At 33.3% G+C, this 70916-nt stretch overlaps 4 protein-coding genes and 1 long non-coding RNA gene across 9 annotated transcripts in view; 4 read left to right on the top strand and 1 right to left on the bottom strand.

The window, feature by feature from the left end:
• LOC115963243 (glycine--tRNA ligase, chloroplastic/mitochondrial 2) overlaps nucleotides 1-23107 on the top strand; it is a 27787-nt gene extending 4680 nt beyond the window's left edge. Inside the window, exons 6-36 of one of the 2 annotated variants that reach the window (XM_031082183.1) lie at nucleotides 816-871; nucleotides 1103-1180; nucleotides 1357-1431; nucleotides 1510-1580; nucleotides 2248-2364; nucleotides 2466-2567; nucleotides 3432-3558; nucleotides 4131-4214; nucleotides 4400-4486; nucleotides 4849-4950; nucleotides 5568-5631; nucleotides 7128-7183; nucleotides 8088-8159; nucleotides 9563-9645; nucleotides 10743-10791; nucleotides 11716-11778; nucleotides 11942-12031; nucleotides 12144-12230; nucleotides 12316-12387; nucleotides 12497-12555; nucleotides 13029-13122; nucleotides 13450-13668; nucleotides 13825-13919; nucleotides 15382-15472; nucleotides 15546-15650; nucleotides 15928-15966; nucleotides 16942-17031; nucleotides 17557-17658; nucleotides 20228-20309; nucleotides 20462-20547; nucleotides 22713-23107. In XM_031082183.1, coding sequence (XP_030938043.1) covers nucleotides 816-871; nucleotides 1103-1180; nucleotides 1357-1431; nucleotides 1510-1580; nucleotides 2248-2364; nucleotides 2466-2567; nucleotides 3432-3558; nucleotides 4131-4214; nucleotides 4400-4486; nucleotides 4849-4950; nucleotides 5568-5631; nucleotides 7128-7183; nucleotides 8088-8159; nucleotides 9563-9645; nucleotides 10743-10791; nucleotides 11716-11778; nucleotides 11942-12031; nucleotides 12144-12230; nucleotides 12316-12387; nucleotides 12497-12555; nucleotides 13029-13122; nucleotides 13450-13668; nucleotides 13825-13919; nucleotides 15382-15472; nucleotides 15546-15650; nucleotides 15928-15966; nucleotides 16942-17031; nucleotides 17557-17658; nucleotides 20228-20309; nucleotides 20462-20547; nucleotides 22713-22811 — 2696 coding nt within the window. In that variant the 3' untranslated portion in view covers nucleotides 22812-23107. The remainder of the gene's footprint in view (nucleotides 1-815; nucleotides 872-1102; nucleotides 1181-1356; nucleotides 1432-1509; nucleotides 1581-2247; nucleotides 2365-2465; nucleotides 2568-3431; nucleotides 3559-4130; nucleotides 4215-4399; nucleotides 4487-4848; nucleotides 4951-5567; nucleotides 5632-7127; nucleotides 7184-8087; nucleotides 8160-9562; nucleotides 9646-10742; nucleotides 10792-11715; nucleotides 11779-11941; nucleotides 12032-12143; nucleotides 12231-12315; nucleotides 12388-12496; nucleotides 12556-13028; nucleotides 13123-13449; nucleotides 13669-13824; nucleotides 13920-15381; nucleotides 15473-15545; nucleotides 15651-15927; nucleotides 15967-16941; nucleotides 17032-17556; nucleotides 17659-20227; nucleotides 20310-20461; nucleotides 20548-22712) is intronic. The other variant, XM_031082184.1, reaches the window with a different exon arrangement.
• Nucleotides 23108-37753: 14646 nt separating this feature from the next.
• LOC115963772 (coiled-coil domain-containing protein SCD2-like) lies at nucleotides 37754-48841 on the top strand. Of its 3 annotated transcripts, none has more exons than XM_031082925.1 (17): nucleotides 37754-38364; nucleotides 38739-38902; nucleotides 39065-39140; nucleotides 39306-39347; nucleotides 39435-39497; nucleotides 40082-40131; nucleotides 40210-40237; nucleotides 40584-40661; nucleotides 40788-40898; nucleotides 40975-41035; nucleotides 45061-45177; nucleotides 45267-45385; nucleotides 45853-45922; nucleotides 46331-46372; nucleotides 47078-47118; nucleotides 47741-47867; nucleotides 48429-48841. In XM_031082925.1, exons 1-17 carry the CDS (start codon nucleotides 37981-37983, stop codon nucleotides 48566-48568), a joined length of 1713 nt encoding a protein of 570 aa, XP_030938785.1. In that variant the 5' UTR covers nucleotides 37754-37980; the 3' UTR covers nucleotides 48569-48841. The 3 variants fall into 3 exon arrangements, with proteins under 3 accessions (XP_030938785.1, XP_030938784.1, XP_030938786.1); XM_031082924.1 differs by having other exon boundaries at nucleotides 39062-39140; XM_031082926.1 differs by having other exon boundaries at nucleotides 38274-38364; nucleotides 38743-38902; nucleotides 39062-39140.
• A 5724-nt stretch (nucleotides 48842-54565) lies between these two features.
• LOC115964201 (serine carboxypeptidase-like 45) lies at nucleotides 54566-59342 on the top strand. The gene is made up of 10 exons (XM_031083559.1): nucleotides 54566-54936; nucleotides 55290-55391; nucleotides 55501-55596; nucleotides 56107-56199; nucleotides 56287-56366; nucleotides 56612-56893; nucleotides 56979-57103; nucleotides 57417-57509; nucleotides 57771-57888; nucleotides 58954-59342. The coding sequence occupies exons 1-10, from the start codon at nucleotides 54675-54677 to the stop codon at nucleotides 59104-59106; spliced, it is 1404 nt and encodes a 467-aa protein (XP_030939419.1). The 5' UTR covers nucleotides 54566-54674; the 3' UTR covers nucleotides 59107-59342.
• A 2009-nt stretch (nucleotides 59343-61351) lies between these two features.
• Nucleotides 61352-67739, top strand: LOC115964194 (dual specificity protein phosphatase PHS1). Of its 2 annotated transcripts, XM_031083549.1 has the most exons (12): nucleotides 61352-61464; nucleotides 61650-61727; nucleotides 61826-61968; nucleotides 62557-62761; nucleotides 62937-63113; nucleotides 63239-63399; nucleotides 64170-65217; nucleotides 65629-65775; nucleotides 65934-66161; nucleotides 66293-66450; nucleotides 66875-66984; nucleotides 67092-67739. In XM_031083549.1, the coding sequence occupies exons 1-12, from the start codon at nucleotides 61396-61398 to the stop codon at nucleotides 67175-67177; spliced, it is 2610 nt and encodes an 869-aa protein (XP_030939409.1). In that variant the 5' UTR covers nucleotides 61352-61395; the 3' UTR covers nucleotides 67178-67739. The 2 variants fall into 2 exon arrangements, with proteins under 2 accessions (XP_030939409.1, XP_030939408.1); XM_031083548.1 differs by having other exon boundaries at nucleotides 66875-67739.
• A 2986-nt stretch (nucleotides 67740-70725) lies between these two features.
• LOC115962959 overlaps nucleotides 70726-70916 on the bottom strand; it is a 3129-nt gene continuing 2938 nt past the window's right edge. The window contains exon 6 of the long non-coding RNA XR_004085643.1: nucleotides 70726-70916. This exon is cut by the window's right edge and continues 62 nt beyond it. This is a non-coding gene — a long non-coding RNA (uncharacterized LOC115962959).

Raw genomic sequence — 70916 nt, 5'->3', positions numbered from 1 at the left:
AGGTTGATGATTATGAGATCACTTTATTATTTTAACTATCATGTAACTAATAAATTATTTATTTATTTATTTTTTTTAACTATTATATATCTATGACACTTCATGTTCTATTTTTTGTCCCTATATAGTAATACCTTTGATTTTTATACTGTTGTAGTTTCCAAGGATTTTGGTTATTCCATTACAATTAAAAAGAATAAGCACCATTTACATTCCATGTTATATCTATGCAGGAACATAAAGGATTCTGTGTCTTTTTCTTTTTAATGGTAATTGAATACGTATATGGTGGTCTTGAAAACCCATGACCTGATGCTCCACCTTCTTTTTACAAGTAATTAAAAAAATTTATTAGAGAGAAATGAAGGCAATGATCTCCATTTACACAGGAAGTGTACGAGGGTAGCCACAAACATCATCTAAAGTTACAAGTATCTAGAAATCTGACCAGACCCTCCACCTAACCTCACAAGGGGAGGAATTGCATTTAAGTTAGAGCTCATTGGCTTAAAAGCTTCTATGTTTTAATGACCATTGTTTCCAAAACAATTTGAAATGATGCCAATGAGCTCTAGCTCAATATTCAAATGGTGCTTCCTACTCCCTTAATATTCGGCTGGAGGGTAAGATTGTGGTTCAAGGCCTTTGGGATACAATTTTATTAAATAAGGTTACATGTTATGTGTAATTGTTGTTTAGATTGCCAATCACCTAGTCCCATTGATGTTAGTGCAAATGACAAGAACTGTTTAACATTTTCACATTTTATCCTTTTTTCAACATTTTGTTTAACAGTGATGCTTTATGCTTGATAGGCATCGATGTTAGTGCGCATGATATACGATTTGTGGAGGACAATTGGGAGAGTCCGGTAATATCTTGTCTTTGATGGTGGATTTTTATTCTTCCCTTGTTATTTTATGCAGATCTAATTAGTGCGTCTTACTGAGATACAATTTAACTTGGTTAGATTTCCTTGCTATGGCTCATAGTTGTAAGCATAGTGCAACTATATGTGTAAAATTTTTCTTGAGGAAACATTTTTGCCTAAATGGATCATTAGCTTGATTGTTTTCTACGTGCTGACCAAACATGCTTATAGGTACTTGGTGCCTGGGGTTTAGGCTGGGAAATCTGGATGGATGGGATGGAGATTACCCAGTTCACCTACTTCCAGCAGGTTACTCCTTTAAAGTTGAATAGAACTAAGAATCTTCCCTAATTTTGGATTATATGGCTTTCATGTTTACTGTAATAATAACTATTTCCCTTGGTCAAGGTACTGTTGATTTTTCATGATTTTGCCAAGTTTTATTTGGTTTCACTTGAAGCTTTTTTCCCATTCTTTCTCTCTAGGCTGGAAGCCTGCAATTGTCGCCCATATCTGTTGAAATCACTTATGGTCTTGAGCGCATCCTCATGTTACTACAGGTCTGTCTTTGATTGTTTCTTTTATTAATCTTTGACCTCATTGTCCATTTTATTAAATTTTTCTGAACTAATTGGCAGGGAGTTGATCATTTTAAGAAAATTCAATATGCTGATGGAATTACATACGGGGAGCTGTTTTTGGAGAATGAGTAGGTTTCCCCTCAAAAAAAAAAAAAAATATATATATATATATATTTTTTTTTTCTTTTTCTTTAAAGGTAAAATAGTGCTAGAACTTTGTGGTCACAAATACTTATAATCTTCCAAAGATTGTCAATGTACATCACTCAGTATTCTTGAATAATGGATAATGTTTCGTACTTTCTTCCTAAATGCTGGTAATCTTTTGTCTTTCTAAATTTTTGTCATGGTCTTTATGGAATTGCTACCCCAAACATTTTGTACTTTATGCAAATAAACTTTTCGAGTTAGTGATATTCGAACTCCCACCTTTCTACTCCACTGTGTTCTTTTAGTCTCCTTTGTAGAAGTTAACTGCTGAACTTTTTGCCTCTTCCCTTTTTTAGTCAAGTACTTTCTCCTCTGTGAGCAGCTTTGCCTCTTTTTGAAGCATACTACTACTGGAAGCTAATTTAAAAGAACTCTGAAGTGCTTTATTGGCAATTGAAGATAGTTGGATGGGATGCCATCTCATATGAAGTTCAAATATTCAGATGACTTCCATTAACCTTTTTAATCTCTATTCTCTTTATTTTGCTCTTTTTCCACCTTCTGTTATATAAGCATTATCAAGCTTGACTGTGCCATTTACTTTCTAAATGTCCACAATCAATATATTTCGTACTTCTTTTTCAGGAAGGAAATGAGTGCATATTATCTAGAACATGCTAGTGTTCATCATCTTCAGAAACACTTTGATTTTTTTGAAGAAGAGGCGCGTTCTTTGCTTGCTTTAGGCCTTGCAATCCCTGCGTATGTTGTTTAATTTTTATTATGTTCCATTATTCAGTGCATTATGTGGAAACCTTTTCTCTGTTTTTCTTTAAGTTAACATTTGCTGTGCTACATGCTAGGTATGATCAGCTTCTGAAGACATCTCATGCTTTTAACATCTTAGACTCTAGAGGCTTTGTTGGGGTAACAGAGCGTGCTCGATATTTTGGTCGGATAAGAAGGTAAGGATTCTTCCTAATTGTGGCCCGGAAAACTTTGCACTGAAAATAGAAAAACACTGTCATGTATGTACTGGTAAAATTGAAGTTGTGAATTTTGTTTTGCTGTAGAATGGTATTAAGGTCCACTTTTAGAAACTCGTAGAGATCAATTTTTAGTTTTAATCTGATAATCTCTCGATCTTAAAGTTGGGCAGATATCTTTTTCTTAGTCATCATTGTCTCAGCCCTATCTGTGATAACATGACCTACTGTGTTCTTGGTACAGATTCAATTAATGGGTGAGGTTTTAGAACTAAATTTATAGACCATCTGGTAGACTTTTCAACTCAGTACACGGCACTATTAATTTATGGTGCCAATGACGTGTTATGGCAAAATCTTAGGGGACATATATGCTCTGATCAGCAGGAGAAAGATTAATATGTAGTCTGCAACTTGCGATATGCTGCTCAAGCAGCTCAACTAATATTGTATTTATAAAGGAACAAGTCTATTGTCTTTTGATCCATAGGATCAACAAAATGGGAGGCAGGGAGGACTATTGAAACTAACAGTCCCAGCCACTATAATTTGCAACTGGTTATCATTGCTTAGCTAAAAAAATTTACCAACTTTGGTTCCATTAATTGAATGTTCATATGAAGTTAAGGGCCAATATTGGTGTCTATGTTATCAATGAAATGGTTGGCAGCTTGATAATACAGAACAGAGACATGCATGACAGATTATTTGCCTGCAAATAAATTGCTGGTCTAGGCCTGAACAAAGATATTTTTTTAAGAACGTGATCCTTTCAGGTTAATCCTCCTGAGTTCTGTGTCTGTCTTATCTTCATTTTTGTGTGTTTTTTTTCTCTTCAATCAGTTTAGCTCGTCAGTGTGCACAACTTTGGTTGAATACCAGGGAGTCTCTTGGACATCCACTGGGTGTTGCTTCTGACCCTGTTCATTTTGTGTGTCCTAAAGAGCTTTTGGATACAGCCGTCAAGAAGGTTAGTTTGCATATGCAGTTGACTTGAGCTTCTCTCATTGTTTGTAGTATTGATATAGCAATTTTCTTAAGGCTAATTTAGCTTTCATTTTTTATTGATTTATTAACATTTTAATTATATGTATGAATGATCAAGTCTACATGAATAGACTCAATATTATTTTGGGATTTACTGTTACATCCCTTTTTGTGGCGTGCTCTTGTTGATGTGGTTTGATCATCAGATGTACATAGGAGTCCATGATTTTTTTACCTATGCTTGTAGCTTTAAAGACATCATAAATACTGCATGAGAACTAAATGGTCTAAGCAATTATATAATTGTGTTTGTACACTCCTAGACATATGATATATATATGTGTGTGTAAGAGAGGGGGGATGGTGCTCAATTTACCATTGACACCTTGTCATTGAAATTCTAGTAGTTGGATATTGCTAGAACTTTAAATTTATGTGAACTTTTTAACATTATAATTTTATTGTTTGACCAGAATAAGTCACGGTTTAACAACTACTATGTGTACATTAGTTATTACTTTTAAATGTGGGTTTATTCTTTGACTTATGTCACAGGTGAATGATGATTCAAGGTTGTTTGTTCTTGAGATTGGGACTGAAGAGATGCCACCTCAAGATGTAGTTGATGCAGGCCAGCAAGTACTCTTTTTTTTCACATGAAGCATGTTGATCCTTTTCTTATTATAGCTATCTCCTTTCCTTTTTTTTTTTTTTGGTTGGTTGGTTTTGAAGCTCTCTTTACCTTTTAGATACTGTCAACCCCACTTTTTCCGCCTAATTTTCCATCTATAGTTGTTCACTGACTGAAATGCTGGTCATTGCAGCTCAAAGACTTAATATTGCTGGTGTTGGAAAAACAAAGATTAAGCCATGGTGAAGTGCAAGCATTTGGAACACCTCGCAGATTACTGGTACAGTGAAACTATATTTTTCTTTGCAAAATGCTGTAATTGTTTTCCAAATAGAGAAAATAGAAGAGAAGTTATTCTTTGTTCTTATGGCTTAATGCCCTAATTGCATTCTTCCATGGGATTTGTTTCTGGGTTCAGTTCTTCTATCTTATACTTAATAATAAAAAAGAACCGTGTTTCACATGCAATAGTGCAGGTTTTACATCTAAATATGTTGAATTTAATAGTACCCTATGTGGCTCTTAGTGCTAAAATTGACCGTCCACTGAAATTTCAGAAGTGTTCAAAATTTCAGGACCTTATCTAGTTTCATTTCGTCACACTGAATGGTAATGATATGTGCCTTTTTGTCACATTTCCAGGTTTGTGTTGAGAATCTTTGCACTAAACAAGCTGAGAAGGAGGTTGAGGTTCGAGGACCTCCTGTTTCAAAAGCATTTGATAATCAAGGAAATGCTACAAAGGTTTGCCATTCTTTTTCTCCTGGGAGCTTAAGTAAATTTGCATTTTTGGCCAAATTATTTGTGTGGTGAGATTATTTGAAAACAGCAATAGAAGTAGGTAGTAACTACCATGAGTGCATTTGCTTTATTATTAATGTTAATTTATTTGTTTTTCCTTCATGGAAGGGATTATTAGTTATTACACGTATTTTATGTTTCCCAGCTTGTGCTGTGACTTTGGCAAAGCTAGAATCCATTGCTCACTTGTTAGTGTAGTTATTGAGATGTCATTGTATACTGGTGTAACTTAGTACCCGTTTGGATTGAGTTTATTACATCTGCGTCTGTGTTTGCGTTTTTTTTTTTTTTTTTTTTTTTAAGCGTTTCTGGGCTTTTCCAGTGGGTCCCGTGCACTGTTCACGGAACCCACAAACCTCTATTTTTAACAAAACTTTTATTAAAAATGGGTCCCACGGTACTATTCACACATTTAAAAATTATTTTGTTACAGTGTTTTCAGTTTTCAGCAAAATAAATGGTATTCAAACGGAATATTAAAAGGTCATCATTTTTAATTGGTTGGTACCTGATTTGAATATGAATAGCCATATAATATTCAACTTGTTATTTCATGTCAGGCTGCTGAGGGGTTTTGCCGTAGATACTCTATACCGCTGGACTCATTGAATAGAAAGATTGATGGTGAGTGTGCAAAGTTTACCTACAAAAAGAAAAAAAAGAAAGTGAAATAGTTGCCATTACAACCAGAAGGTTTTGAGATCTAAGTTTACTTCATTGTTCATCTCCTTGAATTTATTTGTACTTTTTATATGATTTTGGATATAGAGATGGTTTAATTATTTCAATACTCCACACACACCCACCACCCCCCCCCCCCCCCAACAAAAAAAAAAGGAGAGGAAGAAAAAAAACTACTACTACTAGAAGGTGACTTAGAACTGTGTATAGTGATTAGTTTTTATCGTGTTAAGTTATCATGTTGCAAATATCTTGCAATGGTTATATTTAGAAGTTGACCCCTTTTACAAATCAGTATTGTCATTACACAAAAGAGGACTTATATTTTAAGGAGGCTTATCATAGCACACAAAATCCTCATCTTGTGAATAGTCTAGCTAAGCAAGAGCATCACTGTAGTCAGACTACTGCAAGAGAGGGTGGATAACAATTATCTGCAATCAACAAGGGAAAATGTTAGTCTGCTAGTGGAAAAATTCCCAGTGACTAAGTTGACAATTACAGCATCATTTCCACTTTTAAACAAGAAATTCCAAGCTCCACGGCCATTGACCAGCTGTCTCTAAGCACTAAACTCTGCTTGCACACTAGTATTATCACTTTCATTTAGGGAAGCCTCTCTCTCCGAATTATCCACCTTATGTGAGAACAATAGCAGACATGTTTACGTTTGGAGATTGTAGATAATTGGTAAAAATATATGGAAACAAATTTTTTTTTTTTTTTTTGATTGGCAAGTAAACATGCATCTGGTGATTCTGGTGGGTTTGAACACATGACTTTACCCTCCAAGCCATTCCATGGGGGCATGAAGTGTCATTTGAGCTAGATTTTATTGGCAATAATCTATGGAAACGATTGACTCATCTGTGAGGTGGGTTGATGAGCTTACCCATACACTTCCAATAAATCGTGTATGAGATCTACCTAATTGTATTCACGGAAGATTGTTTTTGGTATCTGTAAATGTTTAATATTCAGTATAAGTATAGAAAATCTTATTCTATTTGATCTTCATTTGACCAAGTAATCAATTTAATTTGCTAGTACACCTCATGCCAAATCAACTAAGTTGTACTATAGTTGTTTACTACATAATTTGGCTGGGGCATACTGGGTTTTTAGTTGAGACTACCTCTACCCTGGTAGGTTTTAGGGTTCCCGTGCTGTCTTTTTATTTTTTTATTTTATAGAAGTGAACCTTTATCTGGCCCATTTATTGATGGCCCACTTTGCTGCAAAAGTTCTGAGTTATTGCTATTTAACTGCTACTTTGAGGGGAAGTAAGTTTGGCCTTTAAAGCTCAGCACATTTGAATGGTTAGCCATCAGAAATTTAGGGCCGTGTTCCAGAAAATTCACATTTTCTTGTTTTTAAGTTGCTATACATAATGTTTGTACTTGATAATGGGTATTCATGAGGGTTTTTTCAAAATGCAGGGAAAACAGAGTATCTATATGCTCATATAATGGAATCTGCCCGACTTGCTGTTGAGGTTCTAGTGCCTCTTTTTCTCTTTGCTAATTGTATTTATGAACTTCTCTCATAAAAAAAGAAATTTTTCCTTAGTTATTTATTGTGAATGTATTTGGTTAGTTGAAGTGCCCATCAAATTTGGATGTACAATTGCAGATGTGTACTGATTCAGTTAAGATCTCAATATGTGCTAATTTTAATATAGTACAAATACTGAATGAATACTATTACTTTCCTTTATATCTATTAAAAAAAACAAAGACTGAATGTTTTGACTAACTGAATGAAACTTTATTAACAGCAACAGTTACCAACAGAAAATGTTGGAGAAAAGTTTATCTCATGTACTATTTGTAGAACTCAGGAATAGGACACAATTAAAAAGAGCTGGGGAGGAATTCAAGGAAGCATTGATGAAGATTAGGGCTCTTTCATTTTTTTTACCATGCCCCTTTTCTATTATTAAGGTGACAGATGCAATAATATCTGATGCTTAAAATTAATACTGATTGAAAGAAAACGTAATTTCCAATGATATGTGCAGATATATGAACATCACTTAATATGTGTGTGTCAATTATTCTATTTTTATTTCTTACATAAATAGGCTTGTTAGCTATTGGAGCTTATTGGTGAGTACAAATTATCAAGGTACAGATAAATAATGGAATACCATGTTTCTAGTATCCTATTAATGATTACTTATCTATCTCCTTAAGGTGACAATTTGCTCAATGGTTTTCTAAGATTCTAGGAATTAATGGCTACTTACTTGGACTGCTGCTTTAGAATAGTGGACATCTGGCTTGCCTTTTGATTCTATTGTCACCACCTTGTCGTTTATTTATTTATTTTAAATAATTTAACAATGTTTACCCATAAGGATCTGTTGATAAATGCAGTTTTTAATTTGCTATAAATAGGTGTTGTCTGAAGAATTACCCAGTACCATTGCTAAAATATCATTTCCAAAGTCAATGCGCTGGAACTCTCAGGTTTGTACAATTTCAATTTTTAATTTCTATTTACGGCTCTTAACATTTGATTTGCATGTGTTCCTCTTTTCTTGTTAGTTAAAAATTAAAAAAATAAAATCAATTATTAATCTTTTGTTCATTAAATTGAAATGGCCTTTTCTGGATTATCAGTGAGACAACTTGGTGTGGCTACTAGATTTATTTACGATTTTTACTTATTTGAGACACCAGATTTCAGACTTTTATTACTTTTTTGTATTTGAATTTTTTGAATTAGTTTAGGCTTTATTGTGATTATGGATTTTGTGGGATTTAATTGTGGCATGATTAGATCTTTCCAGATTGATGTAATCTTGAAAGCCCTATTAAATTAGTGGCTCTTGTAATAAAGAATTTTCTAATGAGAAATTATCTCTTGCTTGGTGGTGATCCCAAGCACCCTTAGGTGGTGAAGCCTAGAGTTTTTCTCTTTTGTTTTTATTTTATTGCATTCCCTAACGACGTTCTGCATCAACTTGGGGAGTTGGTGTGGACACTAGATTTGTTTCTGATTTTTACTTATTTGAGACATCAAATTTCAGACTTTTATTACTTTTATGTATTTGAATTTTGAATTAGTTTGGCTTTGTTGTGATTGAGGATTTTGTGGGATTTAATTGTGGCATGATTAAATCTGTCATATTGATTTGATCCTATAAGCCCATTAAAATAGTGGCTCTTGTAATTGTGAAGGGACTGCCTTTTGAATAAGAAGTTTCTGATGAGAAATTCTCTCTCGCTTGGTGGTGATTTCAAGCACTCTTAGGTGGTGAAGCCTAGGGTTTCACCCTTTTTTTATTTTCTTGCTTTCCTCACTACGTTCTGCATCACAAGTCACTAGTTTTTTCAGTGTCAAGTAAAATCATATGTTGGATTTTCCTTTTGCAAGTTCTCTACCTCCTTAATGGATGAAAATAACTCTGGGATTTAGTGCTTGATTCATCCAGCATGTTGTTGTCAAGGACTTAAAATATGTAATCCTTGTTCAATTGTTGTTGCAACAATTTTATTGTAAATAAAAGACCGGCAATTCACTTAGTATTGTAATTAGGTAAAAACATGATTACTTGGATCCATCCTAGTATTTTCAATTTTTGTGTGCGTGTGTTTTTTTAATTCCGCTTTTTTTGTAAGCAATAAAATTGTGTTGTAATTATTCTATATTTTTGGTCAAAATATTCATTTTTTTAGTTAGCTGGATTTGTTAATCAAGCCCTTGCTGTTAATATGTTGATCATGTGTATGTGTGATTTTCATTTTTAATTCTGCTTTTTTAATAAGCAATAAAATTATTTGTCGTGGTTATTCTATATTTTTGGTCAATATATTTATATTTTTAGTTTGCTGGATTTGCTAATCAAGCCCTTGCTGTTAATATGTAGATCATGTTTAGCAGACCTATTCGCTGGATTTTGGCCCTCCATGGAGATGTAGTTGTGCCATTCATGTTTGCTGGAGTTTTGAGGTATCATGCTTACTTGTATTCCTCTCTCTCTCTCTGATATATAATTGCACAATTGTATTTCGAATAAAGTGGGTTGGCTTGGCTTGGCTTGTCTTGGGCTACGTTTTCCATTGTTGCAACATGAGCTTTTATTTAAGGGTTTTGAAGTATAGTGTTCATTATGGGGATGGCATTACATCTCCCTGAATCAATAATCAGCAGTCTTTGTTAGAAACATGTTTATTTATCATTTTGAAGATCTACAACGAAATGGAATTCATTATGGACCTAAGAAATTGATTCACTAAGTGGGGCATTGTTGCATTTAGGGATATTGCAATGTTATTATTGACAAATGAGTTGTTGTCAATGGAGGAAATGAATTACCTTTGGAGACCTAGGCACTGATGCTAGAAATTTGATTTTCACCAAATAATTTTGAGGAGAGGATCTTTTTTTTTTAAATGAAATATTTTACTTAAAAGAATATTCTGAGAAGGAGAGAAGGGGAGGATGAGGCTCATAATTGTACATTTTTAGCCCACCCCACAATTCCCAAGGTAGCTTGGAAACCTATAAACTATCATCCATCCTCCCTTCTTAGCAATGTGGGGTTCATCTATAGGTGCTTGAAGCTTTATTTTTTATTAGTTATTTTGAGGAGAAATTTTTACTAGGTGAGATTCTCATACTTGTAACTGGTAGATTGATGCAACCCAACCTATTATGTAAATTTAGTCCATGGGCTAATACTCAAGTTTTCAAAAAAAAAAGCTAATGGGATTATAAAAAAATACTAAAGAAAAAAGCATTTGTAGACTATTCAGAAAGTTCATGTTGGTCAACAAGTTGCTTGATTTGGTCATGTGCTGACAATAGATGCATGTTTCCTCTAGAAAAGACAGTTTCAATGCCAAAAGAGAAGGGCAGAATAGAACTTTGTGGTGCATGGCTTGTTTTGTCTAGAGTTATTCCTTTTGTGGTTAAATCACTGGCTAAAATGCATCTTATTGTTTGGCTTATTAGGGGGAAATGCATATAAAAGTTGTTTGTGGATTTGGTTTTTCCTTTTGCGTGTATTTATAGTGTACTTACAATTTTTTTTTTTTTGGATGTAGTGGCAACCTGTCTTATGGCCTTCGTAATACTCCTTCAGCTACTCTCATGGTATGTGGGTAAAATTTATACTTTTTTTTTTTTCAGTTTCCAAAATCAGCTTCCTCTGCATTTTACTTGGGCTACTTAGGTATCTATTTCATTTTTGGTTTATGTATCTGTGTATGTAGTCATGTATATCTTAAAAAAATAATTATCTCCCCCTCCCCAAAGGTTGATCTAACTACTCAAATCTCGAGTGAATCAATTTTCTTATTGAAGGGAATATAGAAAAACTGTGACAGGATTGACTGCGTTATCTTTTGTGTTCATCATATAACCCGTAGTCAATACACACACAAAGATCAATGCAGATATCTTTCCTTTCTTCCTTTAGAGATAACTAATTGGCTACCTCAAAGGGTAGCACAATTGGCTGAGGACCACAGCTCATAATGTGGAGGTTAGGTTACGAGTTCAAATTTCCCCTTCTTCCTGCTCTTGGGGCCAAATCTTATCAAAGAAAGTACAACTGATTGAGCTGTGGCCAATTTTGTTCGCTTGTATAATTGTCCTGTTTTATACAGATCTGAAGATTTTTGTTTTAAATTCACAATTTTGATTATAACCTTTAATTTGCACTCTATTAGGTTTGCAAATAAGTGGCTACAAATCGTTTAATTCTTTTTTAGTACAAATTTTGGCCATGTCTCTTTTTCCTCCCTTTGGTAGATTCTATCTTAACAGTATTTGTGAATGTTGCTTGAGGGCTATATCACTCTATTTCCCACATTATGATTTCTTTTATCTGTTCATATTGATGATTTCTTAGTATACCTATTTAATTTGTGGATTTTATATTCCTGGACTTCTAAAGGTGAGGGTGGGTGCATTTTGTCCTGTGCGGGGAGAGGGGTGGGTTGTGTTAGGTGTTGCTCTTTGTTTTCCAAGTCTAAGATGCTTGATTAAGTCAAAGCTCCACAATACTATTCACAGGTAGAAAGTGCAGAATCTTATGCTAAAGTTATGAGGAATGCTGGAATCAATGTTGAAATTGAGGTATTATGAAGTAACTTGCTTTTTCTATTTTCTGCAAAACTAAGGACAGCTAAAAACATTTTCTCGTTTTTCTTGTATTCTTTTCCAAAAAAGAAAAAAAGAAGAAGAAGAAGTATAGAATTAGCAAAACTTAATTTCTGAATGATTTTGTTTTCTCTTACAGGAACGTAAGAAAAAGATTTTGGAGCACTCTAATGTGTTAGCAAAAAGTGTCAATGGACACATACTTTTTAAGGAGGGCTTACTTGATGAGGTTATAGATGTGTTCTCCTTTGGTGAAATTTGTTCAATAGGCATGTTCTTTAACTGTGCTTACTTCTGGTAAAAACAAAGTTCTTAGTATATCTGTTTGCATAATATTTTAGGTTGTAAATCTTGTTGAGGCGCCTGTTCCAGTACTTGGGAAGTTTAAAGAGTCATTCTTAGAGCTTCCAAAAGACCTTCTAACTATGGTAAGATGTTAAAAGTTTATCAGACTTTTAATGTGGGGTTAGAAATTTGTGCATCATTTGTTGACTGTTATGTACGATTATGCAGGTTATGCAGAAGCACCAAAAATACTTTGCTATTAGTGATGACACTGGAAGGCTATTGCCATACTTCATTGCTGTGAGACATTCTTACCAGTTATATCTACATTATAACCTTTTTTTTTCCTCTTAAAGTGTCAAGGTTGATCTGTTTGTAAGTAGTGTGGTGACATGAGTTTTTCTTTTAGGTGGCAAATGGTGCAATTGATGAGACTGTAGTGAGAAAAGGAAATGAAGCAGTACTCAGGTAAACAAGGTTCTCACTGGTTCACCTTTTTTTTTCTTTGGTCAATAGAGGAGGATATGATCTGTTAAACTTCTCATAGCTCCTTAAATTTCTTTTGGCAAAGGAAAAATTCTATAGATCTTTTTAGAAGTGATTTCTTTTTTCTCCACCTAAATCAGAAGTTGTAGATGTTTTGACAAGGCAAATTAGGTCCAAGTTTCTGTCTGTATGTTATTTTAAGGCCATTGCCTATTGTGAGTCCTGCAGGCATAAGGTTTTAAAATGGTATTTTACAGCCATTACCTAGTGTGAGTCCCACGGGCATAAGGTTTTGGTGTGGTGTTTCTGAGCCTATCCATTTTTGCATGAAATTTCAATTCTCATGAATCTACTTTGAGTGCTTGCATATGTTTTTGGAATTACTGTTATTATGCCTTCCATCTTATTCTTGTATTGAGCTGTCATATGAGACAAAGCGTTTCATTTTTGTGCAGAGCTCGCTATGAAGATGCTAAATTTTTTTATGAGATGGATACACGTAAAAAAATTTCAGAATTCCGAAGTAAATTGAAAGGGATTCTTTTCCATGTAGGTTATTTCTTTCTTTTTTTAATCCATGAGAAAGGAGAGATGATATGTTTGGGAATTAGAGAATTTTGCTGTTGTCTTCTTTGAATTAGAAAGTTCAGCATGTAACTGTTTTTTAACACTGTTTCGTTTATATAATAATTGAACAAACTCTTGTAAGCTTGTAGTGCTCAGTGGATTTTTTTCCCCTGAAAGAAAAGGGGGTGGGGGAAACTTTAAGATCAAAAGTGATTTTTGAAAGTGCTGGAATTATATCTGATTGATGATGAATTGACACTGTTCCCTTCTCTAATAGCTCTTACATCTTGATAACTTGAAATACAATAGGAGAAACTAGGAACAATGCTGGACAAGATGACTCGCATTCAGAATATGGTTACCAAACTAGGTTCTGCTCTGCAAATTGATGAAGATATGCTTCAAGTTCTTCAGGTTGCTGCATCACTTGCTATGTCAGATCTTGCTACTGCGGTTGTCACAGAATTTACTTCTCTCGCAGGAATAATGGCCCGCCATTATGCTATTAGAGATGGCTATCCAGAGCAGGTTCATCTTACTTTTAATTGTTATTTCTTCTTTTCGGGTTTCATTTATGTATTTTTTTTCTTTTTTGTTAGGAATTTATGTATAATTCCCTCACATGTGCTACTTAATATAATATACTCTGTTTTTGTTTCAGTTTCTGTGCTTTGTGTGTTGCAGGTTGCAGAGGCATTGTATGAAATCACACTTCCTAGATTTTCTGGGGACATTCTTCCGGCAACTGATGCAGGGATAGTTTTGGCAATTGCTGACAGGTGAAACTCAAATCATAAGTTCATTTACTTATCCCTTTCAGGCTCATTGGTTGCTAAATAAAATTTAGGTCAAAATGCAATATTGGTATTTGAACTATGTGTTAGATATGAAATTAATCTTTAAACTATCAATTGTTTCAATTTAATTATGAAGTTTTAAAATCAAGTCAATATTATCCTTACCCTACCTTTCCATCACAACACAAAAGACAATTGTTGATGTGGCAAATTTTTTTTGTATATGACTTTATAATGTTGATATAATAAGTAAAGCCACATGGTGCTCTCAAAAAATAAGGGTTTAGGGTCCACAAATATTTTCTATTTGTTTTACATTCTTTAATTTTAAGTTCACATATCTCAATATATTCTGATTATGTGAGACCTGCATGTGGCCTAACATGTCATGAGTATTATAACGACTTGAAGAAACACGTGCTACGTCAGTGATTGCCATTCACATATTAATAAAAGTTAGGGTAAAGGCACATTGAGACATTTTCAGAACTTCCAGAACTTTGAAACTATTGAGAGTTCAGGCAGATGCATAGTTTGAGGACCAATATTGTAGTTTGACCTAAAATTTTACTTTGGATAAATTAAATGTATACCATATGAGTTTATGTGTTTGCTCAAAAATGCTTAAAATTTTTAAAACTGAATAAAGAGGGCTTATAGTTCTCTCCTTTTTTGGGCATATGGTGTATTAGTTAAAGAAGAAAAAAGAAAGAAGAAACTTACTTTAAAACATTTTCCTGCATTTATTGTTTGACTTGTGGTGCATTTTGGGCAGTTTACATTGTGATTCTTTCTTGGATTTCATTTTTGAATATTCAGTTGTAATTTCTTCAAAGGATGTAGTATTTTCATCCTCTGTATTTATATTTTGTCCTTTAATAAAATTTTTAGTGCTTATAAAAAAAGTGGGGGAAAAAGATTAAAAAAGCAAAACCAACTGGATGGAGTTGCAATCTGGCGAGAAAAGCATGGTTTGTTTTCGTAGGTAAAATTTTTCTCAAGGTCCACTGAAGAAGTTGAATGAATAAGACTTGATAAGAGCATTTGAGTTGTCTATGCCAAAAATTATTCTAAATTGTAAAAGAAGTGGGATTTCAGTTTCTTTCTCAATTACCTAACGCCCTAATATGCAAAAACAGCTGAAGATCTCTCCGTAGTGGGTAAAAAATGGTCCATAAAGTCATCAGATCTTGCTCAAATAGCCTAATGCCCTAGAACAGGCACAGTTCCTTTGTATGGCATGCATGCATAGATTCTCTAATGTATTGTCATCCTTTTTATTTGGAAAGGGGTCTGGGGGGGTGAGTGATGGGGAGGGGGTAGTTTTAGTCCTGGGTTAGACATGAGTTTGTAAGAGAAGATTATTAAACTGCACCAGATGCTTACTCTTTTCAACAAGGATACTCTGCTTGCAGTTTGTCTTCATGTAATATGTTTTCTGCAGATTAGATAGCCTTGTTGGCTTATTTGCTGCCGGTTGTCAGCCTAGTTCCACCAATGATCCATTTGGCCTACGAAGAATCTCTTATGGTCTTGTAAGTTATTATTATCTTAATGCTGTGAGGCTGTGATAATTATACTCAATTATGCTGAATTTGCTTCTTTTAGGTCCAACTGTTGGTAGAAAAGGATAAAAATCTGGATCTAAAACAAGCTTTGGAACTCGCTGCTGAAGTCCAACCCATTCAAGTAGATGCCAGTACAATAGAGGATGTAAGTACAAACACCCTTTTAGAGTTGTATCAAAATTTGACATCACAGTTCCTATGGTTACCACTATAAATACCATTGCCACATAATGGCATACAACTGATTATTTGAGTAGGTTTCTGTTACTCTACTTCTGCATGTGTTTCTTGATTGCTACTATATATGAACAACTCTTATATATGCCATCCCTTGCAATTACTTTGGATTCATCATCATGCTTATAAATTTGTTTACAGCTGTTATGGGCATCCAATTATGATTGTTGCATCTTTCTTTTCAGGTACTTCAATTTGTTACTCGGAGACTGGAGCAATTTCTGGTGTGTAATCTTTATATTATGGAGTTCTTTGCTTAACAAAACTTATGCATCTTTTCATTTGCCAGAATGTTTTCCTTATTTTTTTAGGTTTTTATTTTCTGCTAAAAATAATATATTCAACAGAAAACAAGGAATGGTACTATTGGGGCATAGTGTTAAGACTCAAACCTAAGACTCCTTCCCCATTCTGCTCTTGTTGCCTTCTCTGCTGAGCTATGACAGCAGTGGCTGAGAGGCATGGTTTTAGACTTTTAGTACCAATACTTCACAGAAATTTTGCCTACTCTTCATAGTTTGTCTGAATACATTTATCTTGAACAAAAATGTGGTTAATGCTTGACCAGTGACTGCAAATTCTGACGTTCAGTTTATATAGCTGATTATCCACCATGCTCATCTGGAAAATATAAAAGAAAATGGGCACGCCACCCAGAATAAGTGTGTAGAAAGGAAGATGTACTGATCCAAACTTATCTTGCTAGGTAAACACTACTCACACGGTCACACCTATGGTAAATTGAACCGGTAACCTTAACCTCCACCCCTTATTCATGAGGACAGGAGATGTCATTTGGTTCAAAGACCATTGGTGAGGAAACTAACCATACTTGAAGTCTTTACAATAGATTGAATTCATAATGTTTAAGAGGTTACAGCCATCTCCAGCTACTTATTGAAACAATCATTAGATCTGGTATTCTCCTTTTTTTGGTTGAAAAGGGAGATGTGCATGTTTTCTACTCCCCAAATTTTCTATATGTTCAATTGTGGTAGTTTCCAGTAATATAAGCTTTTTTTAAACTGTATTATGTCAGATAATCTGTTTGGCTTACTGTTATTATTTACTCATTGCAATTTTTAATCCTGTAAATTAATTTTTGTTAATAATCAGAGTATGTTATTTGAGGACATGTAATATATTCTGACAAGATGTTGAGCTCACTTTTAGACAAATTGGCTGTGATTTGGTTACAGGTTGATAAGGGAATAAGCTCAGAAGTGGTTCGTTCTATCCTTGCAGAGCGGGCAAACTTGCCTTCTCTAGCAGCAAAGTCAGCAAATAAGGTAAATGACGTTTTTTATACTCCTTTTTAGTATATATTGACCAGTGTCTGCTGCAAATAACTACTTAATAGATTCAACCACCACATTAAAGTTATGCTGAAAAAAAATTCTTTTCTTTATGCAGTCCTGCACTCTTTCTTGAAAATAATAAATCTCTTAGATCAATGTGGTTGTAATTTTCAGAGATACCATAGATAGATACCAGAAGCTGCCAGGAGGCTCTGATCTGTGAGCTGGGATTAGGATATGATATTGATACCCTTAAATTTCTTTATCTACCATCTTTTGCAATCCTTGCTCTAAAATGGTTTTCCTTTTCTTTCTTTCTTTCCTTTTTTTTTTGGTCTCTTTTTCTTGAGTAAAAGATTTAATTACAAAAATCTATTGCATATACATGGCTTCAGTGCCTTTTCTAAATATTTACTTTAAAGAAAAAGGACTTATATGGGAGATATTTCTTTTACATTTTTACAATTTTCTTGAACTATGTATTAGTTTTTAATGGTCTAAAAAAATTGGTTCTAGATGGCATCCTTGTCAAGAGGCAATCTTTTTCCAAAGGTTGTTGAAGCATATTCTCGTCCAACAAGAATTGTCCGTGGAAAGGAAGTGGACCCTGATATGGAGGTACCTTTTTCTTTCTACTATAGAAGCCTTATCTTTTGGGCCTGAAATTTATCTAGTTCCTGACTTTGTATTTTCATAGGTCTATTTTTGTCTGTTTACATTCTGACATGTGTAGCAGTGCTCGTCATTGTTTGTTTAATTGTTTTAAGATGTTCTATGGTGTGAGTGTGTGGCTACCCGTCCTTCTAGTGTTCAAGTGCAGACATCTTTTCTGTATTTTGTATTACATTTTTTTTTTTTCGTTTTTTACATTTTTGACATGTCTAGCTTGATTCTTTGCATGTGTAACCATTTCAGATGTCCATTGCCTCTTTGCCAAAGGTATTTTTTAGGCCATAATTGGTGGTGCATGTTGCAAAAACCAGAAGGGCAATATAATTTGTGTGTTTATGTTAAGCATGTGTTGGTCCAATGTCAGTCACACCGTGGATTTTCATTTTCTTTCTCTGCTTCTCCGACAACAAAATTACTTAGTTCAAATGATATGGTATAATTCCATCTCTCAGCTTGACTGATATTAGCGCCTGGTTTGGGGTATCCATATCATTAACTCTCCCAGCTCCATTTATCATTGAATTAGCTGCCTTTGGTCAGTTATTTGGAGCATGTAGTGGAAAGTATGCAATGATATTTGTTAGGGTTCAAATGTTCTTATCTTTATTGTGCAGAGGATGGTTTAAGAATTTATGCTTGATGGGGTGTCCACCTCAAGGTTTTAGTAGATTTGAAGGCCGGGTTGTTTACAATTGGAAATCACTTGATTTTTATTTAATGTTGATTTAAAAATAATAATAATTGGATAAGTTAGTTAGTGTTGATTGTTTAAGGTTGCTTAGTTTAGTTGAAGTTTAACTATCTAATTATTATATATATATATATATATATATTTTAAAGCGTACTGGAGCTACAACAATATTAAGGTGGAGCAATAATCTCCTCTTCAGAATGCTGATTAACATTCTAAAATAGCTCCAGGAGACCTAGTCCAAATTCTGAGTGATTTATATTCTCAAGTAGAAGAGTCATGTTATTCGGTGACATAGTTTGACATGATCTATGAACACAACTCAATTTTTTGTGGATTAGTATTTAGTGTAAATGGGTTCATGTCAAAGAGGGTAAACCTGCTTTGACACGATCATGAAATGGGTCAATTCTGTGTCATTTAATCCACAATTAACTTGAAATGACCTAGTTCATTATTTTTGTCAAAGCAAGTTGATCCGTTTTGACACAAACATGTTTAACCCATATTATAATTGTCTTTTTTATCCAACACATATTAGAATTCAAATATAGAACTGAGTAATTAAATGAATTTTAATGTCTATATTGGTAAATTCTATTGTGAATAACTGTTCATAACATTTTTTCCCAAAAAAAAAAAAGAAGAGCTCTCATCTAATATTAATTTTTTTATGTTTTGTATTTCTACATTAGGATGGAAGTTCACCATGTTGAATTAAGAACTTCTCAATTATATGTTATTAGTACTTTAATTGAAGTATATTTTTTTATAATTATTATAATTTATGTGCTTATAAAATATAAAAACATGTCAATTTTTTAGTCAATTCAACAAGACTTGTTTATTAAGCATGTTATGTAGGTTGTCTTGTGTTAACTCTCTTAATACACATGTTGTGTTGGGGTTGAGGCGTGTTGACACGATTATTAAATGAGTCATGTTTGTGCCAACCCATGTACTTGTATACCTCTACCTCAGTTTGTAAATGAGTCATGTTTGTTCAGTTTGTATCTTATTCCCAATAGTGAGGGTCTGGATCGAACGAACCGGAGGTTGACTAGTTATGGTCAGTTTGATGTTTGCTCATACTGTGATGCTTTAAGGGGCACAAGGGAAATGACATTTCCTTGGAAAAAGTATTTGGTGCAAAAAATGCTCCAAAAGGGGAAACATTTTTGTCTGGGCCGCAGCATGGGAGATATTCTAACCAGTGACAATCTAAATAAGAATGAGATCACTCTAGTAATTGATGTTGCATGTGCAGAAGCAATGGAAAAACTGTATATCGTATGTTACATTGTGACATTGCTTATGAATTGTGGACTTGCACCTTTTCTGCATTTGGTAATCCCAAGAGTGTTGAGCTACTTTCTGGTTGCGGGGGAATTGGTTTGGTAAACTTTCTTAATTTTTTTGGAACTTAGATCCATTTTGCCTGTAGTGGACTTTATGAAGGGAGAGGAATCAATGTGCATTTGAGGGTGTAGATGCCTCTGTAACTCAGCTGAAATCATATTTCCTAAGAATTTTTTTTGAATGGTCCTCTGTTTTGGGCCATAGTGAGATGCATTCTGTGTAAACTTCATTGATTCTCTTTCTCTTAGACCGTAACTTTCATTTATTGTCTCTCTTTAGGACTGTTTTTTGTAGAATCCTGTGTGCATGAAGTAGTTCCTTTTCTTCAATAAAGTTTCATTACTATTTAAAAAAAAAAATCCAATTCTTAATATTGGGACAATGCTCTTTACGAAATATATCTTATACCTTTAAGGATTTATTTTTAGCCTATCCCCTTATAATGGATGAATATGTCTTTATTAGGTTGATGAGGCTGCCTTCGAGACAAATGAAGAGAGAGCTCTATGGAGCGCTTTCTTGTCAGTTAAAAACAAAATCCATCCTGGTATTTCTTTCTTTCTGTTATATTTCCTTTTTCTGTGTAGTTCAGGTTTTTTTGTTTTTTTTCCATGCCTGTTTCTTTCTGATTTTATGGATAACTGGTGGCCACAATTTGCTTAACTAACTATAAGATCTACCATTTTTGTCCTCCTACAGGAATTGAGATAGATGATTTTGTTGAAATATCTTCACAGCTAGTACAACCACTTGAAGAATTCTTTAACCATGTCTTTGTGATGGTGGTATGTTATCTTACCTGTCACTTACATGAATGAGCATATGTAACATTAGAAGTTGACATGTACTAGGTGGAAATCACACCCTTGGGGCTTGAAAGAATGAGAAACAGTGTCATCCAAATTTTTTTTATTTTTTGATAAGAAGAAACAATGTCATTCATACCTGGAGTAGCCTGATAAATAGGTTTTATGGCAATTTACAAGCTATGTTTTAGGTTTCAAGAGTAATGGAAGACTATAATTGAACCTAAATTTGATGTTTAGATCAAAGTTGCATATCTTTTGAAACACAAATATTTGTTTATTTTGTTGAGTATCTCTAGATTTTAATGAGTTTCCAATTCTATTTATGTTCTAGTTGCGTAAATGTATAGTAAAAATGTATTTGGCTGATCTTGACTAATATGTTGAAGATCCATAGCTGATCTTAAAAATTTCAGGACTAAGGCTAGGTAGTTGTTGTTGCATACATATTTAGATATTCATAAGATATAATGAAATTTACATGCATAACACACACAAACACACGTGTGTTTGTGTGTGTGTTATTTTCTGGCAGTGTTTTGTTCATTTTGCATAGTATGAGCAATTGCAACCATGTGTACAACGTGTATTTTATCAGTACATTCATATGCCTACATGTAGATCAATTTTTGGATGCTTAATTATGTTACCTTCTTAGCTTATTGCTTATATAGGTACTTATCCATCACATTTTATACTTAATTCTTGTGATTGTAAGGTTCTTATCAAATTTCAAATTGTTTATATTTTGCAACGAGGTATAAAAGACTGGACCAATTCCTTTTGGTGATTAGCTGATAATTAATGTACATTAATTTTTTGTTAATTTGATTTGGAGTTGCGGAAACTTACCCGGACCCAACCTGCTTGTAACTGAATTTGCATGTTGAGCATCTCTATTGGGTTCAAAAAATCCCAGTGTCAGCTGCTTATTTTGATACATTGCTGAATTTGTTTCCTACAAGATTTGTTAGAACAATGGTTAAGTGATTAAATTCACCATTTCCTAATAGTTTAAAGTTTTTAAGACAAGTGATAGTTTATCATGGTATTAGAGCATTAGTCTTTAGTTCAAACCCTATCTCCACTTTATCTCCCTTTTAAATAGTTAAAAATCTCACGTATTCAGCCCCACTTATCAAGGGGGAGTCTGAGCCCACTTGTGAGGGTTGTTAAAATGATGGTTAAATAAATTAAACTCCCTTGTTCCTAACAGCTTAACCTTTTGGGACAAGTGGCAGTTTATTAGGATTTAAGTTTTTGGGAATTGGCTGTCCAACGTGGTATCAAAGCCTTATCTTTTGTTGAGTTCCTCAGTTAGATTAGTGACAATCTTCATTTGTAGTGATTTCTTCTTTTCTGCACATTGAAGGCTACATTTAGTTAAAGGTCATTGCATGCACATGGAGGGAGAGGAGTGTTACTGTGTTTCATCTTGATATACGGTGCTTGGCTGTTTTCTATTAGCTTATGCTTTTGTGACATTAATTCAACAGGTAGAGCTGAGGGACAGTCAGCTCTGTTCTCGGTCCATAGTTATGCATATGCAAGGTCTTCTTACAAGACAGTTTATTAGCTTCAGTCTCCATAGATTCTATGACACAAGGCTGGTTCCAGTCACATATCATATGCTTCAAGATAACTTTTTTATTTTCTGATAGAAAAATTCAAAAAGTTTTGAGAATTACTTATTGCCAGCTTGTTAAAAAGCAAAGCTGATTTTGTCAAACATACGCCTTTTGGATTTTAGTCACAAGCTTATTGCTGGTGCTTAAAAGTTCGTTTGCTCTACTGAGGATACAGCTAGGTCTTCTGGAAAAACATGAGAGCATTATTTAATGGGCATTGTTTAACAGTGGTAGTAGTAGTAATTCTGCTAATAATATTAACTAAGTTGATCCTGAGGCTGTTGATATCAGCTCTTAGAGCATTTTTCATTGTAATAGTGCTATTCTGAAATTTTAAAATCTGATTTTGGGCAATATGTAGAGCTAGAAAAGATTATGCTAATTGGTTTTGGTTATTAATTCACTTAAAAAAAAGAAAAAACTGTGCATTCCATTTGCAGTTCTTCTCTGTTGATTTAGATGTGGTCAGTTTCACTTCAACATTCATTTGTTTATAAAAAATAATTGTGCTTGCAGGAAGAAGAAAGAATTAGAAAAAACAGGCTTGCTCTGCTCAGAGATATTGCTGACCTTCCAAGAGGGATAGCAGACCTCTCAGTTTTGCCAGGATTCTAAGGTCACCCACTTACCACCTACATAAAGCGATGCCATTGTTGTAACAGGGGAGAGAGAGAGAGCCTAAAGAATGTAATTCTTTGTTTTTTGCTTGTGCATAAACATTCAATTTATCCTACTGCATCTTGTAAAACAAATTGTAACATTTTTCCCCAAGCTTATCATTAATTTGTCAGACTATTCAGTATTTTATTGGAGAGAGGCTTGGGTGTACAAAGCACACAGTGAAATGAAGATTGAAGTTTGAATTGAATTATACAATTTAATGAAAATTCAATCATTTTTTTGGGTCCCTATATCATCATTTCCAATGATCCATCCTTAATTCCATCTGCTTTAAAAGTGGTCAAATTATTGAGACATGAATTTGGGAAAATAGGGGGCCGTTTGGTATGGTATTTTAAGCAACAGTTTTTAGTTTTTAAACAACATTACGTATATTTCCACATACTTTTTTATCTACACGTATTTCCAAAAAATACAAACAACGTTACCAGTGCTTCTAAGTTCGTACGAATGGAAGGTGGTATATGTTCAATCATTTCTTGTCTTTTTTACTTTTTCTTTTTAGTTCAATTGTTTAAATGTAATTTTTTTGTTTCAAAAAAGCATTTTTAGGAAAAATGATTTGTTTTTTTTCGTTGGTAGGTTGCATTCCTAAAAATATTTGTCAATGCTTAGCTCGTATGGGAAATATACTCCATGAAATATATAAATTGGCCACTGTCATCTACTAGCAATCTGTTTTTTTATAAAATAAATAATAATTGGATAATTACAATTGGAGGGATGATTTGAACCTTAAATGTCTCATCTTTATAGGTACACAATCAATGGAAAAGGAATATTCATCAAATAAAAAAAAGCGAAAAAAAGAAGCTTGAATGTGATTGATAGCTTAAAAAAAAAAAAAAAAAGATTTCTCGATGGTGGGCAGTAGATCAATGGCTGGATTGTTGGGTTATGGGTTATAGAGATGAGGGTGCTGTGGATTGGGTTGCTGGGGGTCAGTAGGTGTGAGTTCGAGACATGATTGAGTGTGTTGTGGAAGGCTTCTCTAAGCAAATCCAAGGCGCTTGATTGAGCTGGGGGTGGGGAGGGTGTTACTAATTCTCGATTTGACCAAAATTTTCAAGTGTTTCAAATACTCGAAAATGAGAAAAGACATTTTTCTCAACATGTTTTACATCGAAATAAACAAAGTAGTATTAAATTTAAAGTCTAAATTTAGTAAGGACGGGATATAAAATCCATGTTTTACATCATCTAATAAGTGATTGTTACATTAGTATTTTACTTAGAATTCAATGCATCCTACCTCACCAAATAACATCTCAATAAATTCTTAATTTGATTGGAATTATATATGAATATTAGAATTGATTGATTATGATTTTTTTTTTTTTTTTTTGAGAATTGATTAGGTATGACTGAGCTTAGTCTTAAATATATGATAAGATAATATAGCATATTGGGATAAAACATGAGTTTTATATCACGTCCTTATCGAATTTAATCTCTTTAATTTATACTTGCTTTCAATCTTTCTTAAAATGGAAGGTGATGGTGGTGTGTTCATTTCCCCTTTAAAACCCCAACGTAATGACAAAAGTATGTGGTGGTGGATTTGGGTACTCTACGACTACAATGAAACGTCAACTCAACATGTGGTCTAGTCATCTCAACGTGTGGCCTAGAGATAAGGGACTTGGCCAATAAGACTCTAATCTTGGGTTTGAGTGTCCCCCATACTAATGAGTGCATTGGTGTCCATTTCCTTCTTAATTATCTAGACCCTACGCTGCTTTTTTTTTTTTTTTTTTTTTTTCTTCGAAAGGAAAAAGAAAAGACTATTAGAGCAATCGCATCAATAGGTGCAAAATAGAAAAAAGTGATAAATTTTACACAATTTTGTTAAAAAGCTACCTACATCTGTCTTTGTATATCATTATGCATATTTATTTTTGCTACAGTAACCGTGTATATTTACACAGTTATTATATCTTTATATTTTACTTTTTTTAATATTTCTCTCTCTTCACCTCTCTCAACCACCGAGACTTTATTTTTTTTATTATATTTATATACTTGATAAGTCAATAAATATAAAGTCACAACTTTTATTATATTTTTTTTCATCATTGTCAAGGTGATTGAGTTCTTAACAATGAATAATAAAATAATGTTGGTTGTAAGCTCACATGAAAAATCAATAACAACTTGTTAATTCAACCATTGTAAAGAATATTGTACGTTAATCATATATAGATATTGCTCAGCAAAGATGTATTGTCTTTGTCTCTCTATTCCATGTCACGAGAGACTTCAATGTTCAAAGAACCTTCCAAGGCTGCGGCACAACCTTTTGGATGTTGCAATTAAGGCAACTGTGATAATTGATATTCTGGCTCTTCAAATTTTGACCGTGTAATTTGTCTTGAATTCCACTTTAGACTAATATGAAGGCTTTGACAAGTTGGCATAGATTATATTTAGAGGAATATCACTTGGTGGTAGGAGTTCTCATATCGCCTTACATAATACTTGATAAGAGACACAAAGGCTTTGACAAGTTGGCATAGATTATATTTAGAGGAATATCACTTGGTGGTAGGAGTTCTCATATCGCCTTACATAATACTTGATAAGAGTTGAGTTCACGATGATATATAGCCACATCAAAGTCCTAATCATACATGTAATATTACTTATTGGCACCATGTAGTACTGTGGGTTTGATGAACCTAAGACTTAAAACAAAACATATAGAGCCGTGGAGTCATGAGGGAGAGAGAGAGAGAAGAGAGAGACAAATGAATATGAATATAATCACTACAAAAAAGGCTCCTGAAAATGTGGCTATAACTGTGTTTCTGTAAACATGGAAAAAAAAAAAACGTAGCTATAGCAATGTGTTTTGTAGGGTGAATATGATATGACCAACTCTTTGTTTGTTTTTAATAATTGGCGGCGGCATATGATATAACCAACTTAGAGATCTCACCCATGACCCAATTCATACGCAACTAAACGCATATGTGAATTGTGAACTGGTATTGCATCTGTGCATGCTTCCTGTTGCTTTACCCATGCGAAACTTCAAATTCATTTTCACGCGTTATATCATGCGCGCGAGGAGGAAATGGAAAGAAATGGAAAGGAATAAAAAAAATAATTTTAGAATATTCTTCCCTTTTCTTGTTTGAGAGTTTTAATGGAGGGAATGGAAAGTCCATTCCCTTGTTTGGGAGTTTAAGTGAGAGAGAATGGAATGGGTAGGAGGGAACACTCATTCCTTTCTATTCCCTTAAAACTTCAAATTTTCATTCCCCCCGAAATTGGGAGAAATGAGAGGGAATGAAATTAGATTTAATGATTTTTTTACTAAAACTCTCAAAATACCCCTACATATTCAACCCTTTATTTTAAAATAAGAGGTCTAATAGTAATATTGTCATAAAATGATTCTATTCATTTCTCTCCATGTTGCTCCCAAACAGGATTATTTACATTCCATTCATTTTCATTCATTTCCATTCCTTTATTTTAAAACATCCAATCAAGGTTACTTAATTCCATTCCACTCCATTCTTTTCCATTTCTTTCCCTTATTTAAATACATTTCATTCCATTTCTTTCCATTCCTTTATAACCATCTCATTCCATTCCCTTATGAACTCCCAAGCGGAGCCTATAACCGCTATACTCTCTCTCTCTCTCTCTCTCTCTCTCTGATTAATTTAATAATTTTCCTTCTTTTTCTTTCGTAGCTTCAATCTTCATGGGAGGGAATGAAGATATTGTGAACGTGTAGGATCATAATTTTTTTTTTTTTTTTTTCTGAATAAAAAATATGTAGTGTCCGTTTGAAATTTGCTTATTTTGCTGAAACTGAAAACTTTTTGCTGAAAGTATTGTAGATAAAGGTAAAAATTAGCTGAAATAGTACAGTAAGACCCATAAATAACATCAAAAAGTACAGTGAGACCTATGAATAGTAGTAAAAATAAGTTGACAAAAATAATCAATGCCAAAAGCACAAGTAGTCGATGTGGAATTATTAACCTTATGCTATGTGACAATAAGGATAATACCCAATATATACTGCCGAGGTTTTGATGGAGCTATTGTAACGGGGACCATGATTTTATCTACGGCGATCAAAACATGAACCACCAATTTTTTCTGTTAAAAAAAATTATTTAAATTTTAATATTAAATAATATTTAAAGGAGAAATGCTATGTCGATAATATTTTCACAATATTTTAATAACAAATCCTTAGGCTCCGCTTAGGAGGAGGGAATTGAATGGAATGAAAAGAAATAAAAAGAATAATTTTAGAATATTCTTCCCTTCTCTTGTTTGGGAGTTTTAATGGAAGGAATGGAAAGTTCATTCCATTGTTTGGGAGTTTAAGTAAGAGAGAATGGAATGGGTAGGAGGGAACACTCATTCTTCTCTATTTCCTTAAAACCTTAAATTTTCATTCCCCCCGAAATTGGGAGGAACGGGAGGGAATGAAATTAGATTTAATGATTTTTTACTAAAACTCGCAAAATACCCCTATATATTCAATCATTTATTTTAAAATAGGGGTCTAATAGTAATATTGTCATAAAATGATTTTATTCCATTCTCTTCATGTTGTTCCCACACAAGATTACTTACATTCCATTCATTTTCATTCCTTTATTTTAAAACATCCAATCAAGGTTACTTAATTCCATTCCATTCTATTCATTTCCCTTACTTAAATACATTCTATTCTATTCCATTCCCTTATGACCATTTCATTCCATTCCCTTATGAACTCCCAAGCGAAACTTAAGTGGTAGGTTGTTACTTGTTATTATAGGTGGATAAAAAAGTATTTTAAGTAATAATGAATTCAAATTTGAATTAGAAACAATTTACCATCTATGATTTTTTGTGAAAGTACAGTAAACATAGCACTCCTCTATTTAAAGAATGAAACTAAAATTTATTCAAAATTTAATAAAATATTAACAAAATTATAAAATTATTTCTTAATACATTTTTAACCCAATCATTTGTGGTCAATCACGATAGAACTTAACTTTAAATTCCACAAATCACCTATTTAGGAATGATTCCCATATCAATGTACAAAATCAATGAGTCTAATAGAAAATCATTTTTTATTTTGTTACAAATCCCTAATCTTGACAATGGTTATTGCAAGGGTGAAATATCATTTAGATTGTGGAATATGGAGTGATTTATTTTTATCCTTTTTTTTTTGTATGGTGCTTTACTTTTAAGAAATCAAATACTGGGTAATTTTTTTTTCACTTTTTTTTTTCTTTTGTAAATTTTATATTATTAAGTGGATTATAAATATTTGAGATAATAATTAGTATTTAGATTGTGGCACGTGTAGTGATTTATCTTTATCTCTTTTTTTTTTCTTTTTTTTTGTATGGTACTTTACTTTCAAGAAATAAAGTATTGGGTAAATTTTTTTTTCATTTGTAAATTTTATATTATTAAGTGGATTATAAAATTTTAAGATATTATTTAGTATTTAGAATGTGGATTGTGGAGTGATTTATGTTTTCTTTTTCTTTTTATATGGTACTTTACTTTCAATAAATAAAGTATTGGTAATTTTTTTTTCACTTTTTTTTTCTTTTGTAATTTTTATATTATTAAATGGATTATAAATATTTAAGACAGTAATTAGTATTTAGATTGTGGACTATGGAGTGATTTATCTTTTTTTTTTTTTCACTTTTTTTTTTCTTTTGTAAATTTTATATTATTAAAGTGGATTATAAATATTTAAGATAGTAATTAGTATTAGGATAGTGGACAATGGAGTGATTTATCTTTATCTTTTTTTTTTTTGCATGGTACTTTACTTTTAAGATATCAAATATTGGGTAATTTTTTTTTTTCACTTTTGTTTGTAATTTTTATATTATTAAGTGGATTATAAATAATTAAAATAGTAATTAGTATTTAGAGTGTGGAATGTGGAGTGATTTATCTTTATTTTTATTTTTATTTTTTTTCGTATGGTACTTTACTTTTCAAAAATTAAGTACTGGGTAAATTTTTTTTTGTCACTTTTTTTTTTCTTTTGTAAAATTTTTATTATTAAGTGAATTATAAATATTTAAAATAGTAATTAGTATTTAGATTGTGAACTGTGAGGTGATTTATCTTTATTTTTTTTTTTTGTATGGTACTTTATTTTAAAGAAATCAAGTACTGAGTAATTTTTTTTTTTTTTTTTTTTTTGTAAATTTTATATTATTAAGTGGATTATAAATATTTAATATAGTAATTAGTTTATAGATTGTGGACTGTGGAGTGGAGTGATTTGTCTTTTTTTTTTTCTTTTTATATGGTACTTTACTTTCTAGAAATCAAGTATTGGGTAATTTTTTTTCATTTTTTTTTTTTTGTAAATTTTATATTATTAAGTGGATTATAAATATGTAAGATAGTAATTAGTATTTAAAGTGTGGACTAAAAAGTGATTTATCTTTTTTTTTTCCTTTTTGTGTGGTACTTTATTTTCAAGAAATCAAGTACTAGGTAATTTTTTTATCACTTTTTTTTCTTTTGTAAATTTTATATTATTAAGTGGATTATAAATATTTAAGATAGTAATTAGTATTTAGATTGCGGACTCTAGAGTGATTTATCTTTTTTTTTTTCCCTTTTTCTTTTTGTATGATACTTTATTTTCAAGAAATCAAGTACTAGGTAAAATTTTCTTTTTCACTTTTTTTTTCTTTTGTAAATTTATATTATTAAGTGGATTATAAATATTTAAGATAGTAATTAGTATTTAAATTGTGGATTGTGGAGTGATTTATCTTTTCTTTTCTTTTTCTTTTTGTATGATACTTTAGTTTCAAGAAATCAAGTACTGGCTAATTTATTTTTTCACTTTTTTTTTTCTCTTTTGTAAATTTTATATTATTATGTGGATTATAAATATTTGAGATAATAATTAGTATTTAGAGTGTGGCTTGTGTAGTGATTTATCTTTATCTTTTTTTTTTTTTTTTTATTTGTATGGTACTTTACTTTCAAAAAATAAAGTACTGGGTAAATTTTTTTTTTTCACTTTTTTTTTCCTTTCGTAAATTTTATATTATTAAGTGGATTATAAAGTTTTAAGATAGTATTTAGTATTTAGAGTGTGGACTGCAGAGTGATTTATCTTTTCTTTATCTTTTATTTTTTATATGGTACTTTACTTTCAAGAAATCAAGTACTGGTAATTTTTTTTCACTTTTTTTTTTTGTAAATTTTATATTATTAAGTGGATTATAAATATTTAAGATAGTAGTTAGTATTTAGATTTTGGATGGTGGAGTGATTTATCTTTATCATTTTTTTTTTCCCTTTTTGTATAGGACTTTATTTTTAGGAAATCAAGTACTGAGTAAATTTTTTTTTCACCTTTTTTTTTTTTTTTTTTTTGTTTGTTTGTAAATTTTATATTATTAAATGGATTATAAATATTTAAGATAGTAATTAGTATTTAAGATAGTGATTTGACTTTATATATCGGTGGTAAGCTCACATGAGAGTCATTTAAGAGTCATTAACAACTTGTTAATTCAACAGTTGTAAAGAATATATTACGTGAATATGTCTTATTCATGAAGGTTGGTCTTCCCACGCAAAAGTTATGGTACTCGTGTTATTTTTTGCAAAGGACATGGCAATTCCACACAAATGCCACCTTAAGTAAGCAACGACGTGAATCATACATAGATATTGCTCAGGAAAGATGTATTGTCTTTGTCTCTCTATTCCATGTCACGAGAAACTTCAATGTTCAAAGAACCTTCCAAGGCTGCAGCACAACCTTTTGGATGCATGTTGCAATTTAGGCAACTAATTGATATTCTAGCTCTTCAAATTTTGACCGTGTAATTTATGTCTTGAATTCCACGTTAGACTAGTACGAAGGCTTTGACAAGTTGGCGTAGACTATATTTAGAGGAATGTGGCTTGGTGGTAAAAATTCTCGTATCGTTTCATATAATACTTGATAAGAGTTGAGTTCACGATAATAGTCTCATCAAAGTCCTAATCATACACATAATGTTACTTATTGGCACCATGTAGCGTGGAGTCAATGAACCTAAAACAAAACATATAGAGCCGTGGAGTCATGAGGGAGAGAGAGAGAGAAGAGAGAGACAAATGAATATGAATATAATCACTACAAAAAAGGATCTTGAAAACGTGACTATAACCGGTCCTGGGAGAGGTGGCGACCACGTGGCTAAAAAAAAAACGTAGCTATAGCAATGTGTTTTGTAGGGTGAATATGATATGACCAACTCTTTGTTTGTTTTCAATAATTGGTGGCGGCATATGATATGACCAACTTAGAGATCTCACCCATGACCCAACTCGTACGCAACTAAACGCATATGTGAATTGTGAAATGCCATTGCATTTGTGCATGCTTTCCGTTGCTTTACCCATGCGAAACTTCAAACTCATTTTCACTCATTATATCATGTGCGCAACTATAAGTCTATAACCACTATACTTTCTCTCTCCCTCTTCTTGATTAATTTAATAATTTTTCTTCTTTTTCTTTCGTAGCTTCAATCTTCATGGGAGAGAATGAAGATATTGTGAACGTACAGGACCAGAATTTTTTTTTTCTCAATACAAAAGTACGTGGTGTGTGTGGAATTATTGACCTTATGCTAAGTGACAATAAGGATAATACCCAATATATATACTACTGAAGTTCTGATGGAGCGATTGTAGCGGGGACCATGATTTTATCTATGGAGATCAAAACATGAACCACCAATTTTTTTGGTTAAAAAAATTAATTTACTTAAATTTTAATATTAAATAATATTAAAAGGAGAAATGTTATGTTGATAATATTTTAATAATATTTTAACAACAAATCCTAAGTGGTAGGTTGTTACTTGTTATTATAGGTGGACAAAAAAGTAATTTAAGTAATGAATTCAAATTAGAATTAGAAACAATTTACCATTTATGATTTGTTGTGAAAATGTAATGGACATAGCACTTCTCTATTTAAAGAATGAAGCTAAAATTTATTCAAAATTTAATAAAATATTAACAAAATTATAAAAATATTTCTTAATACATTTTTAACCCAATCATTTGTGGTCAATCACGATAGAAATTAACTTTAAATTCCATAAATCACCTATTTAGGTATGATTCCCATATCAATGTACAAAATCAATGAGTCTAATAGAAAATCATTTTTTATTTTGTTACAAATCCCTAATCTTGACAATGGTTATTGAAGAGGTGAAATATCATTTGTAGCATATATAGTTTTAACAATATTCATAACCAGTAACCAAACTAATTAAAACGGGTTTCAAAACGAAATCAAAACATTATTGCCAATACATTTCAATTAGGTCTAAGATCGATATCATTTTATCATGCACCAATCATAATATAGGTCATATCAACAATTGTGAAATATATTTTTTTCATTAGACTTATTGATTAGCCGGACACTGGCTTTAATAGTTCTGAATCTTGTCCTTCCCTCCACCATCTCTGTATCTTTGCTTGCATAATCATGAACTGGTGCTTCCCTTGGGCTTCTATAACCTGCATTTTCAACTGCTTGTCTTAGGTTTGAACGATCACCAAGGCTTCACAGCTAGAGTAAACAGGTTAAAAGTTTAATATATCCCTAGTGAAATGTCTAGTTTAGACCCTTTATACGAATTAATTAGCAAAATTATGAAATTGCCTCAATTAAGAGATCCATACAGATAATTATTCTTTACCACATCTTGGCATATTCCAAATCTGAATGCAACAAAAAATAAAGGCAATAAAGCATGCCATGTGATTAGGTAACAAGTAGAAAACCAAATAAGAACTTCGTCAATATAAAAACCACTTTAACTACTCACAAAACATTAATTAATTTGTGGTTATATTAGCCCAACAAATAACTTGTTAATATCACAATAGCAACTCCAGAAAAGCTTTGAACTTCTATATGATTCCCTTTTTTGAACAACACATCCACTTCACGAACCAAATCATCTGGCACTCCAAAAAACCCCATTTAAAAGATTTGCTACAATGAATCTCACAAGAAAAGGCTATGTGGATTCAAACTCTCAAGCACTCCCTTTAGATCACAAGAGAAGTGGGTAAAACTAGCATGTCTATTCAATAAAGCTCAAAGGATATAATAATAAATAAATAAATTAAAAAAAAAAAAAACCCATAGATTTTTCTCTCAATAGACCAGGTGTGGCAGCCCTTACATTATATGGAAAAATCTTTCACAAAACTATTTATGTAGGTACTCAAATTAGGGTTTAAATGAGAAATTGAGAAAACTGATTTTCATGGCGTCGCTTGAGTGAGAGACAAGAAGAATTCTCGGATCTTTACTAATTTGCTTGAGCTGGTTTTACCATCTCGTTCTAGTGAGCTTCTTCAATTAGCAATCCTTCAAAGAACCTTAGGACAAGCTTCAACAAAATAGAGATTGATGAGTCAAAAAATAAAGAAGTCGTCATTTAAATCACTGACGAATGTAAATGTGTTATGCATTTATTATGAGCGTTTATGACAAAGAGTAATAAACGGAAAAACGGTAACAAATGAGTTGTATACATCAAAGCGCCTGTCTGTAACACACTAATTATTGTACATAAATGCAGAGATTCATTGCCGAAAAGGTACACACAAAGGTACACACAAACTTCCATCCAAAAACGACTCCAAAGTCAAAACCTCTCATTGAACCCTTTTCTGACTTAATCATCGGAGGGTTTTGGCAAACACCACACTGGTGTATTCTTTCTCCAGTTTGAATCTTATTGCAGATTTACACAAGAGATGCACTCAACTACCTTTGTCCATCGGCGTAGACGAGAAACTTAACTGCTGACTTTTTGCATCACCAGCTATCAATGACAAATTATATCAAAACATTTATAATTCAGTATAAGCAGAGAATTATAGTTAACACTAATAACCTAACACACCTTACCTGTTTAAATATCATAGTACCATAACAGGTTTTACCTACCAATTAACGAGTATATATTATTATCATGTCAATGCACATGATAATTGATAAAGAAAGATATGCATATTTATAGCTTCATATGTACCTCTATTAATATTAGAAATGTGGAATTAATCCTACTTCTAATAAAAAGTGGGCTATCTATACATTGTATTTATCAAATTAAATGAACTGAATAATTGGGGGTAGTTACATAAAAAAACACACAGCTAGCTGCATTCAATGAATTGGTAGTTGATATAGTCATTTGTTTTGTGGTCGACATGCAATAAATAAAGTACGTCTACGGCCAATGGTCTCACCATTGACCTTTATTATTATTATTTAAACTGGTTGGTTGGTTTACCGAGAATAATTATTTCTTATTGCATGAATGATCATGACGGAATCCAGTTAATTAGAGTGCAAAATTTTCTTTATAAATTTTAGAAACTAATATACTGTACATCATTAATTATAAAATTAAAATCTTGTTAATAGGTGTCTTTAAAACAATTATTAATAAATTTTTTTAATTTTTTTTTGATATTATCTTCGTGAAAAATATAAAAAGATATCAAAAAAAATTAATTGTTTTTTTCTTTTCTCATAGAAATTTTCTTAATATTAAATTTATAAACATTGTGTTGTAATAAATTTAGTATTTTTGTTGAAATTAAAAACATTTGGTTGAATACAAAGAAACATAAATGATATAACATGTGAAGTTATGCTAATCCTTTATGAAAAAGGTAGTTTCACATATATGAGATGATTCTATAATCATTGAGATGATCATGTTTCGACTTTCGAGGTGAATGGGATCCATCTAGTTATTCTGAATTACAGGATTCAATATTTCAAGGCCAATGATGGCCATTTTTGCGTAAACTTTTTAATATTTTGTTCACCAAACAAAGCAATAATTTTGGTCCATTATGCTTGCTTATATGTGCAGGTAATGGTGAGAATTCCAAAGAAAAGGGTTTTCCCTTCTCTGAGGACTTCCCAGTTCCACGTCTCCTGTGAGTTAAGTTCATCCTTTTTCTTCTATAATATGCAACAAAAACCATATGCTGAGCTGCATTACTCTTCTTCTTCTTCTTCTTCTTTTTTTGGGGACCTTTTGACTAAGATCAAGTTTTAGATGCCTGTTATTATTAATTTAATATCTGAATCGGGAGACAAGTGAGATTTTGAAGAAACAGTTGGCTTTGCCCTTTGCTCAAAGATACCCCACTTGAAAAAAGCCTATATTAATGCTCAAAAGTTTAATAAGTTTCTCTTTTAAAAATAAGTTCCTATTTAATTCCGTTGAAATAGATTGTCATCTAAATTGTTTATTTATATGCACTAGTTTGTAATCTTGTACATATATATTGATATACTTAAAAATATATATATATATATATATATATATATATATTAAAATGCATAGTTTTTTTATTTTTTTTAGAAACATTAAAATGCATAGTATGAGTCTTACATATATAATTTAAATATTATTGATAGTCATTTTTATATTTTTAAAACTCTTTAAATTTTTTTGTATTAGATAGAAAGTGTAAATTGTCAATTAATTTTTTTTTTTTTTTTACGAAAACACTATTTTGGTTCTTACATTTTGGTGTAACAATTAATTTGGTCCTTACTGTTCTGTTAACTCACTAACGAAAAATGCCTATGTGGCTAACGGATTACACAGTTGTCACACATGAAGCTAACATGGCTAATTAAATGATAATAATAAATTTTAATAATATTAAAAATGCCAAGTGGACCAATAATAAAATAACAACAAATGAAAATAAACACATCATCACCTAGCCAGCAATATAAATTGTCTAATAAGCCACTAATACATTTCACCACTTATCTAGATGAATCTCACATTACCCATGTAACCAAACAATTTTAAATCTTCACCAATAGTCAAATCTAGTTGCCCCTGATATATACACACCTCCGCCTTCACATTCAACCCGAGAGTGCCATGGCCGCTTCAAGCTCACTATCCATTCCAAATCTTCAACTTCAGTCTTCAGCTATGCCATGACTGGTTTGGGCATTCTTGATCAAATCTTGAGGTTCATTTAAAGTTTTGTTCATCAAAGGGGTGTTGGGCTTGATGCGATTGATAGAACTTTTTTCTTTTTCTTTTTCTTTTTTAAATTTGTAAAATAACATTAAATGCAAATGGTACCAACAAATTGAAGAAAAAAAAAAAAACCCAAAATCAAATACCAACTTTTCCACTAGTTGCTGGTTGATATATCCTAGAATCAAAGTTACAACAAATTAAAGAAAAAAAACAATTACATAATTCAAGACTTTGTTGGTAATCGAATGAACTTCTGGTAAAATTGCAGACACTTAAAAACATACTACATTGAGGAAAGACAAAAGGAAAAACTCTGACTACTACTAAAATAGCCTAGCCAACACCTTCAGCAACAAAGTTGACCCACCTTCATACACTCTGGTGATAAATGTGAAGGTGTAGGTTTGCAGATCGACGACTGCTAGATCTTATTGGTGATGAAGATTTTGGAATGATTGGTTATATAGTAACAGATCTTTAAGGTTAAATGGTAAATTTTGTTTGAGTTAGTGGATTAGAATACTCATGTGGCTGACTAGGTGATGATGTGTTTCAGAATTTTTTTTGTTTGACGTGGAATTTTATTTATTTTTACTAAAATGCTTACATGGATTTTTTTAATATTTAATTATTTAATTTTATATTATTATTTTAACCACATGTGCACCAATGATGCAAACCGTTTGCCACGTATACATTTTCCATTAATGAGTTAATGGTAGGGATCAAATTGATTGTAAGTTGAAAATAACATGAATCAAATTGACTGCTACCAAAATGTAGGGACCAAATTGATGGTTACGTCAAAATATAAGGATCAAAATGGTGTTTTCGTTTTTTTTTTTTAATTTTTAATTTTTATGTTCATTTTTTTTTGAATAATATTTTTATGTTCATTAATTCTAAACTCTTTGATTTTTGTATGCAACAATTCATTTGAATGAATAATTATGATGTGGTCCCATATTTAATTCCAAAATTAAGAAATAAAACTCTCTCTAAAAATAAATAATTTTTGACAAATGACTCAAAATTGGACTTCAATTTTAGAATCTAATTTGATTTTTTTTTTTTTTTTTTTTTTAAGTTTTACCCCCCTCTCTCTCTTTCTCTCTCTCTCTCTATATATATATATATATATATTACAATTAGACCCCACTCTTAGTTTAACTTATTCACGCAACATTAATGAGCTTAATTAGACCATGTAGCACGGCACGCCACGACCTTATAATGATCTTCAACAAATGATGCAAACCTTTTGCTCATTAATATACACATTTTTCTAGACTCCAGTTTACAAAAATAAAGAGACACAGCCCCTTAATAAAAGAACAATGAAAGCGATTAAAATAGCCCATTTCGTAATCTTACCAAGTTTTCATTTGTGCTGGCGGTGGCGGAATTTTTTTTTAGTAATGTCGTTTTCCCAATCATCTGTCTTGTGGGACCCTTATTTGGTTAACATTTTCAATTTTTCATAAATATATGTCTTCCTTTCAATTTTTTTTAATAAAACAAATTTTCTTTTTCTCTTTTAAAATTTTTCCGTTTAGCAAGTCAAATATCATCTAATTAGATAAGACAACTTTCTTTAAAAACAAAAAATAAATACCGGGTCCGAAATCCGTTTACACGTAACCCAAAATATCGGGTAATCCTACCAAACCGCACCGAAATATCGGACCCACACGTACCCATTCTTTGACACGTCATCAAAAAGCCAGAGTCAGATCCAGCAAAACACTGGGCCCCTCCACACACCCGGTTTTACATTTCCACTCATATTCTCTCTCACCCGCGAAATGCGCGTCCTTGTCAAGAATCTCAAAAAAACGGCACCGTTTTACTGTTCTTCCTCCAAATCTCAAATCAACAAAAACCAAACCACCTCTCTCCGATTTTCTCGAGAAAATCTATCTCCGAGAAAATCTCGGCTTTCACTCCCAAACTCTCTCTCTCACACACAGAGACAGAGATAGAGATATATACGTACGTGTATTTTTGTATATATATAGGAAATGGATCGGAGGAGGCCGGTTAGTCCGGTGTACTCGCGGCAGTGGAGCGGTTCGAATTCGAGCACGGGTTCGTCGTCGCCGGCGATGTCGCCGGCGCATCCGCAGTCTCGGCTGGCGGCTGGAGCCACCGGATTCTCCACCGTCAAGCGAACGCAGAACGCGGCCGCCAAGGTCGCGGCTCAGCGCTTGGCTAAGGTCATGGCGTCGCAGACCTCCGCCGACGAAGACGACGACGATGAGGAGAACGGATTCAAATTCGCCGTTCCGGCTCCACCTGCTCCCTCGCCTTTCTCCCTCGCCAACAGTAACAGCAACAATTACAGTAGCGGGAATTCGATTCCGGCGATTTCGGTTTCTCGGCCTAATCGATCTCCGTCGCCTGCGGTAACTTCGAGAAATCTTTGTCTCTTAACTTTCACTGTGTTTTTTGAATCTATCATTTGAACTAATTGCTTTTGAATTATGTAAAATTATAGTGTTTCAATTTGTTCTTTCTCTTTTATCTTTGAAGATCTGAATAGTATTGAATTGTATTGTTTAAGTCTCAATTTCAATGATAAGATTGAGTTTCATCGTTATCCTGTGGAATATCGTTTTCTTTGAAATAAAGTTTCGGTTTTTCATTTTTTAAAATATTTAAATTTAAGAGAAAATTGTTAAATTTTGAGTTAAAGTTGATAAATTTAGATATGGTGGTGCTATGGTTGATTATAGTTGGTAAAGTATTAGGCTAATTGGGATTCTGATATTTTAATTAGTTAGGTCGGAACTTTGTAGAGCATGCTTCTTCGGTTCGGTCAACATCAGCTGGAAGACCATCAATGTCAGTTCGTTCGGCAGCTGTGGTGCCACCCAGCAGATCCTCACTTAGAAGTCCAGTGGCAATACCTCCGATTGAACCTCCTTCTAGTAGGAACAACAAGTAAATATCTTCTTTGGTGTTATTTTAACCATGAACAGATATAGTATTCGTCTGCTATCTGATGAGCTCGAGTTGACAAAACTTTGTTTTGTTGGGTGTTTTGGTCATGGTTGATGTTATGCATTCTGTTGATTGGATAATGTTATTGGTCTAATGAAGCAGGTTTATTCCCAATATTTCACCACTCAACTCAAAAGATAAAGGAGATCAGCGCGAAGCTTCTGCACTTCGTGATGAAGTATGTCATTCACATCCATCAATTCTTGCTTTCATAGCCGTGTATGGTTTTAAAGGAAACTATATATGGTTTTTTACTTTGTACCAACTTTAAGCTTAGTATTATGTAGGGTTTGAATGTAAATGGTAGGCATAGTTTCAAAGCTAACATGCATTAAAATTGCAGCTTGATATGTTAGAAGAGGAAAATGAGATTATTCTTGACAAGGTGTGTAATCCAAACTCAATAACAAGTTGATTTTTGTGCATATGTCATATGTAATGTATAACATTGACGCCCGAAAATGCTATACAGCTTAGAAATGCAGAAGTAAGACGAGAGGCAGCAGAGGCTAGAGCTAGGGAGCTTGAGAAACAGGTCAATTATATTAGATTTTACTGTTATTGTTATTTTAATTTGCAATTAGTTTTTTAAATTAGGATTTTACATAAGTTGCATATCAGTGTTATGAATCTATATTAAGCATCCATTCTTACTCTTTCTTGTTGAGGAAAATCCTGCCACTATATATGATTGTGCATAGACAGGACAACCTTAATGATGGAAAACATTTTACCTCCCATCCCCCTCCTTCTCCTTGCTCTACTTTAAAAGAATTGACACTAATGAATACCATACAGAAAGCAGTTTAATAGGTTGAATATTATATATTATATACAACTGCATCTAAGTAAATTTCTTGGTAGTTATTTTCTACTGTTTCTGCCACTTCTTTTTCATTGTGCTGCCTATAAGACAAGTGTCACTTTCTTGTAAATTAAGTCTACATTGTGTATTCTAGTAGCTATCTGCTGAAACAGTTGCTGAGTAAATTTTCACTCAGTTTATTTTGTTGCAAATCTTAGTCTTGTTTATGAAGTTTAACAAATTAGCACTAAATGTATCCCTCAAAAGTATTGTTGCTTCTTTATCCGTGTTCATGTTTTATTTTATGTTCATAGGTTGCTACTCTTGGAGAAGGTGTGTCCCTCGAAGTTAAATTGTTGAGCAAGTAAGCATGGTTTGACTTGCTTTGCCATTTCATAGTTTAATATTCTTGGTATATGATTCTATGGATGATTTTCTGCAGGAAGGAAGAATTGTTGCGGCAAAAAGAGGTATGTTGAAAGAATGGATGTGGCAGAAATGTGGCATTGAAAATTTGATTTCCTTAGGTCAGTAAAATTGAGATTAGATTTGATTAAACAGGCCATCGGCCATTGGACCAAATGGCATCTGCTTCCCCATAAGTAAGGGGTGGATGGTGAAAACCTGGGTTCCATCCTGTGTGCGTGGGTTGTGTATGACCCTTTTTTTTTTAATTAAAAAAAAGTGAGAGAGAAAGCTAGTTCTCCTATTTTTAGGTAATTTACAAGGGCTGTGTTAACTTTGTTTCATGATCTATGTTACAATTGAGCTCCTTTATGGCTGTTCTTAGACTGCAGTTTTCTTTTTTGGTCACAGATTGCTCTAAAGGCTGCTGTAGCACAAAACAGGGGTGGGAAAAATGAGGAGGTTGCCACCCTTCGTACAGAGGTTGAGGTAATTTATGCTGATCAGTAGGCTATAGGTTCTCTATGTTAGAATATGTGATTGTCCTAGTTGAAAATTTTCCGATTTTTTACTATAGCTTCATTCCTTTTTTTTCTTTTTTTCATTTCAAATCAGAATTTAAAAGATGAAGCTGCAACAGCTCTGGAACAACTCCAAGAAGCAGAATCTGAAGCAAAGGCTCTCCGCTCTATGACACAGAGAATGATTTTGACTCAAGAAGAGATGGTTTGTCTTTTGATAATCAAGTGATTTATGATTATCTGTTCTTGCACTTAACTCTGTTGCTGCATCTATCTTTTAGGAGGAAGTTGTTTTGAAGAGATGTTGGCTTGCTCGTTACTGGGGTTTAGCTGTAGAGCATGGTAATCAACTTGTTACAATCTTCTCCTGCTTGAAAGAAATAAGTTGCATGCTTTAATTCAGTGTTTCCTTTCTTGATGAGTAAACTGCAACATGAGCTTGATTCTAAAATTTCTTTTTCTATGCGGATTTGGTTTATAGAAGTTTCAAACATATCATCATCTAGTTATAAAACAATTATGGACTAGTGTTTTTGTGATACCATGGATCTTCTAGATTTGTATTGAAACTTAACAGTTTCTCCTGCTCGAAAGAGGAAATAAGTTGCCTGGTTTAATTCCACATGTCTTGTGAAATTTCTTCTTTTGCGGATATGGTTGATAAAAGTTTCAAACATATCATTATCTAGGTATAAGTCAATTATGGATGAGTGCTTTTTGTGATACCTTGGATCTTCTAGATTGGTATTAGATTTGATATGAGTGTGGGTTATGTGGCTGTATGCTAAGTCCAATGTTGGATGTGTACTGAACGGTTGTGAGGAGCCCTAATTGTAACTTAAATAGTCCTTTTGGGGTAAAGCACAAGTGTAGTTATCACTCCCTTCTAGAGTTGTTTTTTTTTGTTTGGACTGCAATTTTGGGGAATATTTTGACTATTGATAATCTTAGAAAACGAAAAATCTAGATTTTGGATTGGTGTTGTATGTGTAAAAGAAATGGGGAATCGGTAGACCACCTCCTTATCCATTGCCCTATTGCTTTTGATTTGTGGTCTATGGTGTTTACTTTGTTTGGCATTCACTGGGTTATGTTGAAAACAATGGTGGAGCTGTTAGTTTGTTGGCAAGGAAAGTTTGGGAGGCATCGGAATTCCGCTATTTGGATGGTTGTGCCCCACTGTTTGATGTGGTGCATTTGGTGGGAGAGGAGTAATTGGCATTTTGAGCATTTAGAGAGATCAGTTTTAGATCTTAAACTCTTCTTCCTTAAGACTCTTCTAGATTGGGTTACAGTGTTGGGCTTTCGTTCTTTTTCTTCATTCCATGGTTTCATGGACTTTTGTACTTTATGCACTTGATTTGTTTTTGTCCTTGATGTATACTTCTTGTATACTCAGGTGACACCCCTCTTCTTTTTAATATATATATATATATATTTTTTTTTTTATAGGTAATAAGAGTATTATTAAACAAATTGTAAAACAGAAGAAAGCAAATACAAGGTGTTCATGATGGTGAACACAAGGAAATGCAACAAACAAACAAACAACATCAAACAACAAGAAAAAACTTAAAGTGCAATACTAAGAGAAGAAATAAACTCCAAGATAGTGGAACAATCCGAGAAGCCCCAACACCTAGACCAATCAAATAAAGTCTTCTGGCATAGAGCTTGTAATTGAACCAAGGATTTCTCGGTATCCTCAAAAAAGAGTGCCAATTTCTTTCTGTCCAAACAATCCACATCAAACAGCCAAGAACCATATTCAATATGTCTGAATTAAATTTTCCTAGCCAATAGCTCCAACAATACACCAAGCTTTCCACAGAGCTTGGCATGACCCATTGGGTCCCAAAGATCTGAAACATATAAACCCACAGTGAGTGAGCTACAGGACAAATGGAGGAGGAGATGATCCACTGTTTCCTCATTCCGATAGCACATACAACACCGATTCACCAAAATGCGCCTCCTAAGCATAAGATTATCCAATGTAAGGATCTGTCCATGAACCACTGTCCACACAAAAAATGCCACCCTCTTACAGATCTTAGCTTTCCAAACACCCTTCCACGGAAAATTGGAGGCAGCTGCACCTCTAATGTTATTGTAATAGGACCAGGTATCAAACTTACCATTCCCGTTGAGACACCAATGAGAAGTGTCACTCCCACCACCCCTAGGGATCCGAGATTGAATGAACTCAAGGAAAGAGAAGGCAGCCTCTAATTCCCTTTCATGAAAATCCCTATGAAATCTCAAATTCCAAATTGTATCGTTTCTACTCTCCTGGTAGCATAATACATCAGAAATGCAAGCTTCCTTATCATTAGAACACGCATACAACCGAGGATAGAGCCTTTTAAGTGAGTTATCTCCAACCCACTTATCATGTCAAAAAAGAATACGAGTGCCATCACCCACCACTAAGGCCACATGTTTGGTGAAACTCTCCCAACCATCATGAATACCACGCCACAGACCACATCCGTGGGCCCTTCTACATATTTTAGTAGTCCACCCCCCTTGACCCTCTCCATATTTAGTTGCAATAACCCTCCTCCAAAGATGAGTGCTTTCTCGTCCAAACCTCCATAACCATTTCCCTAGCAAGGCTTTATTAAAATGCACTAACTTCCTGATCCCCAAACCACCCATATCTATCGGTAAACACATCTTCTCCCAAGCCACCAAAGGATGTTTAAAACACTCCTTTGAAGATCCCCATAAAAAAATTCTCTGAATACGCTCCAATCTATCAGCCATAGCTACAGGGATGACAAATAATGATAGATAGTATGTAGGAAGGCTAGAAAGAGTACTCTTCAACAGGGTAAGTCTAACCCCTCTTTGATATATAAAGACGCTTCCAACTTGAGAGTTTCTTCTCCATCCTCTCCAATATAGGATTCCACACAGATACTGTTTTGTATGGGGTGCCCAACGATATTCCCAAGTATTTCATAGGCAACTACCCACCTTACATCGAAGTATGGTAGCCAAAGCATCTATATTTCCAACCTCCCCAACTGGAACAATCTCACCCTTCCCCGCATTAACTTTCAAACTAGTAAATGCTTGGAAGCAAGTCAAAGCCAGCCTAATGAACAACAATTGATCTCTAGAAGCATCACAAAACAATATGGTATCATTTGCAAACAGCAAGTGTGAAATGCGTACCCCTATAGAGTTAGTTGGCCCCACATGAAAAGTACGAAGTAGACCACAATCCTCAGTTTTCTTCAAAATCCTACTTTGTACTTCCATAATTAAAAGGAAAAGAAGAGGAGATAGCGGATCACCTTGTTTCAACCCATGAGAGCTTCCAAAAAAGTCTACTGGAGATCCATTCACAATAATAGAGAAGCAAGCAGTAATCCATCCCGTCCATTTCACCCCAAAACCCATCCTATCCAACAGATAGAACAATGCATCCCAATTCACATGGTCATAGGCTTTCTCAATGTCCAATTTGCAAACAAGCCCGGGAACATGACTTATCAATCTGCTATCTAGGTACTCATTAGCAATAAGCACTAAATCCAAAATTTGTCTTCCACCAACAAAGCATTTTGAGACTCAGAGATGAGACTATCAAGCACAACCCTCAATCTATTTGCCAACACCTTAGACAACAGGTTGTACACACTCCCTACCAAACTAATAGGCCGAAAATCCTTAACATTAATAGCATTATTGTTCTTGGGAATTAGAACGAAACTTGGGGAGCCCATAAAGCTATACGCCTCCCACCATTGTTTAACTCTCTTGACAAAACCCTCAACTTTGAGCTACATATTCTTAAACTTAAAAGCACAGTGACCTCTACCAACTCCACCAGCTTCCACCAAAAGCGGACAATGATCAGAAATAACACGAGGGAGCACCCTTTGAGATACAAAATGACTGTCCGTGCTTCTTAGTTGGTATTAGATTTTGTTTTTTTGATACGTAGTTGGTATTAGATTGATTGAATGTGTTGTGTAGTGTGTGCTGAGTCTCACATCAAGTGTTTCTAGGTTGATATAAGCTATAGAAACAATTACGGGGAGGCCTAATTCTAACTTAACTAGTCCTTTTGTAGTATAGTGCATATATAGTTAGCACTTCCTCAGGTCAGGACCATTTTTATTATAAAAAAGTCATTGTTCCTTAATGTTCTGCATCTTGATTCCTTTTTTTTTTTTTTTTTGGTGGGGTGTGGGGGAGGAAATTCTTGACAGACCTTTGCTTTAATTCTTCATTTTTAAAGTATGATGGTTTCAAGATATTAATGATTTTGGCTTTGAATGAAGGAGCTCTTAGATTTGTAATATTTAGTCACATCTGAGTTGCTTTTCTGGCGTTTGCTCTTTGCTTTATAGGCATATGTGCAGATATAGCAGTTTCAAAGCATGAGCATTGGTCATCTTTAGCCCCTCTTCCATTTGAAGTTGTCATTTCTGCTGGACAAAAGGCTAAGGAGGAATCTTGGGATAGAGGTTAGTTTAACCCCTTTTTTTATTAGTTTAATAGCTTTTACTGTCCAGTATTTGATAATCAATGATTTACATTGTCCGACATGGAGCAGGTGGAGATGATCCAGACAGGAGCAAGCTTGTCCGGGATATTAGTGATCTCACAGGAGAAGGAAATATTGAGACTATGCTTTCAGTTGAAATGGGTTTGAGAGAACTGGCCTCTCTAAAGGTTTTTCCTTATTTATTATTGTTTTTTCAATCTTAATCTGCATTCACTTTTCTGTTATTTTATTATTATTTTTCCATAATTTTTCTTTGTGAGATGTAATTTGTAAATATAAGGTACATGCCACATACCTTTAAGGTTTTTTTCTTATATAATGTGGATTTTAAGAGTCTGTTACATCATTTTTTTATTTTATTGGTAAGTTACACATGCACTCAATGGATCTTGAATCCATGATCCCACCCTCCACTTAGGGGAGGAGGTGTGAGTTAAACTAGAGCTCATAAGCTAGTCTATTACATCTTTTTCTGTCATGATATGTTTGGCATATAGTTTTTCAAATCACCATTTTTGCTTAAAACAAAATGAAGACCTATATATGCTAACTATACTTTTTTTTATAAGTATATGCTAACTATACTTTCTTCTTCTTCCTTTTTAATTTTTAATTTTATCATTGCTGTTTTAAGGTTGAGGATGCTGTTGTACTAGCATTGGCTCTATGCAGACGTCCAAATTTGGTTCGGCAGTCCAGTTTAGGTATGGTTTTCTTATGACCTAAAATTCGGTTGCATGGTCTTCTTTCTCTGGATCCATCTGTTATTATATTATCTTTTAATAATAACGCTTTCTCAATTTATATCTGAATATTTGTTTCATTTCCTCATTTGATAGACGTAGGTTCATTTCTAGTCCATATCATAAATATGTGACATTATAATACCAGGCTCTTCCAACTGATTAATAGTGTTGTGGTTTCATATTGTTTATGGTTTTTGTCATGGATGATTTTAGGGCCTAGATGCTACATTTGGAAGAAAAAATTAAAATTTTTTACTTGGATGCAAGTCTTTTGTAGTTGCTACCCTGTAAGAACTAGCAGGTCATAAGAGTTAGCAGGGATAATACATGATACAATGCTTATTTTATCTCATTTTTTAATTTCAGATTCCAGATCAGCTGTTGATCCCAAGTTTATGGAGGCATTTGGTAAGAGAGATACTCTGATATGTCAATTACAATATTAGAAATGCTAAGAATTATGGAAACTAATCTACTTACATATATATATGTATGTATATAATTTTTTTTTAAAAAAACCTACTCAATCATATGGGAGAATATGTGACATGATTCTGGCAGCTCTGGCTTCCAGGATACCTTCACTTGTCAAAATTTTTTCTTTCTTTCTTTTTTGTTGAAGAGGAGAGGCAAGTTGACTGCAATTTTTATACCAAATGCTTCTCCAGTGGATCAGAACATTTATATGGGACAATTGGGGTCTTGCTCTTGCATTTACATTATTTATTGGATGCAAACATAGTTTCATACTATGGTACCTTTTTTATTCTCGAGAAGTGATTGGTTCCCCCACCCTTAACAATTGGTTGTCTGTTTCACATTTTCTGTCCACACTTACCAGACTAAGTGATGTCAAGCGGACCTTGACTTTGGTGAATATTTAGGACCATTCTTAGTACAGAGAAAGAACTATGAACATGTGCTCATCTCTTATATTTCAACCTTATAGGCTTATATGCATGCATTGTGCTATATTTCCTCCTAGTTAAATTTGAATTTTTGCATTTAAATAACATTAATTTTTCATTTGTATGAAATTAGATTTGAAGTTAAATTGGATTTGGAAGTAATGATCTTACAACTAATATTTATTTTTCTCTCCTCTTCGTGCAGAATTAAGTGAAGAGGAGACACAAGATGTTCAATTCAAAGAGGTCAGCTATCAGCCACTTTTTCATTTGAATTTGTTTACATTTGGCCATGCTTTAGTCTTAGATCAATAAGCCCTTTTTTTTTTTTCCTTATCATTTCATTCGTTCATTTCCACAATCTGTTTCTTTATCAAATAATTAAGGGGAACAAAGGAAAATACAGTTCTTAGTAATAAACCAGGGAATCTGCTATAACATAAATGCAGGGACCTTATTTATCAAAAAACATAAATGCAGGGACCAATATGGGTACTTTATTTTTACAAATTTCATGGGTCTTTAGGCAGATATATTAATAATTTACAATCAATTAAATCCTTGCCAGCTGACAACCACTGTAATGCTCAGGCCATTTTTCTGAACCATTTCTTTATTTGTATGGTACACTGAAGTTGGAATTAACTATCAAAAAACTCGGTTGTATTACGTTGTAAATCTTGTTAGTTGTTAGTAGAGTTATTTACCTGCAACAGCTTGAAATGAGTTAGTTTTCCTTTAAATGAAGGTTCCAAAGTAAGCATAGCTTCTAGATGAGTTACATATTTTGTGGTGTTGATTTCTGAAATGGTTCTTTTATTTGAATAGATGAGTACACATTTTTCAATAACTTAAATCATTTGTGCAGGCTTGGCTGACTTACTTTTGGAGAAGAGCTAAAGTACATGGTGTTGAAGAGGATATAGCAGAAGAGCGGCTTCAGTTTTGGATCAACCGTAGTGGGCAACAACCAACTTCACATGATGCTGTGGATGGTAAGCTTCTTCACCATCATCACCATCATTTATCGTTATTATTTTGGCTACTGTGTTTCATTACTGTGAACAGACATGAACACCTAAATTCCATATCATGATGTAGATAGGCCATGTAGGTGCTTCATTCTTTTGTACATTATAAGCTTTGAGTGTGACGTAAATCAATCTTCTGGATAGAACGGAAAAATCCTTTTTACATATTTTATTGGTGCATGGTCAGTAAGTTCTAATTTAAATGGCACTGCCTACCTTTCAAGGATAGGATAAGGGGGTAATGTTCATTGGATGTCACTTATCAATGGAATTTTTTCTTCCAAAAAGAAAATGTGTTGCTGCATCTTCTGTAGACTACTCTTTGTGACTATGCTATAAATAAATGCATCCTCTAATCTGTGTCAAAATCATAACTGTGAATTCAGAATGGGAAACAATATCTAATGTTTTGAGTTCAGTTTTACTTCACTATATATGCATGTTTTTGCACTGATAATTTGTAGCTCCTGTGTGTTTATTTAACTTACAAGTAGACTCATGGCTTCAATTTGTGTTTTGTGGCAGTGGAACGAGGCTTAGTGGAGCTGAGAAAGCTAGGGATAGAACAGCAACTCTGGGAAGCATCCCGGAAAGAAATAGATCAGCCTCTTTCTTCTGCAGTTGCTAATCACAAATCCAATGCAGATTCAGATACATCGCCTTGATGGATGCCACCTTGATATGTGTCTTGTGCCAATTCTTTCTTTTCTTTTATTTGTTTTTTTTCTACATAAAATTTTCGCCCAGCTTGCTAGTGTCCCTCTTCTTTGTTCTCTGCCATCCTTGCAACTTCATACTTGATTTTATACTTAGTCCCTCGTGTAAGGTAATTAGTGACATAATTTTCATAGATATAGCTGCTGGATTGTAATTTGTAAAACAGGGGATAGTTCCATTTTTTTATATTTAATTAAAAATTCAATTTGCGGTTCTGTAGATCCTTGCTGTTCTTTGCCGTGTATATGATTAACACAATCTCAGAAAGACAAGTCTTTTTTTTTTGGAGGTATAGAGTGGTGCCTGCTCAATAATTTCGTGGTATTATAATTTTTAGAGAGATTCAAGAAAACGCCAATTTTCCATTTAGAGCCAATAGCAATCCAACCTTATTTACAAGACCAGATTGATTTTAGTAAGGTCATGGACTTTTACCACATTAATGAACCCTTAATCAAAATCCTTTTGAATAAATAAGATCAATTTGACATGAAATTTTACATGTGTGTTAAGAACATTAAAAAAAAAATGCAATTTAAAAGTTATATTTTCAAAATATGTAATTATTATTATTATTATTTTTTTTTTTTTGTGGGAGTTGTAGTCGTTAGCTACATACTAGTTTGTAGTCAAATTTTGTCCAATTTAGAATGTGGATACAATTTGAGGTCGAGTATTTGATAAAAAGGGTTCTAAATTGAAACAATTTAGAACACAGTTGGGAAAAAAAAATTGTCTTGGGGCTAAAATGTGTTATATTAAATTGTAATTTAAATTAAAAAAGTTTAACTAAGTTTTGAAGAATCTTTTTTAACTTATTATTTAGGGAATTTTAAGACTATCTATGTGCACTTGTGCACTATTTAAACAAGCCTTATAATTTATTAAATAGTTATGTAATTAAAATTATTTATGAATGATCTCTCTAATTGTCGAACGGAGTTGGATAGCTTCAAACCTGTAAGATATGTATACATCTTGTCTTTGTATCATTAAACCTTGAAGTCCCCTTGGGCAACTGTCTTACTTCATTTACATAGACCGATTGAGGGCCAGCAACCCTATAAGTCAACCCCGAGGCTCAAGGTAAGCCCTCTACCCTAAATGAAGGTACTCTCTAGCTAGTCTCAACAATCAAGTGCCTAGAGAAGCACTCATATCTAGGACGTGCTGATTGGATTTGACTCTCGCCCTTTTTAACAATTTTTCTCATTCTTCATCATTTGATTGTGCGTAAGATTTTGGTGACTCGGATGTGCTCCCACAAACCAAGATTTTCTTGCTTTTATGACTTGAGCATTGATTTTCAGCACATTTCCTTGCTTTGATGACTTGAACATACTCCCACAAACCAAGTTTTTCTAGCTTTGATAACTTTGGAAACACTCCCGCAAATCAAAATTTTCTCACTTTGATGATTTCAACACTGAGTTATCAAGATTCTGACATCTTCCTGCAAAGTCTCACACTTGCTGAAGACTTTGCGGCCTAAATAATTACCCAAATAAGTACAAGATAAGTCATGCACATTATCATTTCAGCTTTCTTTTATATAATGAATATTATTTTTGTTATATTTCACTTACATATGTTTATTCATTATTTAGTGTTTATCTTTTTATTGAAAAAGCTCTTCCACATCATATAACTATCTCTTTTACACTAAAAGATAAAAAAATCCTATTTTACTTATTATATTATTATATTGTCGAAGGACAAATATAATGGTAGTGGCCAACACATGACCCATTAATAAGAGTTTTAAACTTGATTATCCCAAAAACTTTGAGTCAACTTGTGGACCTATTAATTTATAACGAGTGTTCCGCCACACAAAAAAACAAAACAAGTTAGTTTATACATTAGTTATTATATATATATATATATATATAAAGAGTTTGGTTTATAGTTTATACATTAATCTATAAAATTACAATGACATATATTCCATGAAGTTGCATTTGAAAATTTTGTTTTACTGTCTCTGCCTCTGCCATGCCATTGGCAATTGACTGAAGTGGTGTCTGAATCCATGTTGGGGCACACGTGGTCTTTGTTGACCCTTCATATATGTCATCATGTGTGTTTGACTATGAAAATAAAAGGGCACCAGATGATGGTTTTGATTCTGTTGGATGTCCCTTTCAACAAATGGTCAAGGACCCAGGAAAATATTGCAGAATACATTTTTTTTTCACCTTATGTTATGTTCCTCTCAAGACTCAAATGAGAACCCAGGTAACCATGTTATGTCCCATTGACAAAGCATTTAAAGATCTTTAAAATTATCGAGAAAATTGGTAAGACATATATAATACAAAAAAAAGGGAGGCTCAAATATTTGAACATCTTTTTGAAATCTCTCTACAGTAAACAGTCATTCTGTCAATCTTTAATATCTTCTCAAACTTTAGAAAGCAAGATTTAGATTTGTACTTGTAGATCAAGAAAAGGGAATGAATCAATTCATTTTTTGGAAAACCAAAAAGGAACTGTATATACCTGTCCCTGGCAATACCCCAGAACATGTTGCACACTTGCTTTCATATTCTCTCAGGAATATAAATAAAGCAGATGAGATTTTTCTTGAGAATCACTAAAAATACTGCTCATTTAAACATTTGTTTTTTCTGATAAATGGATTGTAAAGCCACTTTCCGTGTAACATGCCTCATCTTTTTTTTTTTCTTTTTTCCTTTTTTTGGGTAGAAAAGGAGCTTCTTTATACTTAGAAATTAGTTGGTGCAAGATCTAACACATAACCATTACTTCTTCAGAAGTAGTAAAGCATCAGTAGTGGCATCCATGAAGATAACAAAATCCTAATGCACATGAGCCGCTCTCCTGGAAAATGCTTCTGCACACCTATTTACTTCCCTAAAACTCTAAAAGGCTAAAACAATATTCGATCCTAAAAAGTTCTCCACAATCAGCTACAATTAAAGAAGAGTAATGCTATAATGATGAAGTAAGCGGGGGGTGGCCCAAAATAATCTGGAACCTAAGGCGAAAAATTTATGCGAAGCCTTTAACTTAAATATTAATTTAACAAAATTATTTAATACTAATCAAATCAATGTTAATTTGATAAATTAAATACATAATTTGATGAACAATACCAACTAAACTAATGTTAATTTCATATAGAAAATTAAATATTATAGTTGAACTTGAACCATAAATATTAATAAAAATATATTACGATTAAAAAATGTACTTTATTTTGGATATATGATGATGCATAGTTAAGTAAAGTTGTAATCTAATTTTTAATTTTATATCTTGTTTTTAAAAGAGATAGATAGATATTATTTAGTGTGTAGTTTTGTAGGATATTAATTTACAAAAATTAAAGTCTCAAACTATTAGGGGAGATTAATCTATAATTGATGATTTAATACATTTGTAACATTTTTTTGAAACATTTTAGGGTTTCAATTGGGTTAGGATTCTATTGGTCTCATACTATGAGAGTATTAATAGAAATGAAAAGGAAAAATATGCTAATTAAAAGCACTATAAAATGTTCAAAATATAATGTGACATTGACTCTCATTTATGAACTTCATCTATTTAACTATTGAATGTTTAAATCACTTGTAAGGATAAGGAGCCCAAAAATATAAGTTGGGCCTTGGGCTTGTCTGAGAAGACTTAGTGGTTCGGGGACAGGTCAACAATAACGAAAATGTAAGATTTTGAACTTCACGAGAAAACTATGACTGTGAAGGCTGTGGGAGGTATGCTGAGGAGGAGTATCTCCTCAGCTAACAAAGCAGAGGTCATAAAGTGTGTTCTATTATTCAAAGTGACGTTCTAGGAAGTTCTATTGATAAGGACATGCATTGTAAACGTACAGGACAGATGAGAGTTGGGAAATATCCAAGGGAAAGCTGCTGCGACCGCATTGAATGCTCTGCAGCTAACTCTCTAGCTACATTAATGAGGAAGTGATACCTGAACAGTATTTTTCAGCCTTACAGCTACTCTCTAAGGATTTTAGGAAGGTGCTGATGTGACAAAGATTAACATCAACAATCTAGTTTACACGTAGAGGGCAGAGATGAAAGAAAAAGAGAATATAAAATAGAAGAGAAACCCTGAGAGAATAAGGGGAGAGACTTAAAAAAGAGAAAGACTATAGCAACAAGAACTGTACTTGTAATCAACTTCAATTATATACAATAATTAATCTCCTCGAATTGTGCCGAGGACAGTTTTTTTAGATAAAACCAATTTATTTTTACTTTATCATCATTTGGATCCACCATAATCGTTACCCAATTCATTAAAACCTAGTTTTCCAACCAACTCTCTACAAATTTATTGTATTGGGCTCTTTGGGCCTAAATCCTTTTAACTTTTGGGCTTAGGACTCAATTTGTGACCTTACATCACTTTTTTGTGATTAATAACATGGCAATTTGTAAGGTAATAGTAAAATTTGTAGTATCCTTAACATCACTAATTAAAAAAATGCTCAAACTTTAAAATATATATGTAATTTTATAAAAATTTGGGTATTTAACCATTGAAAGATGGGCCTTTTTCCCTAAGGGGAATTTTGTTTTTTCGGTGGGGCCTTAAGTCTAGGCCTAACTTGCCTAGGCCTTGAGCTGGCCCTAGTAGTAAGTTGTGATTAGAGTAACATTTTTACGAATCTATACTATTTTTATTAGTATAAATCACAACATGTCAACTGTGTGAGTATGTATATGTATGTATGCACCTATCTAAATACTTATTTCAAAAAAAAAAAAAAAAAAAAAGTCATGTTTAGTTCACTGTGCATATAAGTCACATACACGAGAGACCCCTTTATATCTGTTGAATATATTTCTCACTCGAGTACTCGACTACCTCAAAACCTTCGTAAATGCTAGATCACATAAATGTTGATTTTCACAATCACAAATTTAGCCGTTCTTTGGGGAGCTGCAATTATTTAAAGGGACAAACCATATGAGATTGAGTCAACCAAAAAAAAAAAAAAAAAAGAACCCACCTTTTTATGCAATCCAATTACAAATGGCAGTTTAGGCTAATGTTTTAACAAAACCAAAATAGCCTGTCCCTTGTAGTGGAGGATCTTGGCAGTACCTCTAAACTGCCATAAAATCCAAAATAAGGCTCCACCCTAGGTAGGAGAAAACCGATGTTAGTTTCACACAAAAGTTTATATCCAATACATTATGCCTAATTAGTTTTCTCTATATTGGAAACATAAACAAAGAGTTCTTTGTCTCCCTCATCACATCATTCCAAATTTACCTACTATTGTGATTTAAAAATATGCATTGCTAATTTTGAGACGCGCTGCTAACTTTCTTCACTTTCGGTGTTGATACAAGTAGTGAATTTGACTGTTCCCAAGTTGAACCCGAGTCTAAAAGGCGACCCAACCAAAACTCGATGTTTAGCAAGGCAAAAATAAAAGACCCCAACACACTAACACAAACAGCTGTGAAAAATTGTGTGTATATAGACTTATTTTTTAAAGGAAAAGCATTGTTAGAACTGGTAGTCTTGCGTGTGTTAACATTATAATGACAATGGCATGCCAACGAGGAAATTTGTGGTTCCCATATGACCTTCTTAACATTGTCCCAATGGAATGCCAACGAGGTAATTTCTGGCCCCCTTATCAAAACAAAACAAAACAAGATCCACACAACAGTGACTTACAGTGTAATTTTTGAAAGTATATTCAGAGGTCTGATAAAGCGGTCTAGATTCCAAATGCTATTTCTTTTTCATATCACAATCCTCACATGCTGACGCAGCCAAAGTTAGCTAGCACAGTCACAGAGACACAGACCCAACTTTCTCTAGTCATTGAGTGACGAGTCTCTCATACATCTCTTTCAAAACCGTTTACAGGCTTGCATGCAAAAAGCTAGAACTGTAATGATAACAAAAAAACAAAACCAGCCATTTGTTAAATAAAGTGTCCCACTATTTCCTCCTATATATCTCAGATCCTCCTCTGATCAAAACTCTAACAAGGCCTTTGACTTGTCATTCATCTCTCCACTAATTACTTCTCTAGTGGTCATGTACCATCCGTTCAGGAAGACCATGGCAATAATGGCTGCACTTATGCTTCAGTTGTGCTTGTTCATGGAAGTTGACTCATATTCTTCTCATTCTGACAAGATTACAAGGCTTCCTGGACAACCCCATGTTGGCTTTCAACAGTTTTCAGGTTATGTAAGTGTGAATGATGATGATATGAAGCATAAAGCTCTTTTCTACTACTTTGTTGAAGCAGAAATAGATCCAGCTTCCAAGCCTCTTGTCCTCTGGCTGAATGGAGGTAAGCAACTTGCTTTCTTTATATATGGAAAAAAAAAAGAGGTATCTTTTGTAACATTCTTACCAAGTCATTCATGTAACAAGCCAACGAGTGAATGTCATGTGATTTAATTTTGTAGTTCCTTGTGCGAATTGATCCCACCAACATTCACGTGGTATTTACTCATTAATTTGTTACATAGATAAATTACTATAACTGTTACAAGAAATATTTTGTCATTTTTTATTTCATTATAAAGCCAAGAAATTTTATTGAAATGAAAAATAAGAGAACAAGAACCAAACTTTGAATTTACAATGTAAGGTTCAGTTGTTGAAGGGTCTTTTCAATGTGTTAGTTTCCATCTCTTGTAGGGCCTGGTTGTTCCTCTTTGGGAGTCGGTGCATTTTCTGAAAATGGACCCTTTAGACCAAATGGGGAGATTCTGGTTAGAAATGAGTACAGCTGGAATAGAGGTATACTATGATAGTAAATAGTTTCTTGATTTCTTTCTTTAGTACATATATGGTTGGATGTGAAATAATTAGGCAATTGGTATTCTCATGTTCATATGATCTATTGCAGAAGCAAATATATTATATCTAGAGACACCAGTTGGAGTGGGGTTCTCTTATTCTACTGATAGCTCAGCCTATGTGGCAGTGGATGATGAGGCAACAGGTATGTATCTTTCTACCCAAAAAAAAAGAGAAAGAAAGAAAGAAAGTAAGAGAAGAAGGTATATGCACCTTTATGTTTGACTGGTGAAAAGAAATCTTTTTCTTTTTTTTAATCATGCCCCTTTTAAAACATGTACAATTTAGGTTTAGCTGCATAGACTCTTTTTTTTTTTTTTTTTTGGTGGAAGGGGGCTGCATAACTTTTAAAAAGTATTCAAAAGAGCATTCTATGGTGAAGAATCTTCTTTTTTTTTTTACTCTAAATTTCTTTGGTAGAAGTATCAAGCTAGGACTAGGCTTAGGTTTATAGGCTTGGGTCAAGTGTGTGCACTGAACCTAGGCTTTGCCCATCAGGCTAACTCTTTTAGTACTTTACATAATAGTTCTTAAAATCATGGTTAAATTTAGCAGTACGATTATTTATTCTTATTTTTCTTTTTAATATTTTTCCTTTCCTTGAATAGTCATCTGTGACAGTACTCTAAAGATGTTCATGTTTTGTTTTCTTAAGCCAAGGATAATCTTGCATTCTTGAAACGCTGGTTGAACAAGTTTCCCCAATACAGGAATAGGGATTTGTTTATAGCAGGGGAAAGTTATGCAGGTATCTTTAATATCCATATCTTGTCACACAATGTTACATGACAAGTGATTGTGATTTTTCTCTAATCATTTTTCTTATTAATTCCAGGTCACTATGTTCCTCAACTTGCAAACCTTATCATTGAAATCAATAAAAGGGAGAGAGTATTCAATCTAAAAGGAATTTCTGTGAGTAGTAAAATTTGGAATCTAATTTTTGTGACAAAGTGATGCATGAACATTTTTATTTTTGAACAACTTGGAAGTATAAAAGATATATAGATAGGTATTTTGAAGTGGATTGATGCTTATGACTCAACAATAAAAGTGGTCAATAGCTATGTTTATTTTACTAATATGGTTAAATGAAATTGCGTATGTAATCATACTATAGATACACCATATGGATGAAGTTATGAATTCTTTTTTTGCAGCTTGGCAATCCTGTTCTGGAATTTGCCACTGACTTAAATTCAAGGGCTGAGTTCTTTTGGTCTCATGGGTTAATATCCGATTCAACATACAAAATGTTCACTACTTCTTGTAACTATTCACGGTATGTGAGTGAGTATTACAGAGACACAGTGTCATCTGTTTGTTCAAGGGTTATGAGCCAGGTGACCAAAGAGACAAGTAGATTTGTAGACAACTACGATGTCACTCTTGACGTATGTACTTCATCTGTATACTCACAATCCAAAGTTATTAGTCCCCAGGTAAATATCCTTCCCAAGACTCAATGCCCCGTTTAAAACTTTTATATTTACTAAGTTGGTTTGTTTTTGTTTGATTATTTGGCAGCAAGTAACTGAGAGCATAGATGTATGTGTGGAAGATGAAACTGTGAATTACTTAAACCGAAAAGATGTGCAAAACGCTCTCCATGCCCGGCTTGTTGGAGTTCACAAATGGCTTGTTTGCAGCAAGTAATTTCTTTTCACTTGGCTAAAGATATCATATATCAATTTGCATTCTCACTATATGATTATTTACTTGATTGTATAGAATCATGACATTGCTTTATCCAGAATTTACTTCAGCTTAATCATTTCCTTTGGAAAGACCTATTACAATTGTTGCTAAACCAAAGTGGTGGAAATATGAGCTGTTAAAATTGTTATATATCCTATGGAACAAGTTTTAGCTGGCTTTATACAGAACCCAAGTTTTAACCTATTAAAATTTGTTTTTTGAGTGACTTGAGTAAGTCTTAACCATTTGAATTGTTTTCATTATCAGCATCCTGAAATATGAGCTGCTCAACCTGGAAATTCCCACAATCTCTTTGGTTGGAGAACTTATCAAGAATGGAATTCCAGTCTTGGTTTACAGGTAATTAGAACTCAACCTCACTGCTCCATCATGAACTTAATTAAATTAATGAAAGATGGCTCATTTTATGGTACCATTTTTTTTTATATGTTGCTTACCTACTTAATCTTAACCATTCATCAATTATTATGAAATATATATTAAATAAGGCAATATCCTATATTAACAGTTAAGATTATAAAAGTTTGTATCATACAATTCTTCTCTAAAGATTTGTATATCTTATAGCTAATACCTTTGTTCATAAATTTCTTAATTAAGTGGAGACCAAGATTCTGTAATTCCACTGACTGGGAGCCGCACCTTGGTTCATGGACTGGCAAGGGAACTGAGCCTGAACACTACTGTCCCTTACAGGGTTTGGTTTGTGGGGAAGCAGGTAAAATCTTGTGTTTTATTTTTACCTTTCTATCTGTATGAATAATTACTGCATGAGTTTTATTTATTTATTTGATAATGAGTTTACTTAACTTTAGAGAGGTTGAGATGTAGCACGTGCTCTTGCCCATCTCTCTGCAGGCTTAGTGGGGGCAATACCTCATTCATGGATCTTTATGCTTCTCACATGGCCCCTAGGAAAAAATAAATAATTTGTGGTGCGCCTGTGTTAGGACTTAGGAAACATGTATTCTAATTTCTAACCACATCTCAGTCATCTCTATGGATGAAAAAAAAGAAAGAAAAGGATTTCATCCATAAGGTTGCTACATGCTACAACTTTATTATGAAGATCTAATAGGAGTTAAAAGTAATCTTTAACACATATATATCACCCTATTACTTACTATCTTCTCTCTTCTCTCTATCTCTCTGTCTATCTATAGAGTGGTGATAGTTACAAGATATGTGTATGCAACACACAGTTAAAAATTATGAAATTTCACTATTTCACAATTATAATTGAAATCATGTTCTGAAAACACGATTTTACAAGTTGTGTGTAACTAGTTGTGTGCAACAATAATTAGCTCTCTCTATATATATTGTTACGCGTGGAAAATTACAATAAAGGCCTGAAGTATTTAAAATGTACTCTAATATAAAAAAATATGTCCAATTCATAATTAACATAGTAGATCATGCTCCACATACATCCCATCATATCAGCCAGAAATCTAAAATATCTAAATAGACACTCAAATTAAGTCAAATGCTTAAATGTTGGAGAAACAATCATATTTTGTATTAAATAAAGGATCAACTTCAGATCTGCTATTTTAGTGACATCAGATTCACTGCAATACACAATTGGATCTTGGGAATGAGAATTTTAAGATAATGGTGATCATTTTCGAATGGCAACTGCCATGTGACACGCATCTCTTTGGTGCAGAACAAAGGTGGTGGAAATAAATTTCCATCCATTTTTTTTAAGAACTTCATTGTGTAAAATGTTATCTTAAACTATTTTATTACAAAAATGATTGTTACTTTCTTTGTGCAGGTTGGTGGGTGGACTCAAGTTTATGGTAACATACTATCATTTGCCACCATTAGAGGTGCCTCTCATGAGGCTCCATTCTCACAGCCAGAGAGATCACTCATGCTATTCAAGTCATTTCTTGAAGGCGAACCTCTACCAAATACTTTTGACTAGTTAGTTGATTTTGACCAATGAACTTTTTGATGAAGTGAAAGGAGTAAATAAAGAAATGGTGTACATGTGTTTGTTCATGTGGTTTTGTTAATGTAATTGATGCTGCCTCGGAGAAACTTTATACATAGAAAGTGTGAAAGAAGGAGAACAAATAATTCCCCCGGCCCCTTTTCCCCTTATAGATAAGGTAGCATTTGAATGTTGAATCGGTTCATTGATGATTGCTTAAGCAAGATTCTTTCTCAAGTCTTTATTCAACAACAAAAAGTTATTGGTTGGGTTAGTGGAATTCACTGAAGGACTTCGAAAATGATTAAAGTGTGATTAAAGTGAATCATTGGCTATGGTATAATATTCTCTCGAGACTAGAATAATGAAAGGAATTAAGAAAATTAAGTTGGATATTAACTAGAAGGTCATTTTAGTAACAACTTTAAAGTCTCTCATTCCCGTCAAACTAATCTTATATTGGAGATTTGAAGTTAATCTCTCCACTTTAAATAATGAAATTTCATCTAAAATATATATGAGACATGATTTTCATCAATTAGCAAAGGCTGGATAAATTAACTATCTCTATTGTATATAATGCATATAACTTATGGTTCTAATAAAAAAGAAAACCTTTTGTATTAATTTGACTAGTTCAAGTCACTTCCAAATCTAAATTCTTCTTCTACTTTTTTTGAGAATCAATCTAAATTCTTCTAATAGGTACTTTCTTGTTTCTTTTTATTATTATTAGCTTCTTCAGCTTCAATCATCTTAACAGCATCTTAAATTTAAATTTGTTTCATTCTTTTAACTATTTTTGTCTTCCTCAATCCTATTTTTATTCCATCGTTTTTATGTTTTTTACTTTTTAGCTCTATATTTAGAGCCTCACCAATCATGTGATATCATTGTAACCCCATATTTAGTCTAAAATAATTTTCACGTACCTTTTTTTTTTTTCATCTCTTGTTCCTTCATCTAACTCCTACATTTATTTAATTTATTTGTAAGCTTTATATCATTTTTCAAAAATATATTCAAAAAGATTTATTTGCTCACGTGTTAACGTGTGATATAAATAACTTGAGACTGAAAAATAAAATTAAAGATTGAAAGAAAAAAAAAATCTTGGAGAAAATGCTATTGTATATTTCCTTGAGTTCATAATAAGATTATTATTTTCTTTAGTAATACAAGAAAGTCTTAAGTTTCTACATAGTAAAAGTTGTAAATTATACAATCTATTATGTAAAGAGAGTTGCATAAAAAAAAAATTTACAAAATAAAGAGAGTAAATATCAGAAAAGATAATTTGATTCTTTCATTGAGGGCTCCAATAGTAATGGTGGTTGACTAAGATAAGATTGGATTTTGTATCTTGTAGATGATGCCTTGGAGGATATTGTGAAGGAATGTTAAAAATTTCCTATTCTATTTTTTTGGTGCATATTCTATTACTATTCCAAATTAAAAATTAAAAAATCTCTCTCTCTCTCTCTCTCTCTCTCTCTCTCTCTCATGATTGCTCCTCTCTTTTCTCTTTTATCTCTACCCTATTATACCAAAGCCATCTAATTTGGAATGAAAAAATAAGTAATGGTGGGACTAAGATTTGAACATATGGTATGGTGCCATCATGCCAACTACCAAGACACCAAGGCACCAATAACTTTCTTTTTTGTTTAAGCAGAGTATTCCATCACTTCCTCTTATTTTAGCTTACAAAGAATTTGTTTTTAAAGAAAGAAAAAAAGCTTAAAAAGAATTTTACTAATTAAGTTCTTGAAAATAAGATTAACAAAGGAAAAGATAACATATATTTTTATAATTTTTTTTTTTAAAAAAAGTAATTAAAATTTTTTATAATAATTAAAATTTTTTATAATTAAGTACATACCATGACCCACACCTCATGTTTGATGATGATGAGTATATATAATCAAAGAAAGTAAACGTTAAAGCAAAAGAGAAGCAAAAGAGAGAGCAAGAAATGATTGCATCATGCAACAACCATTTCCAAAGCCAAGCCGATAAAACTGCAGAGACTCACTTCAGAAGTATTCATAGTACTTTTCTACTGTTTGTTTCATACAAAAACAGGAACTTAAAAAGCGAGCGTGGCCCTCAAAAACCGCTCCCTCTCTCTCTCTTCCCTTAAAAAAAAACAGTGGCAACTACTTTTTCTCTTTTCTTTGCCATTCCGTGCAATTTTGATTCTTTGCTTTCAAATTTGGCTTAACACCCCCCCCCCCCCCCAAAAAAAAAAAAAAAAAGCAATCTTTTTCATTTCCAATTATGTCTAAACAGCAAAAGCTTCACAACCCTTCTCCTTCTTCAATCATCATCAACTCTCTCTCTCTCCAGGTAATGTATTTTTAAAAAATAACAAATACCCAGAAATCATTACATCTTTCTAACTTAGTTTAATCAAAAAAGATTATCTTTTGGTATGGTAACTGTGTGTGTATTGGATCAAACAACTTTACCACTTCTCATTGCATCACGTTGTTGAATTTTTTTATTTATTTTTTGGTATGTGGGAATTGCAGGATAAAGAGGAAGACAAAGAATTGGACCTGGGATCCGAAGAGCCTGAGGCTCCATTGCCCTTATCTGTCACTTCCCGGGTCAGTTTTAGATTTTGTACAATTTATCTTCTTTTGGGGTTGTAGTTTATAGTAGAAGGAAAACAATGTGATTGAATAGTTAGCAAAAACAATTGCAGTTGTTGTATATGTTGGGGGATATCACAGCCGGGCCGGCATATAAGTTCACACAATGGCTGGAATTGGTCCGTAAACGCAGTGGCCGATATCGTTATTCCGGCTTTCCTCGCCGCCCTTCAGGCCTCGATCACATGCTTACTAGGTTCTTCTTCTTTTTTTTCTTTTCTTTCTACTTGTGAATTGAATGAGAAAGTGATTTTGGATTCCTAAAATATTGATTTCCATGGGAATGCAACTGATTTAGAAAGAAAGATAAGAACTTGGCAATTAGTTCTAGTCCAAATGGCACTTATGATAGGAAGTGTTTAAGACTTATTGGATGCGTGTGTAACCTACGAATCAAACTGAAAGGAAAAAAAAAAAAAAGATTTGAAGATTCAACTACTAATTGAAAGGAGTGTACTAGTTAATTTTTTGAGAGATTCCCCATGAGGCCAAAACTTACTTATCAAAGAAAAAATTCTAGAGATTGTGAGGCAAAGTTCACGGCCAATGCAGGTTTTCATGACCATTGAAGAGTGCAAATGAATATTTTCTTTATTTGAAAGATAGCGCGACTATTCATGTTGATTCATTAATGAAAAGCCAGTTGAGAATTCTTAACAAATTGTTAACAGAACCACCAAAATATCTCAATTTTATTTATGGTTTTGTGTGCTGAGATTTGGTTGCAATTTTTATATACATATATTTACATTGGTGCATGCTTTTAATCATAATTAAGGTTCAGTGCAGGAGAATTTGCCGATGATCCTCAATGTTCTCTGCCTCCTGAGCAGACCACAGAGACCAGCTTGTGGGAAAGGCTTGGTAAAGCTGCTATGTTGGACATTGAGTCAAGCTCCTTCTCTTGGGACATGCTTTCTTCGCTTCACCACACCGAACATGGTAGTAGCACTGAACATTCCGAGGATGAAATGAACAAAGCCCTTGAGGTATGTGATCTGCTTTGCTACATTATATACATTGATATTTTGTCTGAATTTATGTCAGTGTGTCAGAATTTGAAGAATGAGCTTCCATTGAAAAGGATATTTGAGAAGAAGTATGTACAAATTTGTTTATTTGCTTATCTGCTTCCTCAGTTTCTCTTCAGTTGTGTGCATATAGGTCACTGTAAATTCTGGGGGAGTTGTCTTCTTTGCCCTATTCAACCAGCCTGGGAATGGTGATGATTCTCCAAAGGAAGCAGCAGCTGTGATAAAGATATCATCATCAAGGATGGCCACACAATCGGAACGCCTTGGCTACGAATTTGCAAAGTGGTTAGGTGTTCGAACTCCACAGGTTGCTCCTTGTTGCTACTGTAGTTGTGCGAAATCTACCATCTCAGGCAATTAGGCCATCCTTGGCTGAAGTAATTCTGTTGGAAATTCCCTCTTCATGAAATGTGTTTTGTTGATATAATGCAGGCTAGAGTCATCCATAATTCCAGCCCAGAGTGGCTCCAAATTAAGGAAGCTGCAGAGAAAGCAAGAAATGCAGCAAGTTCAGAAGGAGATGAAGTTGGTGGAATGACTTGTTTAGAACTTTTGGAAGCACTTGAACTTAGCCGATGCCTTTTTTTTCTGAGGTGCAACTGGAACTTGGATTACTTGTGAATTAGATGTTAGTGTGGCAGCATGGAATATCTGTGCTTCCTTAGGAGGCAATGAGTCAATGAAAAATAACTTGCACCTTGTTAAGTACTTGTTCACCTAATCACAATCTTTCCAAGGGTAGGTTCATTTGACTCAGTTGAGTGACTCCACACACTACTGTTCAGCCGGTTAGGATAATCGATGATCATTTTCATATGCACTCTATTAGTCTTTTAGGTGGCTAGGGTTTTGTGAGTGTGACTGAGCTGAGTGTCTTAGTGCACTCAGTTATCAAGGTGGTCTTTTTCTTTCATTTGAACTTGAACTTAAAAGGAGCTTATTCAGAATATGTATAAGTAAAATTAGGTAATAACTTATTGGTTTATTTTCCCGTTTGGGTCAACTGGTTTGTTATCCAACTTCTCTGCATGTGCACAACTGGTTTCTTTGCTCCCCTTTGCCCATGTATCCTATTGATAGTTTGTGTTTTGACCTTAAGCCAGCTATCCTTGTGCCTAAGTTGACACCACAAAATCTTCAAAAAGTTGGACAATTCCTACACTTGGAGAATCACTCACACCCAACACCCATGCCGAGTCCATTTCATAGTTGACTGCAAATTACCAGGGGGATTTTTATTTGTCTTGATGCATGGGACTGAAAAATATTTTTAGAAGATAACTTTTTTTTCCCCACTTATTTGATGTTGTGAGGATTGATTTTTTTTTTTTTTTTTTTTTTTTTTTTTTTTTTTTTTTTTAAGTTACGTGCATGGATCTCCCTTAATGGAGTGCTCAAGTGCATTTGAGTCTCAGGAATATTCTGAAAAAACAGCAGCAGCTCTAGGCCGGGTCTTGTTATTGGACCTTGTTATTAGAAATGAAGATAGACTCCCTTGCCGTCAGCTCAGGTGGCGTGGCAATTCTGCAAATTTGTTGTTGGCCGATAGAACGGCCTCTGCAAATATGGATGCACTAGAGGAAACATATGACTCTGCAATAAAGCGATCCAGACCAAGGGTGGTTGGAGCATTTCCAAAAGAGAGAAGGGCAACTTCTGTTGATAGCAGATTGAGCCTTCTTAATTCAGGATTGGTATCACAGGCCTCTGGTCTTTCTGATATCATAGAATCACCAAAATCTAGTGAGAAGAGCCTAAGAAGTCAATCATCAGATTTATCCTTCTGTTCTGATGTCCACATTGTGGCTATTGACTCTGGTGTCCCTCGTCGGCCTCCTGCTGGAAAACGTGCAAATGACCAGGCAAATTATCCTAAGTTAGTTGAGTTACTACTTAATAGCTCTGAATACTCCTCTAATCTATTATATGACATATCAGGAGGGAAATTAGGATCCCCTCCATCAGAAGATACAAATGTAGCATCTGATCCATGGACAAATGAAATGACTTACATTGTTCATGAATTCCGTAATGGGTTCCGCGCTGCTCTTAGGGATCTACAGGGGTTTCAGATATTCATGCTCACACTTCACCAAAAACTGGAATGCTTGTTACGAGCATTTTTGAATATTATAAATAAAATGTCCTCGGGGGAGTCTGACAAAGAGGATTTAGTGGTTCCTGGGTCACCCTTGAGTAAGGAACGATTTATCAATGATCCAGAATTTATTGAATCAGAATTGCAGAGAACTGCTTCAAAGTCATCATCTTCAGGAAATAAAGAAAGCTCAGGCTCCAGCTCTCCCGTGACAAGAGAAAATTGGCATGGAAAGTTTCCCAAAGGAAGTGGGGAGCCTGTTCGTAGCCTGCGTTTGACAGCAAAGTTGCGTGACTTCCAGAAATTTGCCAAGGTTGGTTATACACTTCTAGCAAACTGAATTTGGTGGATAAATTATATCTTTTTAGTATAAATTAATTTATTCATGGCACAAAGCTGATATCTAACTTTAATATTATTGTCATCATTATCATCATTATCATCATCATCATTTAGGATGAATGAGAGATATTTATTAAAGAAACAATTCAAGAATCATTTCACAGAAAACCAACAGACTAGCTGTGCACCAGCAAGTCAGCTGACTCAGGGTCAGGTCAGGACTCGGGAACCAGACTTCCAGAATTTAAATTCTAAAAACAGAATATGCTATTCCTCAATTTAACACAACATCTTGTTTGAAAAAGAGCTCTTGACTAGCTTTGTCACTAATTTTTTGTCTACCTAATGCTCTATTGTTTGATTTTGTTCTCTCTATGCTCAGGTTGATGCTGAATCAAACAAAGACTTGGAACAGTGGAATGAAATGCTAAGAAATGATGCTGTTAGACTCTGCCTGGAGAACAATTTCAATACAGGGTTTTTCGAGGGTAGTGATAATAATTGTGTTATTGATGCTTACGAATTGAAGGTATTATTGCACTTAATTTTATTTCTGTTCAGAAACAAAACTATATATGCAGTTTTTTATTTTATTTTTTTGTAAAAGAAGGGGGGGGGGGTGTGGGGGGGGGATGCATTTTTACAAAGAGAATAACGTTCCGTTTTTCCTTAAATTTGAACTTTCAGGTCAGACTGGAGCACATTCTTGAGAGAATTGCATTGATATCTGAGGCTGCAAATACAGAGAGGCCATCTTCAGTTACAAGTAGCCTATTCATTGGAGGTTCCTTGGCTGCAAGATCTGTATTCACACTGCAACATTTAGGAATTACTCATATATTGTGTTTGTGCTCAAATGAAATTGGACAGTCAGATTCTCAGTTTCCTGATCTGTTTGAATACAGAAATTTTTCTGTGAGGGCTTTTTCCTTTCTTATCCATTCCCATTTTATATGAAGAATGGTACCAGCTCATTCTGCACTTCAAGCTAGCTGCTATTTCATAAATCAATTTCCAACTGATTGTATCACCTGCCATATGAACAGATATGTGACAGTGAAGACGCAAACATTAGCAGCATCTTTGAAGAAGCTTCCAATTTTATTGATCATGTTGAGCAAATAGGTGGGAGAGTTCTAGTTCATTGCTTTGAAGGGAGAAGTAGAAGTGCCACATTGGTGATAGCTTACTTAATGCTCAGGAAGTAAGTGAAAATTACAATTTTCATGTTACTTTAGGTATGTAAATGGGCAAAATTTAGGTACACTTCTTTAAGTATTATACCTTAAAATCAATCATGTGGTTGTATTGACTAATGTCACACAAACAATGTTGTACACTTTTTCCAAAAGACAGTTAAATTTAAACATGTGGTTCTTTGGTCAGTGCAACCACATGATTGAATTTACTTGGGGAACTTAGGGTATAACACCTAAAGAATTTTGCCTAAGTTTTTTTTATGTAAATTTAATTGATATGGAACCTCCCCAATGGTAGACTTCAGACCTCAACCAGCTGCTACATTGGATATTTCATACATGTAATCTCCTTGTTGGAAATGAAATATGATTTTCTAGATCTCCAAAGAAATATTCTATTATTGAATGCTCTTTGTTTCTATGATGTAGGAACTTAACTTTGTTAGAAGCATGGAACGGCCTCAAACGAGTTCACCGCCGAGCCCAGCCTAATGATGGGTTTGCTAAGGTCCTATTGGATCTGGATCGGAAACTACATGGTAAGGTTTCCATGGAGTGGCAAAAACGAAAGCCAACAATGAAAGTTTGCCCCATTTGTGGGAAGAATGCTGGTCTCAGCAGCAGCTCACTTAAGCTTCATTTGCAGAAATCACACAAGAAGCTGTCATCAAGGAGTGTGGACAGTGCCATGAACATGGAAATACTAAAGACTTTGACAGCACTGAAAATTAGCCGTGGTGGGAGTGTCAGCCCTACACACAGGCAATCTCACTCAGTAATGGATGATTTAGCTTAGCAATTGCCTTCATATCAACATGAGGAAAATATGGAGAAATTCTGAGGATCGTTGCTCTTCTTAAACCATGAACTCTACTAGACCAATTGTAAGTAGTAACAACACTCATTTTACAATTCTCTGCTACCTCTAAATATACGTACACAAGTGATCAGTTTATACAACAATTGCATCAGTGAAATGTACACCTGCCTCTATAACGTTCATTCTTGGAATCAAAATTCTTGCAGTGGCAATGGTATTGAGCGTAGAAAATCTCAGATGCAATATTTGCATAAACTGATCACTTGCATACATATTTTCAGAGATGGTAGAGAATTGTAAAATGAGCATTGTTACAGTTCAGAATTGATCTAGTAGAGTTCAGGTACATACAGAATTTTAGTTGTATGTGTAGGTACATCTAGGATTTTAGATGTATTACTATGTGTGGTACATACCTTATCAAGTGTAAGGATGCTAAATCATAATCATATAAATTAGTGATTTGTATATTTACAGGAACATTTCCAATACAAGTTCCATGTCATGCATCTTTTCATCTGTCTCTGCTTTGTGTTACAAAGCTAGGTATTTGCATGCATATCATGAGTCTTGGAGAATGATAACATGCCAAACTGCTTGGATTGGTTTAACCATATTGACCGTGACCTTGATACGAAGCCTATTAGCAAAATAGGCCCAAACTTCTGCATATATGTAGGCAGGGCTGGCTTTGGTGGGTTCTCTCCTTGAGAAGGCATTTTGTACACCTGACATATGTATCATCTCTTTTGCAAATATGTGGGTCACATACAATATAAGGTCCACATGTGAAAGGGATGATGCATACACTGGATGCATGAGCTAATTATTGTTTAGAACTCTACAAAAAATGATAGTGTAACACAAAACTAGGTGATAGCTTTAGGGCTTTTTGCTTTCCATAAAAAAAAGGGGGAAGTGGGTTTCTAGTTTGGTACCTACGTTATTGAGATGTTACTTTGTATGTCAACCAAAGTTTCAGACCTTTGCTATTGGCCAAATTCACGTTTCATTCTACAAAACACTAGAAACTCTAGCATTCCTTGAAAAATTACCTAAAAAAACATATGGGAAGGGCTTGTGTCCAGTGGAAGTTTCCATTGGACACGTTGGATTGTGGACACGAGTCCAGTGGAAACTTCCATTGGACACAAGCCACACCCAAAACATATTAAGTTTACATAAAATCAGTTAAAAGCAGTTTAGATACATATTTGTTTACTTCTATCTTTCACTTAAAAAAAGAAAAGAAGAGAGATTGATGTATTAGTATATTGGATATTTTTTAATTCCAGATTTAGTTTTTTTCCCCTTTCAAATGGACAAATTACTTAGAGCTATTGTCAAACAAAATTAAGTACTACAAAGATCTTGATAGCTTTTTGGTTTTAATTTTAACTCATAAACCTAGTTTTAGACTTTTGTTTTAACCTATCAACTTCGGTTCATAGTTAGTAGAATATGCATACTATACCATATATTGCATGCATACATAATTTAAAAATAAATAAATAAATTTCTGTTTATCTTTCAAAACATAATACTCTGAAAATATACGTTTCTTTATCATTAAATGTACAAAAACGTATTAAATATTCTCCTATTAAACTTGTAAAAAACAATTCAACTTGATTTTCAACACTTTTATTAGAATATTTATATATTTATATATTTTTATATAAGGCAATAAAAATATCAAAATTAATATTTTTAGTTACATGCTTTACTATTTATATTCAAACCTCAATATTTTCATTTTAGATTATAATGTAAATATGATACTAAATTTAAATATAATATAAGAAATAACTAAACATATAATGTCGTTGTTTGAGTTCCAAATTTTTCAATCAAATTCATAATATACTCAAACCTACGTTTATTTACATTTTTTTATACAATATTTTTACAACATATTTTATAATCTTGAACCAAATAAAACATGTACGTATTCCATACCATATATATTATGTCCCATCATCCCATGTTTTACTAACTATGCTTTGATTTTAACACATAATAAATTGGGTATATGTATGTTTGTATCTAGACTATGCTAAAATTGTTTTCTTTTAATAGAATCTGCGCTAGCCGAGCAATTTCCAGGAGCTTTATAACTTAGTGGTATTGCATGTTCTTTTTTATGAGAAACAATGTTCGAATTCCCTCTCTTCCATCTCTTACATGGTCATAACTATTGAATTATTTTAATATAAAAAAAATGGAGGTTTTCGGGTAAATTCCTTTAAATCAGTATGAAGCTCTTCTTAAACCATGCAAGGGGTGAATGTAATTCCCTCTACAATTGTATTGAGCATAAATAAACAACCTCATATGCAATAATTGCATAAATTGATGGCTTAGGTACATATATTCAGAGATAGTAAAAAATTCTAAAATGAGTGTAATTACAACTAAGAATCGGTCCTAGTATAAGCTTATTGAGTGAAAAATGCTCAATTGTAATCATATAGATTAGTGATTTGCATATTTACAGAACATTTGTAGTGAAACTTGCTTGCCATGCATCTTTTCACCTGTCTTTGGCTTATTTAATAAGGCTAGGCACTCTCCTTTAAGACATACTAGCCTCTAAGCACGCGCTCATGCGCGTGCTCAGAGGCTCTTCTATTTTTTGGATAAGGGTTAATTTAGAGCATTTATTATAATTTGGGATTACTTTATTTTCCAATCACAAAAAAATCTAGGGGTGTGATTGGAAAATTATTTCTCCACACATGACACTCATCACACCCCTAGGTTTTTTTTGTGATTGGAAAATATAGTAATCCCAAATTATAATAAATACTCTAAATTAACCCTTACCCAAAAAATAGAAGAGCCTCTGAGCACGCGCGTGAGCACGTGCTTAGAGGCTAGTTCTATGTAATTTTTGTTCCTCTCCGGTGGATATACTATTGGTTCATGAAATGGCATTACTATCTTTTGGTAAGCTTTACAATATTGAGAATTTGTTATATTCCATAATTGCCTAAGATCATTTATTTATTGATTTATAAAGCTTAATTGGTTTTTTAGGCAGTGGGGTATTGAATTCTGATGGCAAATTTGTGTTTTTGGTTATGTTGGTACTAAACATAGGCTCATGTATATCTCACGTTTTCCTCTTCTTTTTTCTTCTTTTTTTATTTTTTTATTTTAAATCTCTTCCATATTTTCGAAAAAAAAGACTCCTACAATAAAACTACTACTATAATTATTTTACTGCACATAATACTCATCACACCCCTAGGTTTTTTTTTTTTTTTTTTTTTTTTTTTTTGTAATTAGAAAATGCAGTAATCCCAAATTATAATAAATGCTCTAAATTAACCCTTACCCAAAAAATAGAAGAGCCTTTGAGCATGCGCGTGCTCAGAGGCTAGTATAATGTAAATATCCTTAATCCAATACTAAAATATTTGTAATTTTTTTTTATTACTTTAAAGCCTACAAAGCATTTACTATTCAAGCAAAAAATAAAAAAGCCTGAATACAATTTATGTTCCTTGTAATTAGAATATAGAATCTATAGATAACAAATCCAAAGAAAGGGGTTTCCGTATAGCCTAACCCATTATGTATGTTGCGGGTTCTTTAGACAGTGGCTTCAAATTTGGGAAGAAATAGACCATTCCATTCCTTATGTGG

The sequence above is a fragment of the Quercus lobata genome, chromosome 10 (genome assembly GCF_001633185.2).
Source record: "Quercus lobata isolate SW786 chromosome 10, ValleyOak3.0 Primary Assembly, whole genome shotgun sequence".
Lineage (NCBI taxonomy): Eukaryota > Viridiplantae > Streptophyta > Magnoliopsida > Fagales > Fagaceae > Quercus > Quercus lobata.
The sequence above is the reverse complement of the archived record's forward strand: the minus strand, read 5'-3'. Positions and strand labels throughout refer to the sequence as shown.

Coding starts and splice junctions, on each gene's coding strand:
- LOC115963772 (XM_031082924.1), top strand. CDS start 37,981: ATGGATCGGAGGAGGCCGGTTAGTCCGGTGTACTCGCGGCAGTGGAGC. Junction 38,903..39,061: donor CCTTCTAGTAGGAACAACAA/GTAAATATCTTC, acceptor GGTCTAATGAAG/CAGGTTTATTCCCAATATTT. Junction 40,899..40,974: donor TTTTGACTCAAGAAGAGATG/GTTTGTCTTTTG, acceptor TCTATCTTTTAG/GAGGAAGTTGTTTTGAAGAG.
- LOC115964194 (XM_031083548.1), top strand. CDS start 61,396: ATGTCTAAACAGCAAAAGCTTCACAACCCTTCTCCTTCTTCAATCATC. Junction 63,400..64,169: donor CGATGCCTTTTTTTTCTGAG/GTGCAACTGGAA, acceptor TTTTTTTTTAAG/TTACGTGCATGGATCTCCCT. Junction 65,776..65,933: donor TTGATGCTTACGAATTGAAG/GTATTATTGCAC, acceptor TTGAACTTTCAG/GTCAGACTGGAGCACATTCT.
- LOC115964201 (XM_031083559.1), top strand. CDS start 54,675: ATGTACCATCCGTTCAGGAAGACCATGGCAATAATGGCTGCACTTATG. Junction 55,392..55,500: donor TGAGTACAGCTGGAATAGAG/GTATACTATGAT, acceptor GATCTATTGCAG/AAGCAAATATATTATATCTA. Junction 55,597..56,106: donor AGTGGATGATGAGGCAACAG/GTATGTATCTTT, acceptor TGTTTTCTTAAG/CCAAGGATAATCTTGCATTC.